Raw genomic sequence first — 61,585 nt, 5'->3', positions numbered from 1 at the left:
ATTAAACAGTGACTATTATATATGGTTAATAATGCTATAAACATATATGTTTATGAAGGTTAGCTTAAGAATGAAAGCCTCTAATTATTCAATATAACCATACAATTGTTACAATTTAAGATTTACATTGATTAGCAATTAGAGAATAATATTTGTGTTACGAGTAAATTGACCTTAGTAGAGAAAACTTAATCTTGGTATAGCGATTACAAAAATGTATTCATATAACTATAAAAAATTTATTTTTTGCAGTATTTGCAAAATAATAAACTCTGAAGAGAATTAACATGTATTTTAAATTAATAACAAGAATGGTATTTAGTTTGGATTATTGCTCTTTGTTTGGGAGCTCTAAGTTAAGGTACGACATAACTGATAAGATTAGTGATACTCCATATTCAAATAGATTCAACTTCTTAATTCAATATTAATATTTTAATAATTAATCCTAAGAACATTTTTTGAAGTATTGGCATCTATATTAAATACAAATTAATTTTAAAATAAATCATATTTAAAACTCGAACTTATATTAATTCATTGAATAAAATAAAAATACATACTACAAATAACACATACATATACAATATAAACCGAACTTGTAGTAAAAATGCGATTCTGCATTTCTTTTTAGTCTCTTTTTTAACCTGAAAAAGACAAATTGAATTTAGAGGAAATGATAAAACAAACGATTTGTACAAAACTAGTTTATTATGAACTTTGAGTTCTACAATAATCACATGATAAACTAACTGAAGGCACTTGGTACGCTAATGTCTAACTTACACTAATGGAAATTAAATATTATATTAGAGCCCAAACATATATTATTCGGACTGTTTACAAGAATACATCATAGTCTAGTCGATATACGTCAACATTTCTATACGTTTCCTTCATGCAACAGCTGGTTCATAATTGCACGAAAAGGCAGTGGTTTGACAAGTTATTTTCCAAATATAACGCAACGAATCTTGAAAAAAGAAGTTCTTTCCAATCTAATATTGCCAAAATCGAGTTGTATAACCAACTCAATAGTTTTACATAACTAAATAACCGTCACCATTTTAATGGAGATACAACAGACATCATTTCAGTCACACAAAAATATGAGATAAGTGTTTTCTAAAATAAAAAATCGGCACCATACAAGCTGATAAAAACTTCACCAAAGACATTGTCTCTACGTAAATGAGACGTACTATTATTGCTGCATTAAAAACGTTGTAGCAAATGTTCGCGGAGCTATAAACCCCTTTTGAGTAAGAATAAAAATATTTTGTTATCTGTGTTGAAGTTAAACATTATAATAAGTATTTATCCTGTAATTTAATCTTAACAAGTATTGGAATTTTGAGCATTTAAATTCATAGTTTACTTTATTCGAATGCTTAAGATGGGCTTTAAACACTGTCAATATTAAAATCTAAATTTTGATTTTAAATGCCTAGAAAGAAATCTCTGGTTTTGGTTTACTTTCTACTGACGTATCACGTTGAAAGATTACCATTTGAAAATATTGACCTGTTGCGTCTCCCCTTGTACATATCATAATTTGAATTCTCCATAAATTATACGTCTCATCAATCCAAACATGACCTCACGTTTCATTTTTACATTCAAGTGTTAGTTGAGGGTGAAATTAGTAATGATCTAAAATAACTATACAATGCTGGTTAATGTGATCATTACCACCACATTATTGTGTGCCAGCGAGATCATTCGTTATTTGCCGAAGTTATTTTAGAAATGATCGAGTATTGTTTCTCCACTTTCTGTTATTGCCCTTTATCACTAGGCCTAGTGCTGCCACTAATTAACGCATAAATAAAGCATACACACATAAGCGTAAAACCGTGTATACAAACACTATACACTAATATTCTTAACATCAAGAACTTCAATACAATAAGTCACGTACAGAAGGCAGTAATTACGTATTAAAACATACAACAGTCTATTTATATCTAAGGTACAATTTTGCATTTGTAAAGTACTGTTACATTCTACACAAGAGTCGTTTTAACTTTACCTCTGGAGATTTCTCTATTTGGCAACACTGTAAAGATAACAGACATACACTTTTATTATTACCATCAAAATATAAGCGTTTGTATATACTTGACTATCAAGTATATCCTTGAATGGTCATATTTCCTCTTCATATTCCAATTCTAGGTACGCTACTGAGGTTGCGACGTTGCAATTCGCCTGGTTAGCAACCAAGAGCCCAACGTTAAACTTAGAGCGGCTCAGGTATAGTGTGTCTTATTTGAGCGGAAGCGTATATATTCCATTTACGCATTGATATCTACTCATTTTACTTTAATCTAACTATGAATATAATCCTAATAATTGTTTGGCACGATCGGACAATGACAACAAAGTTCTTCATTCTGATATAAGTTGAAATAAGTAAGAAATTATGATAAATAAAGTATTTAATCAGGTTTAAAAACCAAAGTTTGCTATCTTAAACGGCAATGCATGCTCTAATGTGTTTTAATGATACAAATAAATAATGGCTCTGAGTACAGTAAATTATCTAAAATTTAAGTAAAAGTAAAAGAAATATACGCTTTATTTCTTTACTTTTAACTATATTATTGTAAAGCCCTGCCGCATATACTACTAAAAGACATAAAGTATTTGTTTTTTTTTTTTTATATTTAAACCCATGATTGTTTATTTTATATCTGTGCATATCTACCGACGGTATTTAACTTGCTTGTATAAACTGTTTATGTTCTTTTTAACACCTCAATAAAACCGGTGTTGTTACCAAAACTGCATGTATGTACGATCAAGTCTTTTTTATGTTCTTTTCAATATCTAGTACTGAAATAAATTTCTACCTGAACTAAATATAACCTGCTTTAAAAGTATAGTTTTTACTAATGGTCCTTTATATTAGTGCTATTTGGATAAATGTATACTATTTATCTATACATGTGTTTACATGATAACCTAAAACTATTTATTTGATAACAATTTTAATGAGGCACAGTTTACAATGATTTTGACGTCTGTATGTAACACGTTTGCCATAACTGACTGCGATAAGATTGGAATTATTCTATCTTTTAACTTTTAGATTCCTAATTTTTCACACAGTAAAATGTATTCGCGCTTAATTTTTTAGATTTTGGCATCTCTTGGTTTTTATTCCACGAGACCCAAACCTCATCATACAAAACTATCCTCACTTTTTAACCTAACCTAACTATCGGTGACCGAGCTCAGTCGTCTCCAAGGGAGCGCTGGTCGGTCTCCAAAGTCGCTTCATGCCCCCTCGAGGGCAGACAGGGATCTTGGCAGACTTCTCACACCTTCTGGAGACGTCCTAGAAAGAGTATCCCTGAGGGCACTGGTAGGGAGTGCCATGCATCCGTCCACCCCTCAGCTAACACTTGTAGGACCTCTGACAGTCTCCCTCGTACGGGAAGTGACCCTCGGCTGAAGGCTGGACACAGACTGCGGTGGGTAGACACCTCCACCTGGGCAGAAGAGGAAGTGGTGATATAAATATCATCGCAACTCGATAATACCTTCCCCCCTCTTCCTTTAATATGAGGCTAAAGAAGGAAAACAATAAGAAGGGGGAGATGCAGAAAAGTATACAAAAGTACTTCAGCACCGAGATAATATGAAATAAAATAATAAGATAATGCCAACCAGCGATGTATTTAGAAAAGGTCATAGGACACATTTAGATAGACTATGTCTACATAACCTCTAAACCCTACACTTGGATACACCTTTGACGCAGCGGCGCAATATGGTATGATTTTTGTATTATTTATGTCAGAGTAGTTGTATGATGCATAAATCTGACTGTTTGGCTTTAGCTTATATATATTATATTATATGAAATACGTGTTAATTATTGCAAAAACATTCATAAAAATAAAATTAATAATATTTTAAAATTTATCACCTGCTTTACTAGAAATTCTTAACTTAAATTTGTTTAGCTTCAACATAAGTTTTCTTAGGTATTTTCAGAGTTTTTGAATTAGATATAATTACCACCAAAATCAAAGTTAACAGATAAGCGTATGGAGAAAAGAAAGTGATATCGTATAACACAGAGAGCTGCTTTATATAAAATAGAAACTTTTTATATACAAATTATATAGGACATTAAAAAATAAAAGAAACTTTTGTTTAATACAATTATTCTAAACATTTCATGAAGTCCAAATTTGCCAAAACTATGTTCACTAAATACATAATTAGTACTTAACAAGAAGAAAATAACATTGCACCCACAGTTCCTCACCTTCCAAAATAATATAGAAGATATTTCGGCCCCCAAAGTAACAGAGACCGGGTGGCCATAAGGGGACCATTAGATAAGAAGTGTAAAACAAAATGAGATGTGAGAAAATTGTCTAAAAGTATTTAAATTATAATAAAAGAAAATATACAATGGTAGAGATAAACAAAAGCAAAACAAGGAAATAACAACGAGCGAATAAAAAGATACTATATTATGTCAAATTTACCTAAGAAAAAATGACAAATTAAGAATGTGAAAAATTAAACAGAAAAATGAAGATAATATTGACTAAGAAAGAAAATATCTTACAGAGTAACGATCTACAATTGGCAATCGTCAAAAGAAAGACAATTGATGCTGTATATATATATATATATAAACATATATATACATATATATATATATATATATACATATATATATATATATACATATATATATATATACATATATATATATATATATAAAATTAACAATATTAATTAATCTCTAGTATTTTCATTTGAACCGGAGAACGTAATATGTTGGCAATTTCATAATTTATTTAGGAATGTGTTTGAATAAACGACGCCCATTTGTCACCAGATGGTATAGTACAATCAGAGTGAAATTTTGAAGTTGACATGCCTGATTTACACGCTAAAACTCAAATGTTTAGTTGCCAGTGCCGACAGAACACATCGCCTAACTTGTGTGAATTTGATGAGATGAAATAATTTAATTTCTGAGTAATCTACGGCGAGAAATAAACACAAAATAACATAAACTGTATGACTTTCATGAAACAACTAAAGCAATTTCATATACATACGTTACCTTTAAACTGTCAATTAAACCCTTAATTTGCTCCAATACAAGAATCGTTTTTGATCGATTTGCACAATTGAAATATTTTCCTGTTGGTTCAAAATCTGTAAGCCTTGTTATTATTTTCTATATAGTTTTTGGAACAAACAAATTATTTGAAGTAAACTGGTACATATATCTTATTCAACTGACAAACCCCCGATCGACATAATTAGCATATTTTTAATATGAAGGCTTGTGTACTATAACGCATTATTGTTCTTCTTTTCCAATTCTTACAGGAGGTTTAGATCCATCTTCCAGCCGCCTCATGTTCCTGCTAGCCGCCATAGAGCCTTTGCAGGGCACCGCCTCTTCTGTAAAAGAGATGGAAGCATATAAATATAACATTTAAATTTATATTTCAAGTACCAATTTATAAACATCACGCCTTCAGTAATATAATGCAGAACCTTGCCGACTCAAACGTGTCAGAAAGCATTGACTTTTAGAAGGCGTCAATCTACAACATCTACATTGTAAAAATATTATGGAGTTGTTCAGACTGATTTTCCAATGGTCAAAACAATTAACTTAAGCAAGGTTTTAATAAACTAAACACAAAAATAAAAACATATAGAATTAAAAAAATAATGTGAATTTTAATGTTATTTTCGTTTTTTATATCTCAACCGAGCCTTATTACCTAATTACAGAGTGTGCCTGTATCTTCTAAACAAATTAATTACGAGTGAAATGTGTCCCATCAGAGTATTTAAGTAAATAGTTATTATTCAAAAACCTATAACTTATTTGAAACTATATCGTGTTTTTGATTTATATGACTAAAAACAAACTTATTGAAGAAAAAAATTACACATATTCCTTATATTTACTAAATTAAAATTATTATATTTTCCTGAAAACTTATACCGTTACAGTTTATGCAAGAACTATAGAATCACAATATCATCGTATGCATAAAGTTTTATCAATATTTGAACTTAATTTATTAAAAAATCTTATGGACAAACACTCAAAACCGCACTTAGAACGCGTTTAGAAAATGTAATCCTCTCTAAAATGAATTTTATTAAAACATTTTTGAAAAAACCTATAGTTTTATTGCTTTTATTTTTATGGTTTTATTCATCAAGATGTAGTTGAAGGTCGTCTACAGAAGTTAGAAACTTAATCTTCCTGCGTTGACCCAACAATGGGCAAAATTTTAAAATTACCATAACATTTGCGAGTGTCCAAATGATTGGAACTTAATGAGTTAGGAAAAATAACGCCTTTTAAACAGATACATATACTTAATAGTGAAAAATTGCTGATACGGTCCAAAAAGTACCCGAGCGTCACTGTGGAAGTTTTCACATTAGAAATGTTGTCGAAAATAAGATCGAAACAGTACTGTATGGCTATAAAAATGAAACAAAATCTGATATATTAGATGAATTAAATAAGCCTGGAAACTTTGACGTATAAATTTAAGATGATCTATCACTTTCAAATTTTTTAGAAAAAAAACAAAAAATATGAATTCTAAAAATTGTTCAAACTCATAGTGGATTCTATAGAATTGCAGCAAAATGTTCAAACTGTAAGAGAAATAAGAGCAAATTTATAAAGAATCCTAATGAAAAACCTGTTAAGAAAGAATTGAAGAATAAAGAAGATAATGAGATTGAAGCTAAAGAAATTCATGCGCATGTACGAAAAAAATTTAAAAAGAGTAAAATTATAATATTAGAAATTGATGATTTATGGGCAGCAGATTTAGTTATAATGTCCAATTATTTGGATCAAAATGATGGATTTAAATATATGTTCAATGTTATTGATACTTTCTCAAAATATGCTTGGTCAAGAGCGATTAAAAGAAAAAAACGGTAAGGATGTTTCAAAAGCTTTCGAAGATATAGTAAAATACGCAATCAAAATCGATCACAAACCTCCAAATCTATTGCATAATATAATGCTATAATATTTTGTATGTTCTTTTCACTAAATCCTCTACAATAAGGAGAACTTTCACTAATATATATTACAAAATGATCAGAATATAAAACACTTAAACCAAGAAAATAATTTGATTCTTCATTTAAATGAATTAGGGTTTTCTAAATTTAAAACTAATTTAGAGCTTTCTGAAGTCAATTTAAATAGTTTCATTTTCGATATTTTAATGGAGAAATTTTTAAAGCAAAAAGATCAGATAATACTACTAACGTTTGAATAAAATAAGAAAGATCAACCAATCAGATTATTAATTGTTGGTTCAAGTGGACGTGGAAAAACAACTTTATTATTGAATTTCATCTACAATAGGTTTATTCCTTATTCAAATTTGTTAGTTATGAAAATCCTTGTCCTTATTTTATTGAAAATCAAGACGTTATTAATGAATATTTTGTTATGTCTCGACATAAAAATATCTCTTGTATTTATCTTTTTCAATGCTTTTCAAAGGTTGATAAACAAGTTATAAGAAATAATTTGAATATTTTGTGTGCTTTTAAACAAGATGATCACTATAATAGAAATATATTTACAATAATTATGTTGGATCTGATATGCGTTTTGATCACTTTAACGAGTTATGTGATAAAATTTGGAAAGAAGACTATGGATTTTTATACAAAGGTTTCTCATGCGGATAATTACGATCTGTCCGACGTACTTCTAAGATTATTCAGGTACAGTTTTCTTAGGTGGATAATACTATACTAGTTAATTATTAAAGTATTAATTTGAAGGCAAACATTGGATCTCCTGTTCATTATATTTTCCGGTTCGTACAAGCTACTAAAAGTCCGGATTTCTTTAACTTTTAACTCAATGTTTGCAAATCGTTACTTATAAAGTGCTTTTTCTTAACTTTTGAGGTTAAACGGGCTAGACTAATTTAATTTTATCTCCTAATAGTCCTAATCAGATAGTGCCAATTCTTATTTATTTTAATTTAAATACATTTCTAATGATGAAATTCTGAAAAACAAGTTTGCAATACTTCGTAAATTTCTAAAATTTACTCCGAGAAAGAGTTTTTAAGAAACACTATAAATTAACCGAACATTTATGAATATTGGGAGTAAGGGTTTATCTTGGTTATTTACCCCGATTCACTATTAGCTGGGTATTGCACACCCCCGAGTGAGGTTGTGTGGTTTACGTCTCGACCTGCATGTATGTAGGTCCGTGACAAACTTTATTCGGCTTTTGCGCTAGAAGAGAAATAACCCGACCTGGGCAATCACTTTTTTCTCACTTCGGACGGGTAGTGGGTGTTTGTGTTTCCCCATCTCATGCATACCTCGGCGATTAAGTTTACCCACAACACATTCTTGGTGATTCGCTCCGGCCAATTTATGAATAATATATTCACTCCTCGAATATTATACTAATAACTCCTTGTAAACATTTCGGTTACTGTCCGGATACGGATTTCGAGCTTAAAATATAATTGTATTAATTAAAATAAAGTAATGTATAATTATTCTATTAGAATTTATTAAAATTTTTAGAGAAGTAAACGGTATTTACTCGAGTATTGTAACCTTTAACGCCTGTATAATATTTCAACCTGATACGTTGTAATTATATATAAATAAAATATACTCCTTCGGACCTAATAAAGAAAAAAACGTTACCGGTGTCACCTTTCATATCACTGCCACAGGCTACCAGTTTGAAAGAGATTACATAAAGAAAGTAGAAGTATGGAAAAATATATTAAATTGCACTGTACCTATACCATAAGACATAACTTTTAATTTAACTTTATTCGCCTCTGGTGAGCAATGAAAAGAGATGCTTCTAAGTTTAGGCTTAGTGTAGAAACCTAATATTACCCAATAGGATTTTTGCATTACTCAGCTAGTTCCTTTAACTCTCGGTTTCGTAGTAAGTTAATCTAATACGTACTGTATAAAATCAACTCTTTTAGACTTGAAGATATTCTTTAAAAGTTCAGTTAGTGCTTTAATTTTAGAAATTTGAATGAAGTATTATTACAATATTTTTTAAATTGTGTTTAAAGTAATTAAATAACTTTGCAGGCTTTAATAGAATTCCTTTGCTTGTCTTAACCTCATATATTTTTATGGGCAATGTTCACCGTGGACCAGTGTAAGTTTGGTGGTAATAAGCACAAAAATACTCTTATACTGAACTGATCCTGAGCTACTCCACTTTGGCTTTATTCAGATGTACACAAATATTGCTCCAAAAAATGATGTTATTGAGTTGAACATGTTTGCAATCCCATAATCTATACAACACCAATGATCTAAATTAGTACAATTACGTATTATGTTACAACATAAAATTTATGGAATTATTATAGTTCCAAGATAATTATTTATATTTTACTATTGCAAAATTACTCTTATCACAAACGTCGAAGCGAATTTCTTTTGAATATAAATTTTAGTTTTAATATCAAATTATTTTTAACTCATATTGCTATGTAGTTCTTTTTTCTCTTTGAATACGAGTTAGTTCGTAGTTCGGAATATATGGAAAATCGCAGTTGTAACTAAAAGTCAAAGAAGTGCTAAAATAGTCTTTAATTTCACGGAAAGAGTGGCTGTAAAATGTACTCAGTAAATTATGGCATTTATTGCAGAACGTTAAATAAATGTACAATAAATAAATCAAAATTTTACACAATCAACAGCTGATGTGCAATATCTATTTAATAGTCAAAGATTTTACTAGCAATTTCAACATTTGTTATAAATAACCAATGCCCATAAATTAATAGTCCTTCAGTGATGTGTCAGAGAGAATGGTAGCTGACTGATACATACAACAAAAGTTGCCTTTGTACACTGGCAACATGTCACACAATGGATGGACTTTCCTCGTAATATTATTTACCTTTGGTTCATGTAAGTAAATCATTACATATTCTTATTGTACGTTTTGTATTTTTAATGTATACACAAAACAATTTATTAATACACAGTAATATATTTATTATATTACATAACTTTTTTATAATTTTGGAAAGTAAATTTTAAGTATTGTAAACAAAAGTGAATGAATGTTTTAGCAAGTGCGAGTAACAGTTGTCTATTCATTTGAGCACATTAGGTTATTATGTACTATATTTAATTGATAAAGATGCTAACCAATAAATCAAAGGGAGAGTACAGAACTAGCTACAGTAACCACCGTATGATTGTATTATTGTAGTTTAAAGGGTTATCCGTGGCATTGATTTATTGATAATGGTTTTTTATTTACTAATTATAAATGGGCAGTACTTCACACCCTTCCACTGATAAAAACTTCAGACTCTTTAAATTAAAAAGTTGGGTGGGCTTTGGGGCCAAATCAGCGAACATGTTTTAATTGTCATGTTTAAGATTTTTAAAGGAAATTTCAAGTGAACACGGAAAAATTTTGTAAAAGGGCAAATAACCGGAGAATTTTTTTCTCTAGTTAAGAAAATGTATGTAGTTACAGACTACAATCTGACAGAATGATAGAAATGCTTATTAAAAATATTTCTTGTAAGAATTTGTAGAAGAATCATGTTGAACATTTGAAAATCTTGATACAGTTTTTATGAGTTTAATATTAAAAAATATTGAAATAACAATGGTCATCACTAGGAGCAAAAGAGGTTGTTTTTGGTGCGCAATCGTATTTTACGTACGAAGAAAATGATATTACAAATTTAAAACAACACAAACCTTATAAGTTAACTTTAAGTCACACAGATACCTCAAAATAATCTTTAATTAAATTACACAGATAACTCAAAATAATGAAACTCGATATCCTATAACATAATACTGCTAGGCCTACAGCAATGCACTCTTAACGACCTATTATTTACATTTGAAAGGTAAGGTTTATCGTGGAGTTAGCATTGCCATTAATGTTGATGCCTTTGTTTAAATAAGGTTTTTTGAAGGACTGAAATGTGTTGGTTTATATTCGTATTATCTTCAAAATTTTCTAGTTCGCTGTAAAAAATGCCATCAACTGTGAAATACCTTTCCAATTTGTCATTCTTTTCTCTTTCTATTTTTGTGCTATATTAGAATTTTAAACGTTCGAGATTGAGTTCCAAAGATCTTTAGCAACATTTACGTTTAGTTATAGTCTTTGATATGCCCTCCTGCAACACTCGAAGAGTGCCATCATCTTTGTCTCTTTTAAGTGAAAATATCACCACCTCCTTCAACCTGCATGGTTACTGGTTATCTTCTAACTGTATGACCTGTAACCGTCAGGGAGTTATAAACTGAAAATTAAGGAATTTAACAATATTTTTCGGACCAATGGCATCCAACTGATCGTGTGGAATCCAACATGCTGAGTTGAACATCCCGTTTCAGTAGCCTTCACATAATCTGTTACTTTTTATATGAGAAAGGCGCAATACTCTATACCTTTGGTACATATCATAGCTATACTTCGTTTATACTAGTAAAACTCCTTTATCGATAATTTTTTTCATACTTCACAAATATCTGGAGTATCCATCACCAACTAGTTTCAGTTGATATTTCAGATTGCTGTGAAAAGGTTAGCAAAACATTCACTTCAATATTATAAATTAGTAGTTTTCATTACTAGCAGCAAAAGCGGTTGTTTTTAATGCGCAACCGTGTATTACGAATGAGGGAAAGCCGATCGGAAATCCATCAAATGCCTAAAGATGTGTTTGCTCCGTGTGGTGAACAACAGTTTTTTTACCATAAAGAAAACAAAAATATAACTTATACGTTATAGTAAATGCACATAGTTATACTGACTAGTTAAAATACCAAAAGGAGCTATATTTTGTGCATTTAATTCTCCTAAAATACAAGCAGCTACCCGCAACTTCTCACGCTTTTCGTATTATTTTTTTGAAGTCAATGTTTTCTTTAACTTCGATATATATATCGAAGTGAAATGTTTTCTTTGCGTTGAGTCAAATTAGAAGTTCATATGTAAGTGCATAATACAATTTTTTAAATAATGTTTATATAAACACAAGCATACATTAACTGCATAAGTCATCGTGTACGACATACAGTCATATTGTTTACCGTCAGAAAGTTATGACGTATTAAGGTAGATATTATTGTTTTTATTGCGTTATGAGTTATTTTAAATCAATAAATTCGACTCTCTTATGGAGATGTGAAACAACAGGTTCAGGGTGCTCAGTAAAATAATGTTCGATTAGTTTAATTTTTATGCTTTTAAAAAATGGTGTCATATTCGGGAAGGAAATTTAAAAAACACGTGTTAATATTAATATTCTGGTAATTGTAGTAATCATAAATTTTGGAAACAATGAAGGAGATTATCTTATGGACACAACAATATTTTATATATGTCCTATTTAATTATGTTTACAAAATGTTTTACAGTTTTCAAAAACATATTAAGCGTACATTTTTTATTTGTAATCTGATGACACAAATCCACAAACTTATTATTATTATTATTTTTTCATTGTTATTTTTTAATTATTTTATTTTAATTTCGTACTTATTTTATTTTTGGAATTTATTATTTAACCTTTTGATCAACCTAAAAAAATTACAACCAGTAATTGTCCAAATTTCACTGTTAAAAATTAATTTAAGGTGCACAATACTACAGTAAGTGAATAAACGACTGAGTATATCGGCAAGTCAGATAGTTCAGAATTATGTTACAGAGAGCTATTATAATTTTCAGGTGAATCAATCCGACCCATATGCAAAACAGATGACTGTAAGAAAAACTGGTAAGTCATTCTTGATCTACTGTTTTAGAAGTTAAAATTGTACTATTGTCTAAGGAACCACTAATGACGAACTATCGAGCATATATTTAAGAAGCATATATTAGCAACCAATTGGTCGTAAATTTACCATTTCTTTATGTCAAACACAAACACACACACACACATACACACTTTTAAGTACAAATAAAATATATACAGGTAATCAATTTTATCGGTCCCATAAGCATGTAATATATATATATATATATATATATATATATATATATATATATATATATATATATATAGTATATACATGCTTTTGAATATAAATAAAATGTATATGCATATTTATTCTTTATAAGTATAAATGTATTTTAAAAGAATATGTTAAGAATACAAATGGGTAAAATATTTATTCTGAAATATGTGTATGTATCGAAACAAGAAATACGTAACATATTGAGGAGTTAATTGCTATAAAATTAACTGTAAAAACACGAAAACCGGATTTCTTTGTCAGACTAAGAGGAACCTATATATGAAGTTTAATTCCATAGGACTTTTATATCAAGAGTTATCACAGGACACGACATGATTTTAAGAGGGACCTGTTGGGTATTCAATAAGGAGGGCGTTTTTTTGTGTCCAGTTGGACATGAAAAGTAGACATAAAGCACAAAGGAACTTTAAATTACTGGTAAAGTGCAATAACATTAAATACTAACATTACTGACATCATGAGGGAATACGATTTTATTCTATCATCGCTCCCTCCATGCTCATGAACTTGGCTCGCAAAGAAAAGCTGCAAAAATAAATATTATGTAAAGATCAAATAGTTACACAATTCTACCTAGAACAGAAACCATATATGATAAAATAACATAAAATAAACAAAAACTTATCTTTTGTACAGCTTTTTAAGTAAAGTTTGCAAAAACAAATTTAGGTTAAAATAATGAGTCACAAACAGAGTTCGTTAAAGTGTATGTGTTTAATAAAAATTGAAACATTTATGTATATACTATATAAACTTTATAAATATATGCAACACAATTATTACAACAAGCGTTTCATTGCTTTTTGCCAGCCGATAGAATCCTGAACTACATGGATCCTTCTGTTAGGCCCTGTGATGACTTCTACAAATTTGCTTGCTGGAAATTCCTGGAATCCGCAGAACTCCGAGATGATATGGTACGTCCAGTTTGTAAGCTATCGTTAAATATATTTAAAACGCAGAGATATATGTATATTATTGAATTATCGTAAACTACGTTTTTATTATAAACTGTCAAACTAAAACCTACTATTATTTTTATTGAATTGAAATAGATTATATAAGTTAATCATTTTAAATTTTAATATAAAAATATTAACTTATTCAACTCAGACTACGTTCGACCAGTTGAATTTCGTCATGGTCCACCGATAAGGTGACCATGGCCTGGTTAAGTTCGTACGGCGACTATCGCGTAGAATTAGATAACCGAGTCAAACAACGAGGAGCGGGGCTGCTCTTTTGGTGTGCGGCCGATAAGCGACACCGTAAGTAGTCCTACTCAAATATCAGTAGTGGTTCGAGAAACACCCTCCGGAGAAATTTCACATATTAAATCATTGACTTTAATTTCAGTAATAAAACATATAGTATTTTGTTATAAAAATATTTGCAAATATTATGTCGGTTTTGGTTACTTTATGCTATACAACAGATTATATATTATCTCATTTGTCTAACTGAACAGTGATAAATTAATCAACCAAAAAAGGCCTAGCATTAGTTGGATTTAAATTACATATCATATTTAGTTTGAAGAAAAGCGCATGCGATTGTTAATTGCCTTGCCACGACTGTAAGCACGAGCCGAGGTTTCATATTTTATAATAAGGAAGGCTCTCGCAATTATCTTGGAAATGTCATAAAGTACGAGTAACAAAAGGTGTAAATGATTGTTTATGTCCTTTGAATGATAAGTTTCATCTACGAATTTAAAAAGACTTCCTTCATCACATTAGATTGTATCATTGTCATAGATCTATCTGTTGAATGTTATAATGACAATGCTTGAAAGTTATAATCAACGCCAGATTTTCACGTTTCCAGCATCTATAATATTTTAGTTGTTTTTTCAGATAATACACGTTGATAGTTCGGATATCAAAACCTATTCATTAGGCATTTGTTACCTATTACTTAATAGTTTTGTTATAATGATTAAACTATGATTTCAGACAGAAAACTCTTCGTTTAGCCAAGTTAATGATATACTGGAAGATCAGTTGAAGGCTATAGTTTTCGAAGAGTCAAGACCTGATGAACCTTACCCATACCAGACAATGAAACATTTGTTTTATCTTTGTTTAGATGAAGGTAAATGTATAATAAATTGAGACGAATTCATTGACAAGCGTGCATGACTGTTTGTTGATATTGTAAAATTATGGATAAAACATAGTAATCTACATTTGCAGCTATAAACAAAATATTTTTATGAAAAAGGACTGATATAAATATGATAATTGAAATATAATAATCTTGTACACCTAACAAGTAAGACTAATGGTCATAAAACTTCTACTACTTCTCTACATCTAAGGAAACTGAATATTATTTAAATGATAATTACTGAAGTAATAAGTATTACATTATTATCATACGTAAATTAGGATTCATAACATCATGCATAAACTAGTAGTATAAACAGAATACTTTTCATTACTGTTTATTCTATTAACCGCAATGTTACTTCAATCGGAGAGACTTTCATTAAAATGTTTTATTTTTAATTGTTATTTTATAAAATCTTTATTGCTCCTCGCTTATTTTCTGAGTATAAATATTGATGACTATATGATATGATGACTATAAACACTATTCAACAAGAATTAAAATACACTACGTAAATGGGGGGGGGGGGGGGTGGGGGGGGGGGGGGGTGGGGGGGGGGGGGGGTGGGGGGGGGGGGGGGTGGGGGGGGGGGGGGGTGGGGGGGGGGGGGGGTGGGGTGGAGCTAGCTTCGATCTGACGAAAAATTCATTTAGTCAGAAAATAATAAATGCTGAACTACAACAAAGATCCAGTGACCATTTTTGCTCTAACTCTCAATTTGGGTTTGGCCGCCAACATAACGCGATTTATTTTTTTAAATTAAAATATTTTGGAAAAATTTTTTCGCTTCCCTTCCTAATCAAAATTTACCCTTTCGGGCTCAGATAGCGGCTCTACTTAATCTCTACCCTAACACTCTACTAATTACTCCTAAACGGTTGGGTGGTCGACCCAGAGCTCACAAACAAATTTTACATTTGGGATTTTAGAAGAAAATTGCGAAGTGATCTACAAAAAAAGTTTAGTGGACACAATTTTGCCCCCTATCGAATTCAACGGTTTTGGCCGCACCATATTATACATAAAACGCGTTTTAAAAGTATAGACTTTCTTTACGTCTTTTACGTGGAGATTTTATTGTTTTCTGGGGCTCTGTGTCTGTGGTTAGCAGGAAACCTTTGAAAATTTAGCGGTTTAGAATAAAAATCGCACATTTTTTTAATACGAAACAAATGTAGTTCTAACAAAAGATGGTTCCAGTGGAGTGACCATTTTACATGCTATCTTTTCCATGGTTTTAAGTCCAGTTATTTGTAAAACGTGATTATGTTGAAAATTTCACTCACAAACTTAACTTCTGGGCTCGATATTTGCCGAACCGTTAGCCCTAGCTTAAATGTAAAATTTTTTGTAACTAGCTATTCATAGGATCTAAAAAAAGATTCAACAGCTTTCTATCGTTTATCTTTCCGTAAGCCTGATAAATGCTCTAAATGACAAATTCTTCGTCGTTACTTTTAGGTGTTTTAAATTTTTCAATTTTAATTAGTGCGCTTCATGCTGGTTCCAGCTTGACCTTGTATTACTACGTTAACAAGTGACTAAAAACCCCCCCTCCACCGTCGGGAGTTGGCTGAGCGTTAGTGAAGTTTTAATAGTAGATAGGGGACAGAGTGTGTTTTTTATTATGTTCAAAGACACAACACCCTCTAAAATAGGCCCACGTGTGTCATTTTAACCCCTCTGTAACATTAACCCCCCCCCGGGAATTTATTCATTATGACCAGAAATTATTCTGAGTAAAATTAAACCCCCTGATGTCCTTAACCCCTCGGTAACATTTAAACCCCCCCTAGGGAATTTCCTGGCATGACCTCATGTCAAAAATTTTACTAATCACGAAATATCTCTTATTCCCGAATTTGCAAGCATACAGTAGATTTACCACTCACCAAATCTCTTGACCCCCCCCCCCCCGGAAATTACCTGGTATGACCAGATAACCTCCTGAGTAAATTAAACCCACTGATATCTTAACCCCTGGTAACATTAAATCCCATTAAACCCCAGGGAATTTCCTGGCATGACCTCATGTCCGATTTTTACCAATCACCAAATCCCTCTTATCCCCGAATTTGCAAGCGTACATCATGGGGGCCTGGGGGCGTAGCCCCCAGCGAGCCGAAGGCGAGTAGAACTTATAATTTTGTAAGTTTAATGAATATATCGATTTTTTAGTTTGTTATAGATATATAAGTTTGTTAAGTTATAGTTACGATAAAATAATGGAAGTAGATACAAAAAAAATATTGATGTGTCCATTGAATGTTCTAAAGCTAGGTTATTTAGCGTGAAGTATCAGTGCATTTTTCTGTAAGAATATGATCATAATCCTGGATGAATACTGTCTACTTACGCATTGAGTTCTCCACAGGGCTTATAGAAGGCGTTTACCATAGTGACAGTACCTTGCGACCTCCAGTCTGTCCTGTTTACCTCCTCTCGCAGTTGGCGGAAACGTGTAGTCGTTTCTCCCAACGAGATCAGATCGCATGAATGCCTCGAAAGTACTGGTCTTTGTCATTGTCCAGCTGGGAAACAAAACTTTTACAGCACAGTTCACAAAAACATCACATTTCCAATCCGTAATCTCATTTTTACATCTTTAAAGGGTTAAAAAGTTGCATTTTCTATTCTGTGATAAATGGGGAAATCCAGACAACTATATCAAAAAAGATTATTAGTTCATTAATTTTATTGTTATATATATATATATATATTTATATATATATATTATATATATATATATAACACAATTCAACTCACTTTGACTTTTTTAAATTGTAAACTACGTAAAAATAATGTCCCTATTTGTGATTTATTGTATTATGAATTAGATTATATTCCATTCAAAATGCCTTTAATATCTTACACTCAATTGATCAGTTATGAGTCAGACGCTGAGCAGTGCAGACCGGTTTGCCTGGCGCTCTCGCTCTCCTTTGTGCAGTGAATCATGCCTATATTCTACGTGTTTAAATGCTTTAGCACCTTATTATCTGACTTATTGTTACCCTTATTATTATCTGCCACTGCCGATTCTTCAATTTAGTGACCGTGTGTATTTTTAAAATCATGCTCTGTTTGCAAAAAAAAGGTCAACCTAGCATAAAAGTTGTTGCTCGGACTGCAAGAAACTATGCCATACTCACGTGTTAGTTTATCTAAAGAAGATGTTGGCTATATAACTAATGAGAAGCAAATTTGGCGCTGTCCATCTTGTGCTGTGATTAGAAAGAAGAGTACGTCTTGTGAGTCACCTTGTGAGTCTACGTGTTTGGAGACAGTCACGCTAGAAACATCTCTGGTATATTGCAAGGAAAGGTGTCGCATAGTGTTTTTGTTTGTGCTTCCAATTCCAATGCTTCCTCTGACTACATACTGAAGAACGCTAACAGTATGGCAGAATCATTGACAAAGAACGATACAGCAGTTCTAATTGTTGGCACTAATGATGTGTCAAACTGTACCCCCAGGTATGACCGACCAGCTATTACTCTGCCAGGACATCTATTGAGATTTATAAGGGCCAACCAATACACCAACTGGGTCGTCGTCTCCTTACCACACCGTTTTGACCTCCCTCCGAGATGCTACACCAACAAACTAGTGAACCAGGTTAATCACCGACTTAAGAGCCTAACTAAGGAGGGGATCAAAGTTATCGACTCTCGTCGGCTGGAACGAAAGCATTTTACACGACATGGCCTTCATCTGGCCTTCAGTTGATTCTTTCGACCGCATTCCAGCCCCAGTTGAGCCAACCACTGGGACAGCGTCGCCGCCTCTGGATTCCTTGTCGGAGTTTCCTCCCCTGCAGCCCGGTATGAGATCAATGTCGGGGACAGGGAGCCTTGGTGATGCTGACTCGGAGTATGGTACTGACAAGAGGATACCAGTTCTCGTTAACGAACGTTTTTTTTAGATGTAAGCCAGCAAGTAGAGGTAAACCAATCTTGTTTAGTTAATGTCCCGATTCTAGATTGTGAATTTTCTGGAATTAATGTCTCAGTCCAACTCAAGATGTTTAGAAATGTTCAAAACAACCAATTCAAAATTCTTCACCTAAATATTAAATATTTACGTCAAAAAATCGATGAAGTGGAGGTATTATTGGCTACCGAAAATCCGGATATTGTTTCATTTACCGAACATGGTCTGAAAACCGATGAAATAAAAAATGTGAGTTTTGATAATTACACGCTGGTATGCTCGTATTTGTAGAGGAGTTCGTAAATCAGGAGGTGTTGTTATATTTTGTAAACATGGCATATCCTCTGAAGTAATCGATCTCTCTCATCTTTCAGAAGACATGAACATGGAAGTTTGTGGGGCTAAATTCACTTTGAAACAATCTTTTACTTTCAATATTATTGGATTATATCGCTCCCCTAACGGTAGCAAAAATGTCTTTTTTAACAAATCGGTTAGAACTTTTTGAGCAACTAAATAAAAAGAACAATCTGATGATCCTTGGAGACTTCAATATTGATTGGTTGGACCATTCAGTAGCTCTCCAGGACATGAAAGACCTCTTACCCTGTTACGGTCTGAGACAACTAGTAAGCTCTCCCACTCGTGAGAACTTGGTCTCTAGCAGGCAGTCATTGCTGGACTTGGTGGTGACTGACATGCCGGAGGGGAGGGTGGCTGTTGAGGTGTTCGGAACAGAACTTTCTGACCACTTCGCTCAGCTCGTCTCTGTATTTGACGCCGTCGGGTCAATCGTTGCCAACACACGTCCTAACCGTCAGTTAACCTCAAATAACATTTGCTTGTTGAACCTCATGTTATCCAGGGAACCGTGGAATGACATAAATCAGTTCCTGCCAGCAGATAATACATTTGATAGATTTTTACAGACTATTAGTTATAATTTTGAAGTCGCTTGTCCTAGGAAATTAGTTAAATTAAAACATAATCACAATAATAAAAAGTGGATTACAAAAGGTATAGTAACTTCAAGCAAAACATTAAAATCTTTACATTTCAATTTAAGAATAAGCCCAACACAAGAGAAAAAGAATCATTATAAATGCTATAAGAAGCTTTATTCTAAAGTTATAAAAAATGCTAAGTCCAAATATATGTTTGAAACACTCTCATTATCTTCCAATAAAAGCAAAGACGCTTGGAAACTCATCAAGCCGAATGTAAGAAAAGGCTTGAGTTCGAATTCTGAATTTGAAATTGAGATTGAGGGACGTATTGTAAAGAACAAGCAAGAAAATTTATGACTCATTTAATAGGCATTTCACGACAGTGGGTGAAAATTTGAATAAAAATCGGCACGAACCTCCTTTACAGTTCCAGGTGCAGAACTACCTGCATGATAATCCAGTATCGATGCACCCGGTGACCCGGGGGAGGTGGTCTCTGCTGTGAAGAGGTTGAAAAACAAAACATCCTCTGGTATTGACGGTATACCAAGTAAAGTAGTAAAATCTTGCATTCAAACCATAAGCCAACCTTTATCTAACATAGTTTCAGCTTCTTTCGGACAGGGCCGGTTCCCTCGGGCACTGAAGAGCACAGTTGCGATTCCAATACACAAGGGGGGCATTGTAATACTCTGGATTCTTATCGTCCCATCTCTCAAATTTCTACCTTTAGTAAGGTCTTCGAGCTAATTTTTCTTGGCCGATTACATTTTTCCTTGAGTTCGAATGAACTTCTACATAAGAGACAATTTGGATTCACGACGGGTAAAAGTACCGGAGAGGCAATAAGTTTTTTCGTGTCGGATATTGTGACCGAGCTGGATCAAAATCGGCGGACTGTGGGGGTGATGATGGATTTGACAAAAGCGTTCGACTGTGTCGGTCACCCACAGCTTCTGGAGTGTCTAAGGTGTCTCGGTCTCGGGCGCTTGGCTCTACAGTGGCTGAGCTCTTACCTAACTCAGAGAGAGCAGTGTGTGCAGGTTGAGGGTAGTCGTTCATCGTGGGCTCCAGTCAATTTTGCTGTTCCTCAGGGTTCGATCTTGGGACCAGTACTCTACAACCTATATGTAAACAACTTACCCCAGACGATCCCAGATAACCAGCTTGTTATGTACGCTGACGACATAGCCCTCGGGTTTTCTAGCGGGACAGTCGAGGACTTAGAAATTAATAGTCATATAGTTTTGACACAGCTGTACCAATTTTTAAATAATTTAAATTTGCATTTGAACATCAAACAGTTTTTTTTTTAATTTTCAAAACGTATGAAAGATAATTCACCTATTATTCTAATTAATAATTCAGTAGTACAACAAAGAAGGTGTGTCAAGTATTTGGGGGTACAAATAGATGATGACCTCAGCTGGCGTACTCATATCAACTGTGTAGGCCTATGCCAGTCCGCTGTCTTCGACTGTATTCCTAATGTCCCAACTTGCCAAATACCGTAACGAGTTTCTTCTTAAACTTGTATACTGCTCTCTCGTTGAGTCTCGCTTGAGATATGGCCTGCTGGTCTGGGGCTCAGCTACACTAGCACAAATTAATAGAGTGTTTGTGTTGCAAAAGCGTGCTGTTCGTGTACTCGCTGGACTGAAAAAACGAGAATCATGCAAAATTGCTTTTAAAGAATTGAACCTCTTAACGCTACCGTCATTGTGTATATTTGAAACAATAATGTTTGCAAAATTTAACAGTGTATCAGTTAATGATGGATCCGCAGTACATGAGCACAACACCCGGGCTCGAGTAAACCTCCGCCAAACTGCACACCAGACAGTTTGGGCGGCGAGTTTACCGCACAATGTCGGTGCCAGGTGCTTTTGGAGACTTCCTGATCCGCTTAAGTGCATCCAATATAAGGAAGAATTTAAAAGAAAACTAAAGGAGCATTTAGTGGCGGGTTGTTTTTACACGGTGGGAGAGTTTCTAGTATAATAATGTTTTGGTTTTATTGTTTTGTTTTTCTTGTATTATTTGTTGGAATTGTAAACTTCTTTTTAATCGGACATAAACTAACAATTGTAAAAGTTGTGACTCGTTTTACATTTTTTGTTTTGACAATAATTATAATTATGTAGACTAATAAAAAAATTTAGTATAATATTTACTGTTGTATAACCATTGTATTTTTATTGTTTTCTTTATAAGCTACGTATATACAGCATGTACTTGACTCTGTCATACAACAAAAGTTGTCTTACGACATTAAAGGAATTTGAATTTGAATTTTGTGCCCGGTGTCTGATATAGAACAGCTTTATCTGACGTGCTAAAAAAGCACAATGAAGCTTCCGATGTCCGTAAGTGAATTAAATTTTAAATTGACAAATCGTTTGAGCTTGTTACTGAAAAAATTATGAACAAAACAACGTAATCAAAAGTCAAAGTGCAAAGTTAACTGAGTTCCTTCTACTTATTGAAGATTTAAGGATGAAAAATATCCATCTTCAAAGGAAAGTTACTGATTTTGAGCTCAGGATTGAGGACAATGAACAATATATGTGCAGCAACACATTCGAGATTCAAGGGATGCCTGAAAGCAACAACGAAGACGTGTATAAAGTTGTGAAAAAGGTTGGCGTTGCTCTCGATATAAACAATTGCAGAGAAGCTATCGACGTCTGCCGTTGGTTACGCTTCGACCACTGCTACTCCCGTCTACGTGAACGAGAGTCTCAGTCCTACCAAGAGGAAACTACTAGCTGCTGCTCGATCAGTGAAACAGAAAAAGAATTATTCATATTTATGGGTAAGAAACGGCAAAAATATTCCTCAGGAAGGCTCAGGTTCGTATGTTTGAAATGTAAAAACTTTATAGCTGTAGCTGTTACTTAGAAAAGCATAAAGTGAGAAACACAAACAGAGAGATGGACAGAAAATAAAAAAAATTAAGTTTTCTTAGACATTTATTTATAGGGACCTTTATTACCATTATTGTTAGTGTGTTTAACTATTTGCCGAAGTTTTGCTCCCTATTTTAGGATCACATTATATGTTCTAAAGGGTTAAAGTAAGTAAAGTGATAGAGATCTAGATATGTGTAATCACTTAGCGCTATCTATGGAGGGCACACGCAAAACTAACAGTGGTACAATGGAAAATACGGGTTATCTAGAGTAGTCTCTACCAACAAACTATGCTACTTATAGTCTATTGCTTACCCCTTTATAGTATTCTTCAATTTTGTTAATATCATTTAGCTCATCAGGATAACCAATATGTTGAACAACTTGAGACGCCTTGTACACCGCTCGTTTTCTGGAAATTTGTAAATCATCTTGTGAGTTGTGCATTAATGGTTTGGATTTAATTAATCTGTAATCAAACACTAAAATGGGGACCCGGAAAGGGAAAAATTCAAATTTTAAACATTTTTTTTTAATTTTATTTTATGAAAATATGAGTCTTTCTGAGTATTTTGATATATAATACATATATGTTTGCTGAATATTGTACTTATAAATCTTTAGTTAAAGTTTTTTTGCACAGACGGTTATACGCAAGAATTTTTACTACAACTTGTTTCTATTGTAATTGTAATATACATTCATATATATATATATAACCTTTGTGAAGCGTTAGGCTATTCAGCTTTCTTGTGTTGGCTAACCTGCACAAACTTCTTCCTTGTTTCTCCTTGTTTACTATTGTGAAAAATATAAACATAAACAAATGCTTGTGTGTTCAATTGAATTGTGTTTATAAATAAGGTTTTGTGATTGTTGTTGGTGTTTTGGTGACATTAGTAAATAATAATGCCTAGGTTTAGTTGTAAAGTTACCAAAAGCAGAAAAGGTGTTGGAGGACGTGGCAAAAAGAAACAGGTAGACCTAATTCCAACTACTAGTTCATTAGATGTTAGGCCTAACCCAACTTCTACAAAGCTTCAACCAACTAAAGTGTCCAGCTCCACTAAAAAGATTGACTTGTCAGAGTATGATAATTATAATACTGATGTAAATTACAAAAATGAAATTATTGATATTAGTATATTGTCAGATATACTTCAAGAAAACTCTCTTTGTAAATGTTGTAAAAAGAGTGGCTTACACATCACTTTTGTAAATAATGTAGGCCTAGCTTCGAACTTGCAATTATCTTGTACATACTGTGATTTTAGTAAAACTTTGACTAGCTCTAAAGAAGTCCACATACCTAATAAGAATAAACAAATGTTTGATGTAAATATAAGATTAGTTTATGGCCTACGGTGTATTGGGAAGGGCCAAACTGCTGGACAAACCTTGTGCGGTATTCTGAACCTTCCACAACCTCCCACCAAATTTGCTCAGTATGATTCTGTACTACTAGAAAACTGAAAGGATATAGCAATTGATTCAATGACCAAAGCTTTAGAAGAGGCTGTTGAAGAAAACAAAATTATCATTGAAGAAGATAAGCGGACTAGGCCTGAAGTATATGCAGATCCTAGAAACATTTCAGCTGGTTTCGATGGTACTTGGCAACGGAGGGGCCATCAATCTCTGAACGGTGTCACTACATGTACTAGTATTGATAATGGGAAAGTAATGGACGTGGAGATTATGTCAAAACACTGCATTTGTTTGGATAAAAATAAGCATGAAGATCATTGTACAGCAAACCATAAGGGCTCAAGTGGAAGCATGGAGGGGGCTGGTATTATAAAAATATTTAGCCGGTCAGTAGAGCGATACGATGTAAGATACACACACTATTTGGGAGATGGAGACTGCAATAGTTTTGACAGTGTTGTTGCCAGCAGACCCTATGGAGACATACAAATTGAAAATTTAGAATGTATAAACCATGTAATGAAAAGAATGGGTGCCAGACTACGACGACTAAAATTAGAATCAAAAAATCAAAAACTAAATGACGGTAAGAGTTTAGGAGGTAAAACTCGCCTTACTGACAAGCTAATTGATAAAATTCAGTCCTATTATGGACAAGCTATAAAAAACACACAAATAATCTACAAGAAATGCGACAGGCTATTTGGGGAATTTATTGCCACATAGGATCTACAGACGATAAACCAGAGCATCGGTTGTGCCCCGATGGAGCCACATCTTGGTGCAAATATAACAAAGCAAAGGCGGAAAATAAAGCATATAGTCATAACAACACTATACCAGAGTCTATAATGACTGCAATCAAACCAACTTTCAAAGCACTAGTTGATCCTAATCTATTGAAAAAATGTTTACACGGGAAGACCCAAAATGTAAATGAAAGTGTAAATAGCGTTATTTGGGGGAGAATTCCTAAAAGCACTGGCAGTGGCTAGTTATAATGATGGATATATCACAAAATGTAAGGTTTTACATTCATTAGGAATAGATCCAGGTGTTCGCACAATAGGAGCGATGAGAATGCTCGACGGAGAACGGATTCGGAGTGCTGAAAAAGCTGTGTCAGACTTTGTTAGGCAAGCTAGAAGGAAGAACAAGCTAAATAAAAGAAAACTTGGACAAGATGAAGAAGAAACACCAGCTTATATGGCTGGAATGTATTAAGGTAATGAATAAAATAAGTATTTTCAGTTTTTTGCCGTTTTCAGAAAATTTAATTTTTTTAACATAAAAGGAACATTATCTCATAAACTATTGCAGATATTAATTTAAAATTTTTACACAATGTGTAGGTTGCTATGATACATATACTGAGTTTTTTTCACTGGATATAGTTAATATTTGTGTATTTAAAAAAATATAATACAAAAAAAAGTAATTTTCAAAAGCGGTATTATGAAATATTTTTTTTTTCTCAGTTATGCTAGCACATACACACCTACAAAAAACTCAACGTATGTATCAAGAGTTACTTAACCAGTGCTAAAAAATTCAAGTCTGTACTACATACAGTTTTCTGAGAAAATGTTCCTTATATTAACATTACGAAGATGGGCGTTCCGGGTCCCCTAACTCATCAATATAATTCAAAGAATAAATCGATTGGCATTGTTTATAATCCCATAACATTTATAAGATAACGTTGTTGGTTTTAGAAATGTATGTTATTGCAAGTAAGACAGCACATCTCATCAGCGTAATGCATGTACGAGTACAGAACATAGTATCTAAAGAGCAACGGACCTGTGATAGTGCCTCATGGACCACCTCTAAAAACATATGTTTTTGTTTACTTTTTGGCCGAATTTTGCATGATATATATGAAGCACACACATAAAGCTATAGATATTGCTGGATTTTTTTCCTAATCTTGCTCTTAAATGTCATGGGTGATTTCTTCAATATTAAAGTATAATACGTTGGTCATATTTGAGGATACCATCTCGAAAGCCTTATCCAGCTAATTACTTACTTGGTTTCTTCATCCATCCAGTCCAGTTCTTGAATGTTACGGACGATTTCTTCACGTATCATATTGGTCATATTCAGAGCTGCCTTTTTGGAGGTCTCATCAAAGTATCTCTCAACGTAGAGCGAAGAAAGAGCCAGTGAAAGGCTAGAACTGATGAATCAGCTGAGTTAACAATAATTTCTTTATTTTAGAATTTATCGGTTGACCGTTTGCAATGGTCCAACGTCAATCTCAAAAACAACTATTTGGAAAGGCCATTATATATTTTACGTTAGGAAATACAGATCTACATAATGCTATTACTTGAGCATCAGTTTGTAAAACGATGATTTCAGGTCAATTCGATTAGAATTGTTCAAGCATTGAAGGTTATGTTACATACTGACCTTGAAGCGACTCTGATACACTTCTTCCACCGTGGCTCTCGCGCAGCTATTCCTTCAGTCGCTCGGCTATATTCCATATTCCTATTCCTCATCTGGGTGGTCAGAATTTCCGTCATACTACTAGCTGCTTGCCCACATCATGTAGTTGGCAATCACTCTGGCCAAAGTGTGTAATATATATAATTAGGATTAGAATAATTATTTTAAACTGTATATAAGTATACAAGTTGTATACAGTATATACTGTTGTATAAGTGGCAATAGCCTAATTTAATTTAATTTCAATAAACATCTAATGGCAAAAAGTACTTGCTCCGCCGGGACTCGAACCTGGATCTCTCACTTGCAATGTGAATGTGCAACCATTACACCACAGAGCCCTTACTTTTTACGATTCAATTATTTTGAATTTTGCTTTTTCTTTCACATATGTGTTTAGATAACCAAACTAACATATGATCGGAAGACCAATATATATATATATATATATATATATATATATATATATATATAAAGTATAGAATATATATATATATAAGTATATATATATATATATTATATATATATATAAGTATAGAATATATATATATATATATATATTAGTAAAATTTTTGAATTTATTTAAATTTTAGTTCATAATTTCTTACGGAATAATGGTTACATAATAATTATTCTGATACTTTCAAATTTATGTTTAAAATTCCCTTACATTAATTTTTACAAATTCGTACAATTAACAGTTTTACTTTTATTGAAAAAATGTGTTTTTCATTGATTTTGAATCATAATCGCATAATTCGTTAATATTTTTAAAAAAAAACACTTCTAGATTAAGAATAAAGTCTTCTAAAATTTATTTTACATATTAAACTAAAAACTCCAAATAAAAACAACAATAAATGCACTACATACTGTATTTGACAAAGACTGACCATTAATATTCCAAAGTAAGACGTAGCTGTATTTGCCAAAATAAATTAGTTCATTCATGTAAATTATTTATTTTCACTCTACATAATATTTCGCTACTTCTCATTTTGTACATTATAGGTGTGTAATACTATAGTAAAGAAGTTTATAAACACAGATAACGTGTTGAAACAAAATATACTGTTTAGCTACTGAGCTTACTACTATTAAACTACACAAATATTCGACTAACCAAAGTCAGGATTGTCCAAAATGTTCTGCAGTGGCTAATATTTTCTTAACGATTACAAATAACGCAATAAAACTTGATACATCATAACTACACTTAAAATCTACTTTTTAAAGTAACTATCAGTTTTGAGACACTGCTATTTTATTTTCAATAATTATATTTAATAATATATTAAATTATCCAATATACTTTCTTTACTTTGCAACTTGCTTTTTTTAGAAAGATATAAATAGTCAGAAACTGCAGAGAATTGAACATCTGTTTACCCGAAAACGCCTTTTTCATCGATAAAACCAAGATGGTTCTAGAACACACCTCGTACAAGCACATATTAAAACTTATACAATATACAATCTTTAACTTGCAGCTTGATCTTTTAACAGAGATAAAATAATCACTTCGAAACTGCAGAAAACTGAAAATCTGTTAACCCGAACATGTCTTCTCGATCCATAAAATCTAGATGGTTCCAGAACGGTACCTCGTTCTAAGACATGTTAACACTTACTCATCGGAGTACTTCTGTAGGAACACCTCAAGCTTCTTGAGGAACTCCACTTCGCTGACGATAATCAGCTCGTTTTTCCTGAGCTGCACAGACGCTGGCATCATGCTTTCCAGAAGTGCTGTCCAGTTGACCCAGCCAAACTCTGCCATCAGATCTTCCAGCCCGTAGGGATTATACATGCGTTCAAAGTCCCGCCTTTGTTCTCGAGGTACTGTTATCTAGAAAATATAGTACTATTAAGTGAGTTTGTAGCAGTTGTGCTTCAGTTGATCAGATTACAGAATTTGGGGGTATTGTCGTAAAATAACTAGAAGGGATCATCGATTTTACGAATATTCTCAATTAATTATGACTCGCTTTTCCGGACATTTGCCATCGATCAGTGAAACAAGAAATCAGTAACACTACAGTACACCTGTACGTTTCGAGATCTGCAATCTGATCTCTTCTTCAGGTGAATAACTAACCTAATACATAATTACAAACTAGGTTAAAATAGGTTTTCTTCCATCGTCAAAAAGAACCTTCAAACAAAGAATTATGACTCATTCAAACCTTACAAAATTTGAGGAAACATTTCTTTAAACCTACTTATGTTATTATAACAACCGAGTGTGATCACCATATAATCTGTCCACCACATATGAACTCATTCTTGGGGATTAATTTTATACTAAAAGTTAGTGTCAATTGTGCACTCTATTATATATTTGTTTTAGGCATTACTTTATGTTCTCAGAAATATTATCAGTAATGGATGTTTAACGTATTAACACGAATAAATAATATACAGTGTAATAAGTTTCGGTTTGAAACTGATGTCTAGTAACACCTCTACAAAACTAAATAAATAAAACTAAAAACTATAAATGACTAAAAATGTAAAATATCAGGGAAACCTATTTACTGTGTGTCACGCCATTATTCGGACAGAATTATAAGCAGTCGTAACTTTGCCTATCTATCACACAATATTACAGGCAAACGCTACTATCTTTAACAATTAATGTTGGTACGAATTTTCCTTATGAACATACCAACTGACCGGTCTGAGTCGGATAAAACTCTGCCAACACCATTGAAGTACATGAAGCTAATTTATTTCAATTACATGTAGAGTGTCTTCGGGCCCTCGAGCTTCTCGCCAAAAGTATCTCCTTCCCATGGATAAGAGTTTAAAAAGAATGTTTTTTCCTGCGTGCCTGTCTGTCTGTGTGACAGCACGCTACAGCCAAACGCATGGGCCGACTGTTTTTTTGTTACTTGTTTTATCCATATATCAATGTATGTATGTATGCATACGATTTATGTGCAAGTTTTCCAGCAGATTATCTTATATATGTCTACGTAGCATTTATAAATTAATCTAATGAAAATAAATGGTCACAGATAACTACTACTTAAATAGTATAATTAACTAATGCTCCAACAATAGTTCTTAGACCAGTAAGTATAAATTAATAGGACTTCAAAAGTTTCAATCACTGATTGTGATCATATATTTTTAATAAAGTATGACAGAAAGATTTTAAAATTTTTACTTTGCAATACTCTTAAAATGTTATCTTCAACCATAATTTAACCATAAAACCATAAACTTATTTATATAAGAATTCCCTATCATTTGCTGGTGATAAAATTTGTTTGCATGCACGCCTTTTCATGCCTTTTCATGCGGGATCAATCATTTATAGCCTTATAGCATTTATATTGGCTCTCTGATGTCAACATTAATCCTTACTTATGACAATTTTCCATCCATTAATTTATCTCCAGTTAAATATTGAATTTCCTATTCAGCCTCAGTATGCACTAATCTAATATTGGAGAGTGCTTTGAAGTAAAATGACACTGTTTAACCTACCTTTGCTAGCTCTATCTCGAACATCAAACTGTCGTTGAGTTTCACTTGTGCCAGTCGTCTATCTGCCCCGTACATCTCCGCTATGTCCACCATGTAACTATAGTAGGCCTGGACTATGGGATCGCTCAGTCCCTTGACTAGAAACTCCCGTGGCAGTACCAAGCCGGCCTGGTCAATCTGTATAAATATATCGGCATTCAAAAATGTGATAGTTTATATTCATTTCAAACAACTTTCATCTCATTATTTCAGCAATTCCAATTAGCTACGTACTTTCAAAACGAGCTCAATAATTTGAAGTTCAACATTGATAATGGATCATTTGAAACCAGTCCAGGATTTCAGATGATTACCACAATGGTGTGTCTCAAAAAAATTTAACACAACGTTTCAAAAAGAAAGATTTGCTGTCTTCTTCGGCTATTAAACACTAAGTAAATGATTAATCAGACATTTAGGGGTTTGAACTCTGTTACAACGTGGGAAACGAACTTTGATTTTTTTAAAATTATTTGTTTGTATTTAGCTTCTGGTAAATGACACTTTCCAATTTTCTTTTTTTTTTGCGGTGGTGGAATTGGTTTAAGCATACTCAGTTTATTGTTTTCGCACCTCTAATCTTTACTAACCTTATACTTTACGATATCAAAATTAAAGATGAGAGCATTTTCCGCGTGTCTAGCAATCAAGTTTTATCTATATATATATAAAAGAAAGTCGTGTTAGTTACACTATTTATAAGTCAAGAACGCCTGATCCGATTTGGCTGAAAAATTGGTAGGGAGGTAGCTAAGAACTGGGATAAGAACATAGGATACTTTTTATCCCGTTCCCGATTCAGGATTCCGCCCCACTGGTCTCTAAAAGTTACAGAAATACCCGTAAGAAATGCATTGCAGCAAACATATGTTATTAAGTGAAAGAGCCTTTTCAAATTTAATCAGCTGTTCTTTGTAAACATGTATAATGCGACAAAAGAAACATATGTTTATATCATTTAATTACTATTTTACATTTCTTTTACACTTATAGTTTGAAAGCATAGAGTAAGCTTAAGAGAAACAGCAAATTTTGTTTCAACTGTTTCTGCAATCACTGTTAAACATAGACTTTTCTATCCAGATAATACAATTCAAATTTTAATTTTTTACAATTGAAAGCAATTATCTCTGCATCTCCAAGTCAGATTACGTTATTTGCTATCATCATTTCGGACATGCTTTCCATCGAACCCATCTAACCTATGGCACAAAATACAAGGATAATATGGCAGAAGATATTTTACATCAAATTCGTGTCAATTCAAGAAATCCCAATCTTGAAATGAATTTAGGAGATACATAATAGGGCCTTGCTTTTGATTGAAGACATGTGCTATCTCATATGCGGTAGTTTATTAGTCGGGTTAGGAATGCCAGTGCCAAATTGTGATATGAATGACGCATTTAATCGAGAATTGGAAAGGAAACGTAAATATGATCACCAGGAATTAGATTTAGAAGTTCAAACGAATGTACCCCTGATGAGATCCCCAACAAATGGAAGTTTATGATACATTAATGAAGGCAACTGATGATGGAAATGGTGGTTTCTATTTCCTGGATTTGCCCCTGGTGGAACTGGTAAGACATATCCTCATGTCAGTAATTTTAGCCACTGTTCGTGCAAGATCCAACACTGCGGTTGCAGTTGCTTCTTCTGGAATAGCAGCCACATTACTAAAAGGATGTCGTACGACACATTCTGCATTAAATTGCCGTTAAATCTGGAATATATTGAAAAACCAACATGCAATATGGCACTCCGCTATGGCCAAAGTTTTATCAGAATCGAAGATCATCATCTGGGACGAATGCACAATCGCGCATAAAACGTGCATTGGAAGCACTCTACCGAACATTGCAAGATCTACGTAATTGGGACTCGAGATGTTTTGGAGGCTCAATGATTTTACTGCCTGGCGATTTCCGCCAAACATTGCCAGTAATTCCCAGATCGACTGCTGCCGACAAGATAAACGCTTGCCTCAAATCATCGAATCTATGTTAAGAAACTTCAGCTGACAACAAACATGAGAGTTGCATTGTTGAAACGATACATCTGCTGAAGATTTCTCTGAGCAATTGCTGACTATCGGTAATCGTCGAGTACCTGTCGACGAATCGAGCGGATTGATTTCATTTCCTCCGAATTTCTATAACTCTTGTCTCATCGAAAGACGAACTCAATTAACAAGTATTCCCTTTGTAAACATATATAATGCGACAAAACAAAATATGTTTATATAATTTAATTACGATTTTAAATTTCTTTACATTTATAGTTTGAAACCATAAAGTAAGCTTAGGAAGAATCAGCAAATTTTGTTTCAACTGTTTCTGCAATCACTGGTTAAGCATAGACTTTACTGTCCAGATAATACAATTCAAAATCTTACGTAAAAATTCACTTTAACTGCAATATGTTTCTAATATAAAACCATGCTCGTGCTTGATCAGAAGAGCAATGCAGATATCAAAAATTACTATCTTACGTTGGCTACAAATATAAAGAATGTTATAAAAACCTACCTTGCAACTCCGTGCATACATATTCTCTCGATCGAGACAACAAAGCAAGCTCAATAATGGCATCGGATATATATGAGTATAAATAATTCGATCCAGAAGTGATACACGCGCAAAGACTAAAATAAAAAAACCATACGCAATTTCGTTTAAAAATCTGGAGCTCTTAATCATTAGACTGTAATAATATGTACCTAATATATGCCTATTTTTCGTTTCAAAATTACATTGAGCGCCATCATTTATTACATCGTATGTGTGCAAATGAATTCGACTTTTGACTCCTGTCCTCGCTGGGCTAATATAGTTCAATTATATACAAAAATCATAGAATATTAGAGAAAAATTCCAGTTATTTCACAAGTGCATATTGAGACTGTTTTAAAATTTAAATCTTAAATAGTTCATGAGCTTGGAGTATCTTTCAGTGACTATTTATCTCAGAAGGGTAACAAAAGGACGTTCAAAAGAAATATGCCTCCTATGTCCCAATTTTTCTGCAGGGAAATTGCGTGCGAAGCCGTGGGTAACTGGGTATCTGGTTGTAATTGGTTATTTTATAGAAAATCAAGAGTTTTCGTTATAAAAATACTACGAATGTATTGACGAACTAGACTGTTACCCGCGGCTAATCGCGCACAATTGCTTTTACTAAGTAATATAAGGACTTTTCTAAAGATTGTGTGCGAAGCCGCGGGTAACAGCTAGTTTTATATAAAATACAATTGTCTGTCGTTTTTATTTCCACTAAAGAATATTTGGTATCCACTCATGTTTCATATTTTTATTAGTTAGCATGAAACTTTATGTTGCTTAACAGACTTCAGTGTTATGTTCAAGACTATACTCTATAAACATCATGGGAAAACCATTGAAAATACTAAATTTATTACCACTTTAAAAATTTGGACTCTAAAATATCACTTCAAATTTCAACTCATCTGTATCTGATAGTTCGAGCTAATCAAAGCTAAAGGTTTTAAACGGAAAATAACACACCACGCGATGCTTTATTTTCAATAATTCAAAAATACTACAGCCATTTCTATTAGTTCTTTCACCCTTGTAACTCTAGGACTTTATATTCCTTACTGTACTTCATGCAAAATTAATGACAAAAGAAGGATAAGCTCGTTTTTCCTTCTCATGTATTATCATCCTTAGGTATGGTAATACACACAAAAACACACCTCGATGACACGTTTGCTGGTATTCTTGGCGTCAATGGATGGGAATATCTGGAAGAGACTTCCGCCACCGATAGAGAGGTTTCTCAGTCGTATTTCGGTGTCCAGGAAGCTCCAGCCAAACTTACTCCAGTTTCCCAGCACCGGCCAGCCTCCAGCAGCTGCCAGCCTTGAGACCACTGGACTTACTCCTCTGGCATCTATCTTGTCTAATCACCGAGAGTTATTCATTATTTGATGTTATTTATTCCAGTATTTACAAACTGCAGGAGTATTTATAATTTTATTCTTTATTTCTATAATTGAAGTTTCTGAATTTAATTAAATTATGTAATAGTTAATGTTTTAATTTATTTCTATACTGTAATGTTGCTATAAATACATAATATCGTTCTTCAATAATATACAATTATAAATCTTATTAACAAAAACGCAGATGATGTTTTATAGTTTATACGTACCAAAAATACCAGAAAAAATTAACAATTTAGTTCTAATTAATTACTTTGTAAGATAAATTTAATCTTAATTAAAGTAGTGTTTAATCATGTGTTTAACGTTTACAAATTGTATTTATTTGACACATAATATATTTAAATTTAAGCTTTTGAATTGTGTACACTCACATTTAACAACATATAACATTTTGAATCTTAGAAAGTAAAACATATCTATAATTGAATATACAAATTTAAAGGCAGTGATAAAGAAATAAAGAAAGAATGCCATTTAATGATTATTCATATAATGCACTTTGGGCAACTGAATAGATTGGAGGTAATATTGCAAACTACTCAATATGTGATAAACTTCCTTATTATTAAAATTTTATGAATATTTTTGGCAAAATGAAATAACATTTTAAATGTATTCAATGTACAAGACAGTCTTGAATAAAAAATTAAGTTGTCAAGATGTGTACTTATAAAACGAGCGTGGAGCAGTAAAAGCCCACTAATTCAATAAACTAACGATTAAAAATAAAACATTTCAATTTATGTCTCTGGGATTGAATTTATGTTTTGGTTGATAGAAGAAATATACTCGTAAATTAAATGTATTACAATTTATATTACTATAAATCCTAATTTATGTATAGTAAAAATGTTATATTTATTATTTCAGTAATTATCATTGATATAATGTTCAATTTAATGAATATTTATGTAAAGAAATAATTGAAGTTTCGTGACCAGTAGTCTTACTTATTAGGTCTACAAGATTATTATATTTTAATAAACATATTTATATCAGTATTTTTTTCATAAAAATATTTAATTATAGCTGCAAATATAGATCAACAAACAGCCATGCACGCTTGTCAATTATTTCGTCGCAATTTAGTGTACATTTACCTTCATCTAAACAGAGGTCAAAAAAATGTTTCATTGTCTGGTATGGGTAAGGTTCATCAGGTCTCGACTCTTCGAAAACTATAGCCTTCAACTGATCTTCCAGTATATCATTTACTTGGCTAAACGAAGAGTTTTGTGTCTGAAATCATATTTTAATCATTATACCAAAACTATTAAGTGATATGTACCAAATGTCTAATTTATAGGTTTTGATATGCGAGCCATTAGATGTATATTATCTGAAAAAAACTGAAATATTATAGATGCTGGAAACGTGAAAATTTGGCATTGATTATAACTTTCAAGCGTTATCTTAACAGATAGATCTATGAAAATGATATAAATCTAATGTGATGAAGGAAGTCTTTTTCAATTCGTAGATTAAACGTATCATTCAAAGGACGTAAACAATCATTTACACCTTGTGTTACTCGTACTTTATGACATTTCCAAGATAATTGCGAGAGCTTTTGTTATTTTAAAATATGAAACCTCAGCTCGTGCTTACAGTCGTGGCAGGGTAATTAATAATCCCATGCCATTTTACCTTCAAACTACGTAAAAATGATATGAAATTTAAATCCAACTAATCCTAGGCCTTTTTTGGTTGATTAATTGATCACTTTTCCGTTGGACAAATGAGATAATCTATAATCTGTTGTATAGCATAAATTAACCAAAACCGACATAATATTTGTCAGAACAGCAAATATTTTTATAACAATATACTATATGTTTCTTTACTGAAATTAAAGTCAATGATTTAATAGGTGAAATTTCTCCGGAGGGTGTTTTTCGAACCATTACTGATATTTGAGTTGGACTACTTACGGGGTCGCTCATCGGCCGCACCTTATCGGTGGACCATGACAAAATTCAACTGGACGAACGTAGTCTAAGTTGAATAAGTTAATTTTTTTATATTAGAGTTTAAAATGATTAACGTCTATAATCAATTTTCAATTCAATGAAAATAATAGTAGGTTTTAGATTGACAAGTTTATAATAAAAACATAGTTAACGATAATTCAATAATATACATATATCTCTGCGTTTTAATTCTTTTTAACGATAGCTTACAAACTGGACGTACCATATCATCTCGGAGTTCTGCGGATTCCAGGAATTTCCCGCAAGCAAATTTGTAGAAGTCATCACAGGGCCTAACAGACGGATCCATGTAGTTCAGGATTCTATCGGCTGGCAAAAAGCAATGAAACGCTTGTTGTAATAATTGTGTTGTATATATTTATAGATTTTATATAGTAGATACATAAACGTTTTCAAGTTTGATCAAACACATTCACTTTAACGAACTCTGTTTGTGACTCATTATTTCATCCTAAATTTGTTTTTGAAAACTTTACTTAAAAAGCTGTACGAAAGATAATTTTTTGTTTATGTTATGTTATTTTATCATAATTATATGGTTTCTGTCCTAAGTAGAATTGTGTAACTATTTGATCTTGGCATAATATTTATTTTTCCAGCTTTTCTTTGCAAGCCAAGTTCATGAGCATGGAGGGTGCGATGATAGAATAAAATCGTATTCCCTCATGATGTCAGTAATGTTAGTATTTAATGTTATTGCACTTTACCAGTAATTTAAAGTTCCTTTGTGCTTTATGTCTACTTTTCATGTCCAACTGGACACAAAAAACGCCCTCCTTATTGAATACCCAACAGGTCCCTCTTAAAACAATGTCGTGTCCTGTGATAACTCTTGGTATAAAAGTTCCTATGGAACTTCATATATAGGTTCCTCTTGGTCTAAGAAAGAAATCGGTTTTCGTGTTTTTTTCCAGTTAATTTTATAGCAATCAACTCCTCAATATACAGGGTCCGGCAAAAAACCTCCCTGATTTCAATAGGCATTTTCAAAAAGAATAAGAAACATACAGAACAATTACTTATATTTGTAAATAGCCTATATGGTGCCATTTTACATCACTTAGTACACTTTACTTGGTTTTGAAAATTATGTCCGATAAATGATGTCCCCCATTGTTAAGACACTCACGAAGTCTTTCCCTGAAGTTTTCCATAGTTCTTCGTGTAACTTCCCTTGGAATGGCTGCCACTTCCTGCCTAATGGCATCTTTTAGTTCTTGCAGAGTTCTGGGACGATGTTTGTACATTTCAGGCTTTAGGTAGCCCTACAGAAAGAAATCACAAGGTGATAAGTCGGGTGACCTTGGGGGCCAGGGAATGTCTCCTCTTAAAGAAACAAGACTTCCAGGGAACAACTCTCTTAACATTTCAATGGACCGCCGAGCAGTGTGAGCTATGGCCCCGTCCTGTTGGAACCAAACTTCTTCTTCCTCATGGTCTAAAAACAAACTGGTTGATCTTGGGCCGAGAAAATGTCTCTATCATGTGACAATAGCGATTGGCATTGACCGTTACTGTTTGTCCATCTTCTTCAAAAATGTACGGACCAAACTTCACACCAAAAATTTCGAAACGGCGCACCAAACTGTGACTTTTGGGCTGTGTAGTGGTTGTTGGTAGATTTCCTTAGGATTTTCTGCACCCCAGTAGTGGAAATTCTGTTTGTTAACAGTTCCACACAAGTGGAAGTGGGCTTCATCAGAAGAAATGAAGTGAAGACAGTAACTGGGGGAATGTTTTGCAAAATGTCATCACATGCAGCCCTACGAGTTTCATAATCTTCTTCAGACAACTTTTGGGCAACCATTATTTTGTAGGGATGCAGATGAAGTTCCTTATGGAGAATTCTCCTTACAATCCTTTCTGACAATCCCAGGGCAGCTGCATGTTTAACCGCTGAACGCTTTGGAGAGTGTTGGATGGATGTTCCCACTCGCGCCACATTCTGGATGGGTGTTATTGCAGTTCGAGGTCGGCCAGTTGGTTTTCTTTTTAGTGCTGACCCTGTTTGTCTAAAGTTTGACACCCACAGTCTAATCGTTTTCGCATCAGGAACACTATCACGTCGGCCTATTTCGAATCGAATCCGAAACGCTCGTTGAGTAGAAATAACAGAACTGCCATTTTTAATAAACTCCTCCACAACAAACGCCCGATGCTCACCGAGCTAAGCCATGGCGAACACTGAAAATGGCACGTACGCCGCTACGGAACAATATCCCCTCCACATCTATACCCCCACTACAACTCAGAGGCTTGCTCAAACCGGGGAGGTTTTTTTTCCCACGGTAACTAGAAGCTAGAACTACACGGTAGCGCTCACGAGGTTGATGCGCAGTGGATCGCCGGGCAGATGACGTCATGCGGACCGACCGCCCTGCACTAGACAAAGGGCTCTAGTGTTGTTAGTTATTTGTAGTGCGGTCTGTCGCCAAGACGGTTGTGTTTGTAGTGTTCGGATTGTTTTCAATGAATTTTATCGGTAGACTGAGTATTTATCTATCTTTAAAATGCCGTGTTGCGCCGTTGCTGGTTGTACAAACCATTAAGATAATGCAAAGAAACTTAAATTGTCATTTCACGTTTTTCCAAAGGACAAAGATCTTCACAAACAATGGCAGCATTTTTGTAAACGAAAAGATGAATTCAACAGTAAAACAGCCCGAATTTGCTCGGAACATTTCTTGGAAAGTGATTATGAAAGAGATTTGAAATCGGAATTATTAGGCCTACCACCCAAACGTAAACTTAAAGAATCCTCTGTACCAACACGAAAAATACTAACAGTTCCAACTTCAACCGACACTTTGGGATCCATTTGAAAGACAAATGCTTGTATATAAACGTAATTGTAAGAAAACTGTAAAATCGTTAATAGAAAATTCGGCAGAAGAAAGAAGCAGCGAAATTACAGGAGCCTTAGACGAACTAGAGTCTGAAAATCAACATTTATGTAATAATGACGTGCAGAACATCCAATTAATAAACGAAAACAAAGAACTAAAGGAAAAAATATTTTTTAACAGAACAAATAAAATGTGCCCAACAAGTTATAACTAAATTAAAACATGATTTAATTAAATATGAACAGCTATTTTCTAAAAGTCAACAACAACTTTTAAAAGCAAAATTTACAATTTGCTCTAGTGAAGTTGTTGCTGTCATGATAATCCAAAAGCCGTCATGATTAGGTGTATTTAAAAAAAGCCTTTGCATATATTAAAGATACTTTAAAATACCCCTTACCAAGCAAGGCTACTATAGGAAGACGGTTGTCACAGTTCTCTACTCCTCCTGGATTTTTAGATATAAGTTTAAATTTACTCAAACACTATCAATGACGGTTTTTGATGTACTGTATTGAATTCAAGAATCCCTCACCACCCTACTAACAAATTAAAAAGTACGTATGGTACCAGTTTACAGGACCAGGATGTTATTTTAAATAAGTTGTATGATCTTTGTTCTTCTGCCAAGTAATAGGTAAAAAAGAACTATTGCCTTTTCAAATAGGCTTTATGATTTCAATTAGAAGTTTACAGGGTTTATTCAAGGAGTTAGAAACCAAAGGTTATAGATATTTACTATCATTGAAGTGTAATCAAGATGTTCTGGGGTCGTATTTTGCACTAATTAGAGGATTTGGGAAATTTTACGACCACCCTCTCCTCACAGCAGTGACACGTAGAATAAAATACATGTTATTCAGCAAAAGTGCGTGTGACATATTAAAAACAGGCAGTTGTATTGCTGAGAAGTTTTAAACGTTAAGTATGGACGTTCTTAAAAATATAGACTTAGCAGAACCAGTACTACATTGTGAAAATACAGACTTGACCGAAGGCAAGCTGGAAGCGAACGATGTCTATAATGAAGAATTTATTTCCATTGCAGAATCACTGATTGAAAAGGTGGACTGAAAGAACTAATAATAAACTAGTTTACCCTGAAGAGAACACAGATTTAATCAAAATTTTAGCTGGTTATGTAGCATACCGTGTTAATAAAAAAGGCCTTAAGAGTGATTTTTAATATGGAGAAAGAACTGGAAACTCAAACAATTCAGACTGGGTTTCGGTTTTATCAAGGGGTACTCTAATGAATCCGTCACCAAAATGGCTAAGCATTGTTTTATAATTTGAAAAAGATTTTCAACGATTTCACGGTGATAGCTTAAATAAAAGTCCTCAAGTGATGAAAAGTGATGAAGAAGCTGATTGATATAATCAAAGGAAAGTTCGGTGAATGGACGATTTTGCTATTGTAACATATGTTAGAACGCGATCCTGTATAAGAATTAAAGAACCGAACAAGAAAAAAGAACTCAAAAGAGCAATGAAGAAAGACGAATCTTCTGACACTGCGAGAAAAAAGAACAAAGAAGATGAACAAAATAAAAAAATTATGTAACGATTTACGTCAAACACAAGGCACTATTGTTAAATAATGTTAGTTTTGTAACATTTCTAATTGATTAACTAAATATATATTAATTACGTTTGCTTGTACAGAATCCTTTAAAAATCTATTTATTAAATTGATCCTTACAACTGTTTCGACATTTTATTTTATTCCATGTTTTATAGTGTATGTAGAAGGGTTTTCAATAATAAATAACTGCATATGAAAAAATCTCATTTAACGAAATTATTATTTAACCCCTGAACCTTTTCGAAAGATTTGAAATGAAAAAAATTAAAGTTTGATTGTACTTATCAAATAATTAAAGATTTTAAAATCAATTACCCTAAGTAGTTCTTCAGTAGTAACTAACTTAGCCTACAAAACTTAATATAATAATTAATTTTAAAACAAATTTCTTGACATGTGAGCCAGTGTTAGTAAAATAATAATAGTCTAAGTAAGGTAACACGAAAATCCGCCAACCGTAAGCTTGATAAAATCGCTTCCTGTTAGGATTAGAGCAGAGGAGCTAGGCATACATAGTGGACGGCGCGGCCGGCTAGGTGCAGATGACGTCACGGCCTCACAGCTAGATGCGCGTGAGCCCTACCGTCTAGTTCTAGTTACCGTGTTTTTCGCCGAACCCTGTATTACGTATTTCTTGTTTCGATACATACAAATATTTCAGACTAAATATTTAACCATTTGTATTCTTAACATATTCTTTTTAAAATACCTTTTATACCTATAAAGAATAATATTCATATACATTTTATTTATATTCAAAAGCATATATACATGACATATGGGTCGATAAAAGGTTACCTGTGTATATTTTATTTGTACTTAAAAGTGTGTGTGTGTGTGTGTGTGTGTGTGTGTGTGTGTGTGTGTGTGTGTTCACACAGTTCACGGTTCACAAACTCTTTTTAATTCATTATAATGTAAGGTCACAATTCATTGTCCCAATGCACCCTGCAAGGTGCGTGCGGGAACCAAAACTAGATAATTGTATGTCCATTTACTGCTGACTTGCTGTATATTCTTGATATGATATTTTTATTCATATAAATATGGCCTGTCTATATTTTAAACAATACTTTCTCTGTTTTACAGTTCCTCAATGATTACATTTGGCTACTGAAACAAAAGCAAACAAAAAAACTACCTATATTCAACCTGAATTAACACAACACAACCGCATACATACACATGAATCATACGCATTTGTATACACATAGATATGACACTACAATAAATAACTATTGTATAAACTACGAGAATATGCAACGATATAAACTATGAGAATGTATAAAAATATAAATTATGAAAATGTATAACAATATAAACTATGAAAATATATAACAATATAATATAATTAACAATGAAACAATAACCAACAAAAAATGTATACAACCAATAAATTAATAAGCAACCAATAACTAAACGGTTAATTTTTTTAAAACTTAATTCATTGCAAATTTACTTTTCTTTCATTAAAATTATTCCAAACCTTAGTATACTCTCAATCCATAACGAAAACGGTTAAATAAATTTGGACCCAGGTAACACAACTGACGTTTAGAAGTACTTGTAGAAAAAAAGGGTATTTCCAATTGTAAAAATTGAGCACTGCGGGTTAGTCTGTTTGCAGTTCTAATTTTAAATTGATTCCATGTATTTACGGATATGCATTAACGAACAAAGGTTATACAAGTGATTCAAGTTCAATATATTTTTTTCTTTGAAAACATAACACTCATTCTATCCATTCTTCTAATCCCATATAAAAAAAGAATTGCGTAATACAATACGCAATGTATGCCTCTGTGCCATTATAATTGGCTGCAGTAGTGTTCGAAAATCTTCCTCCATAATGAATTATTCCAAACCTTAGTATACTCTCAAACCAAGAAAAATAAAGTTGTTTCATATGTCTATCTTTTATATGCTGCTTGAGATGAAATACAGATTAATTTATTTTCCTAAGTTTTTTTGAAAGGTAATTGATATGCTGATCCATTTCAGATAATGATCAATATACAAGCCTAGGTACTTAACACTTTCTACTGTTTCTATATGTAGTTGTGCACCTACATGAATAATCGTGCGTGTGACAAACCAAATTTAAACTGTTTCCTCAAAAGGTTTTTTATTGAAAGTTTGATCGAAAAAAAGAAGAGACTTTGGTTTAGAAACATAGAAAAATTATATTCTCCAAGTTTTATTTGTTGATCATCCACTCAGATATGATTTTTAGATCCTGCCTTACCCTAGTAATTAGTGAATTCCTTATTAAATGCCGAGCACACTAAAGCCGTATCATCTACAAATGAAAATATGGATGAGTATAAAGGTAACTTTAACATTTTCAGTAATATATACCACAAATAAAAATGGACCAAATACACCACCCTGAGCTGTTCCATGTAAATAACTCCAAAATTTCACTGTATACGTTGTTAATCTTAACCATTTGTTATCTTTTGGTACAACATGATGTTAACCAATCCAGAGCAGTCTCGCCTATACCGTAACTTCTAAGCTTATTAATTAATATATTGATATCTAAGGTATCAAAGGCCTTTTGAATATCAAGAAAAACTGCTAGTGTGAATTTTACGTTGGTCCTTAGAGTAAGTTATATTTTTAGCACTGTTTTTTTTTTTCAAGTGCTAAGTCCTGTCCCCTTCCCTGGAAGAAACCCATATTGATGTTGAGAAAATAATGAATTACTGTTTAAAATCGCAAGTTAATAACATTAACTTGTTTTTAACTATTGTCTCAAATGCCTTGACCTATGGTATTAATGACTGGAGATCGGACGGTACGATAATATCTCTCGGACGGATTACCACATTTAAAGAAAGGGGTCACAGAAGCTACTTTGAAATCATCGGTAACGAACCCTGATAAAAAGATTTCTATATATGTTATAAAGTAAGGGGCCAAAACACATAAATGTTTTCCTTGAATAGTCAATATATTCAAACCATCGGTACCGCAACTAGGTTTATTTTTCATTTTTTTAATAGTATCAAATACTTTCTTCATTTGTTAACTCAAACTGAGAATAAATACAGTCATAATTATTTTTTGATCCTTCAAGAATAAGTCAAGGAATAGCCAAAATTCATTTTGATCCTAAGGTGGACACTACATTAGTAAAATAATTATTAAAAATATCAGCAATCTTATGTTCATCTCCCCTTTACCACCAATAAATTTGCATTTGTTATTAATTTTTTCATCAGGTTCATTTATTTTTCAATAATTTTTTTACAATATCCCAATATATTTTTTGAGTTACCATTCACTCTATCAAGCATACCTGAGGAAATAGTCAACTTTTTGCTTGCCTAATCTTTTTAGATACGATTAAAGAAAAACGTTTGTATTCCGCTCCTAACACTGTATTGCTCTTGTGCTGTGTGCGTGTGTGCGTGTGTGCGTGTGTGTGTGTGTGTGTGTGTGTGTGTGTGTGTGTGTGCGTGTGCGTGTGCGTGTGCGTGTGTGTGTGTGTGTGTGTGTGTGTGTGTGTGTGTGTGTGTGAGAGTGTGTGTGGTGTGTGTGTGTGTGTGTGTGTGTGTGTGTGTGTGTGTGTGTGTGTGTGTGTGCTGTGTGTGTGTGTGTGTGTGTGTGTGTGTGTGTGTGTGTGTGTGTGTGTGTGTGTGTGTGTGTGTGTGTGTGTGTGTGTGTGTGTGTGTGTGTGAGTGACATAAAGAAATGGTAAATTTACAAGCAATTGGTTGCTAAATTGGTTGCTAATATATGCTTCTTAAATATAGGCTCAATAGTTCGTAAATAGTGGTTCCTTAGACAATAGTACAATTTTAACTTCTAAAACAGCGGATCAAAAATGACTTACCAGTTTTCTTACAGTCATCTGTTTTGCATATGGGTCGGATTGATTCACCTGAAAATTATAATAGCTCTCTGTAACATAATTCTGATCTATCTGACTTGCCAATATACTCATTCGTTTTTTTCCACTTACTGCAGTGTTGTGCACCTCAAATTAATTTTTTAACAATGAAATTTAGACAATTATTGGCTGTAATGTTTTATAAGTTGATCAATAGGTTGTTTAAAAGGACATTTGAAAAATTTTGTTTCTCAACTTTTTCATTAGAAAAAGATTTCGGAGAGGGAATGACTGGAGGAAATGCCTTGATAGTTACTTACTTAAGTATTTACTAAAGACGGATGGTAAGCACACTTTAAAAAAACGGGCACTTTATATTTATATTTTGGGACAACTTAATAAAAACCTATTGTACATCATAGATAATATTCTAATTACAGGAGATATAGATATTAAATTAAAAGCATTTTGTGAATTTCTCTTGCTTTTTTATCAAACTCAAATGTAGGTATCACTAGTCCCAAAAATACACAAATTTGTTTAGTACTTTCTAAGGTTGATTTAAAGTTACTTAAGTTACTTACTAATTTAGAGGCGATGTCTTTATAAATCTAAAAATAATTTTGGGTGTTGAAATGAATTCCAAAAATAAAATAAATACAAAACTAAAATAAAATAATTAGAAAATAATAATGATAAAAATAATATTAAGTTTGTGGAAATTGTGTCATCAGATTACAAATTAAAAATGTATGCTTGAACATAATTGAATAGGACAAATATAAAATATTTTTGTGTCCATCAGATAATCTCCTTAGTTGTTTCCGAAGGTTTATGATTACTACAATTACCAAAAATATTAATATTAACACGTGTATTTTTTAAATTTCCTTCCCGAATATGACACCATTTTGTGATAACATCAAAATTAAATTTATCTAACATTATTTTACTGAGCACCCTGTACCTGTTGTTTCACATCTCCATGAGAGAGCAGAATTTATTTGATTTAAAATAAACTCATGACGCAATAAAAACAATAATATCTACCATAATACATCATAACCTTCTGACAGTAAACAATATGACTGTATGTCGTATACGATGACTTATGCAGACAATGTATGCTTGTGTTTATATAAACATTATTTTATATTATATATACTATATATATATATATATATATATATATATATATATATATATATCGAAGTTAAAGAAAACATTGACTTCAGAAAAATAATACGAAAGGCGTGAGTTGCGGGTAGCTGCTTGTATTTCAATAAATCCAAAACTGGGGTGGGGGGGGGGGGGGGTGGGGGGGGGGGGGGGTGGGGGGGGGGGGGGGTGGGGGGGGGGGGGGGTGGGGGGGGGGGGGGGTGGGGGGGGGGGGGGGAACGATAGTAGCGTTTGTCTATAATATTGTGGGATAGATAGGCAAAAACTTACGACTGCTTATAATTCTGTCAGAAGAAGGGCGAGACACACAGTAAATAAGTTTCCCTTAGATTTTTACATTTATAGCCCTCACTAGATATCAGTGTCACTCGTAGTTCGTAGTGAACACCGAAAACTTAATGTAGTGTAATATCATTTATTCATGTTAATACGTTCAAATTTAAACATCCATTACTGATAATATTGCTGAGGACATAAAGTAGTGCCTGAAACAAATAGATAATGCGGAGTGCACAATTGAGTATCGACTTTTAGTATAAAAATAATCGCCGAAGGATGAATTCATATGTGGTGGACAGATTATATTAATGGTGATTACACTCGGTGGTAATAACAACATATGTACGTTTAAAAATATGTTTTCTCAAATTTTTAAGATTTGAATGAGTCATAACTAATTGAGAATATTCGTAAAATCAACGATCCTTAACTTCGAGTTATTTTACGACATTACCCTAAAATTCAGGAATATGATAAACTGAAGCACAGCTGCTAAAAACTCATCTAATAGTACTATATGTTTGAGATTACAGTACCCTCGAGAACAAAGGCGGGACTTTGAACGCATGTACAACCCCTACGGGCTGGATGATCTGATGGCAGAGTTTGGCTGGGTCAACTGGACAGCACTTCTGGAAAAGCATGATGCCAGCGTCTGTGCAGCTCAGAAAAAACGAGCTGATTATCGTCAGCGAAGTGGAGTTCCTCAAGAAGCTTGAGGTGTTCCTACAGAAGTACTCTGATGAGTAAGTTTTAATATGTGCTTGTACGAGGTGTGTTCTGGAACCATCTTGGTTTTATAGATGAAAGAGGGGTTTTAGGGTGAATAGATTTTCAATTCTCTGCAGTTTATAAATATTATTATCTTTCTAAAAAAAAAAACAAGTTGCAAAGTAAAGGAAGTATATTGGATAATTTAATATATTGGTAGATATAATTATTGAAAATAAAAACTGATAGTTGCTTTAAATGTAGATTTTAGGTGTCGTTATGATCATGTTGCTTTATTGCTTTATTTGTAATCATTAAGAAAATACTAGCCACTGCAGGACATTTTGTACAATCGTGACTTTGCTTAGTCGAGTATTTGTGTAGTTTAATAGTAGTAAGCTCAGTAGCTAAATAGTATATTTCGTCTGAACGCGTTATCTGTGTTTATAAACTTCTTTAGTACAGTATTACACACCTATAATGTACAAAGTGAGAAGTGGCGAGATATTATGTAGAGTGTGAATAAATAATTTACATGATTGAACTAATTTATTTTGGCAAATACAGCTACGTCTTACTTATTCATGGTCAAAGTCTTTGACAAATACAGTATGTTATGCATTTATTGTTGTTTTTATTTGGAGCTTTTAGTTAATAAGCTCCAAATAAAAGTAAGTTTTAGCTTATTATTTGGACTACTTACTCTATATTTTTTGGAGCTAAAGTTTTAGCTCCAAAAAATATAGAGTAAGTTTTAGAAGATTTTATTCTTAATCCAGAAGTGTTTGATGAAATATGAACGAATTATGCGATTAGGATTCAAAATCAATGGAAAACACATGTTTTTATATTAAAGTAAAACTGTTAATTTGTACGAATTTGTATGAATTAATTTTAGGATTATTTTAAGCATACATTTTTAAGTATTGGAATAATTATTATAAACTAAATATATATATATATATTTAATTTATAATTATATATAGTAATATAATATAGAATATATATATATATATATATATATATATATATATATATATATATATATTTAGGAATATATTTAATATTTGTTACTTTGGGCCAGAGTGATTGCCAACTACATGATGTGGCTAGCAGCTAGCGATATGACGGACATGCTGACCAATCAGATGAGGAATAGGAAGAGGGAATATGCGACTGTAGGTGCGCAAGAGCCACGGTGGAAGGAGTGTATCGGAGTCGCTTCAAGGTCAGTATGTAAGATAACCTTATATGTTTGAATCCAATCGAATTTACCTGAAGTTATTTTATACAAACTGATACTCGAGGAATAACATTATGTAGATCTTTATTACCTATAGTAAAATATATAAAGGACTTCCCAAATAGTTTTTTAAGATTGAAGTTGGATAATTATTCAAAATGGTCAACTAATAAATCCTTAAAGAAATAAATTGTTGTTATCTCAGCTGTTTTATCCTTTTTAGCCTTTCACTGGCTCTTTCTTCACTTTATGTCGAGAGATACTTTTGATGAGACCTCCAAAAAGGCAGCTCTGAATATGACCAATATGATACGTGAAGAAATCATCCGTGGACATTCAAGAACTGGACTGGATGGATGAAGAAACCAAGTAAGTAATTAGCTGGATAAGGCTTTCGAGATGGTATCCTCAAATATGACCAACATATTATACTTTAATATTGAAGAAATCACCCATGACATTTAAGAGCAAGATTAGGAAAAATATCAAGCAATATCTATAGCTTTATGTGTGTGCTTCATATATATCATGCAAAATTTGGCCAAAAAGTAAACAAAAACATATATTTTTTAGAGGTGGTCCATGAGGCACTATCACAGGCCCGTTGCTCTTTAGATACTGTATTACTGTATGCATGTTCTGTACTCGTACATGCATTACGTTGATGAGATGTGCTGTCTTACTTGCAATAACATACATTTCTAAAACCAACATCTTCATCTTATAAATGTTATGGGATTATAAATAATGCTAGTAAATTTTTTCCTTGAATTATATTGATGAGTTAGAATTTTAGTGTTTGAATACAGATTAATAAAATCCGAACCAATAATAAACAACTCATAAGATGATTTACATTAATTTCCAGAAAACGAGCCTTGCACAAGGCATCTCAAATTGTTCAACATATTGGTTATCCTGATGAGCTTATGGATATGAAAAAAATTGAAGAATACTATAAAGGGGTAAGCAATAGATATATAATTGGTAGCATGTTTTGTTGATAGATACTACTCTAGATAACCCTTTTTCCTGTGTGCCACTGTTAGTTTGAGTGTACCCTCCATAGATAGTGCTAAGTGATTCTTCATATCTAGGTCTCCATCGCTTTACTCACTTTAACCCTTTAGAACATATAATGAGATCCTACAATAGGAAGAAAAACTTCGATAAATAGTTAAACACACTACATAATGGCAATAAAGGTCCCTATAAATAAATGTCTGAACAAAATGTAATTTTCTGTCCATCTCTCTGTTTGTGTTTCTTACATTATGCTTTTCTAAGTAACAGCTACAGCTATAAAGTTATTAAATTTCGAACATACGCTTTACATATGAAGTCCTATAACTGAAAGACTGTACTTTTTTCTTGAAAGATTTCCAAATTTTGGCTTTTTAAAAACTGTTATGATAAATTCTAGAAACCCTCACCCTGCGTTTAAAGTTTTTTTCTAAATCTAAATGTATACAATTAATTTAAACCAGACAAATAATAAAACTTTTGACTCTTTTCCCAAGTCATTTTATATGTAAATATTATAAGTTATCCCCGGTTTCGCACGCAATTACCGGTTTTGCACCTGTATGAGCATTTCTGGCTGAAGTAAATTATATATTTTCCCGACGGCTACGTTGATTTTGCCTTATTGCTACGATCAAGAAAATATTATGTATATTTATGACCATTGTAATTCACTCCGATAATAGCATGTTTCGTTCCATAGTATATTTTGCCCTTTTCCTTATCAATAATATGTTTACATACGCAGCTCTGAGAAGCCTTCTTCTGAACAAATCGCTTACCTAATCACTGAAAAAAAACGACGTGAACAGTACTGGTTACTTCTTAGGGAATTTACTTACTATAAATGTAAAAAGATTTAAAATGTTGTTTAAATTAATAAAACGTATGTTTGTGCTGTCATAAGACAATGTTTACACAGAAGAGTTGATTAAATTTGACAAGGTCTTTCAATTAAGATTTCCCAACTTTAGAGAATAAGATGGGATTGTTCGCTACTTTAAAGACCACTAGGGTGTAGTTCAGAGGGATTTTCGAAATATGAATAAGCCTGTATTCATCCTAGGGAGCGTAAGAATGTCCACGTAAAATTTCTGTACGATCGGTTGAATACTTTACGCGTGCAAGCAAAACAAACAAACAAATGCACTTTCACTTTTATAATATTACTAAGATATAAGCAACACAATTAAAATAAGTTAGTTTTTATTTTTTACATGTGCCGTCTTAACTATGGGGCGTGCACAAAACTATAGTGGAAAGGGTTGATTTAATGTGATATAGGTTTATCTCCAGTTCATCTTCATCTTGATGCAGCGAATGGAATTTGACGCTGTCACAGATTTCTGAAATGTAAAGTTATATTCGTTTTAAGAGATTAAAAAATTTGACAACGAAGAAGCTTCAAAATGTAGTATAATTTACCTGAAGAGGCATTCTATTCTCATTATCTCACAGTTGTGTATAATGAGAATATCTCTTTCACTATATTAAAGTATATTTTGTATACACAGATGTCTATGATTTTGAAACGACGTAAAGAGTTAATTTTAAGTTTTTTTGACCGGTATTTTTATCACCTCAGATAATGATAATAGCTTAAAGGCCGTAGACAATATTGTATAGCTTGCGTCAAATCGATTAAAATATATAAAGTACCCTTAAATATAAAAATTCAATAGTATATTATTTATAATTGTAGACAAGAAAAGTAACAATTGCAATAAAATATTGAAAAAAATAATTATGTTTAAGTAAAAAATAAAGACCAGATCAATCTTGGTGTTCACACTTGGATAAAGAATTATAGATCCCCAATTTGAAGTTTGACCACAAACTAAGTAATAGAACTATAATAACGGGAGTTACATTAAAATGTAGCTTGTTTATTTCTGCGTTTGTACATATAAAACTGTGTTTGTAACATAACTTCCAGTTTTTATATCGATTTTTTAGCGATTTTCAACCAAAATGCAACCAAATGTGTACAAGATAGATACTTGTGAACTGTAATTGAGTATGTACCTTTTGAAATTTAGACTAGTATGAAAATAAAGTTGTTATTACATTACTATCTTAACTTTTACTCTTACTGGGTGTTTAAACAAAATTCGACATGGTTTACGTTATAGAGCTTTTCGTTTAATTTTTATCGTGAACGTGTAGTTTATAACACAGATTACACTGATCTGGTTTTGTCAATTTACATAACCGAAAACTGATTATTTTAACGCGCAAATCGCACAGGCTGCCGAGGGCGGTGTTGTCTTGTAGTCGCAACAAACGAACTTAGTACAGAACTGTTTAGAGCTCAACAACTCTCTCGCTACCATGAAAGTTGATCACGTTGGGACTGGTGCTTTGCACGTGTACTCGTCTGTCCCGAGCGAGAATATTCGGAAACTAAATGTTGTGTTAGCACAGGCTTTGTATTATTGCTTTCTTTGTTGATAATACTCCTAGCAGTTTTGAATATATTATTAGACGGTTTTAATTTATAGCTTTACTTCCTAAGCTTAGCCACCTTAATAAGTTTTATAAATGTGTTTGGAAATGTTTATTGATCGATACTTTTGGAATTTGAAATTGTTTTTAACTTATACCTAAACACTAATATTGCGGTCGCAATCCAATTACTTAAATTGATTTTCGTTTTTGAGCTATTTTTCTAAGAGGACATGCAGTGTCCAGGTAGTACAATAATACTTTATTAAATACCTGAAACATTTCATCGGCACCGAAGCAATTTTCCAGAGAGTCCCAAGTGTCGACCTTCATTAATACGCATAACGCAAAAATAGTATCCGGTCAGGTAACTCGGCTAAGAACAGTCAGACGGGAGAGAGTGGCAGGTGCACAGTCAGTCAGAATAACCAGCTGTGCGTCTTGTCAGTGACGGCCTTGAATATCAATGATACATTCACAGATGGAATGTGTAGAGGCAGATTTGAAAATAGCTTAGGCTAAACGATTTATTTATCTTACCAAACTTAAAATCAGATAATTTAAATCACCAAATAAGTAGTTTCAGTTCTTGATAATACTGATGGCAAAGGATAACTAAGCACATTAAATCAGTAATCCAACCAACACCCTCTCTATATACAAATATTTTAAGTAGTTTATCTGCACTTCTGTCACTAGTTTTGAAATGGTTATATATTGACTATTGGTGAAAATAGACAGGAAAATAATTACTCCAATAATTTTAAAACTTGTTTATTAAACCACAGTTTATTTGAAGTTCAAGATTAAAAATTCAAAATCAGCATGCAACAAAATAATCTTGATCAAATATTACAAATATTTAGATTTATCACACAATTGGTTACAGGACTACTTGTCTTCCAACAGATAATACGCCAAAAGACGGGAAAATTCCCTTCCCTACCCTACAAAACATCATCATTGATGCACTTGATTGGCCTCCGACGATCCAATCACGAGGCAGAAGAAAGTAATTGTTAACTGTGCTTACTCTAATGTGGTCAGTAATTGTATTTGAAGTTTAGGCAATCAGCTGGCTGTTTATACAATTACCTATTTTCTTGGATCCTTTCTTGAGAAATTACATTTTTAATTTAACTATGATTTAACAATTCTAAATGGCATACTATTAGGACTGCAAAAATATATAAAACAACAATAAAATTATTGAACTAATAACTGCATAGATTTTCCCATTTACCACACCATAGAAAATAAAACTTTTTAGCCCTTTTAAGATGTGAAAATCGGAATAGCAACTGGAAATGTGATGTTTTATCAACTGTGCTGTAAGAGTTTTGTTCCCCAGCTGGACATTGACAAAGACCAGTACTTCGAAGCGTTGGTCGATCTGTCTCGTTGGGCCGACGACTACAAGTTCCGCCAACTGCGAGAGGAGGTAAACAGGACAGACTGGAGGTCGCATGGTACTGTCACTACGGTAAACGCCTTCTATTACCATATGGAGAACTCAATGCGTAAGTAGACAGTATTCATCCATGATTATGATGATATTCTTACAGAAAAATGCATCGATGTTTTACGCTAAATAACCTAGCTTTAGAACAGTCAATGGACACATCAAAGTTCTTTTGTATCTACTTCCACTATTTTATTAACTGCAACTTAACCAAATTATCTATCTATACCACACTAAATATCGGTAGATTCATTAAATATTACAAAAATATATGTTCTATGCGTTTCATGCGTATATCTACAAATCATTTTACAATTTTTGTTCAATTTATAACTTTTACAGCTGGCTTAGTTTAATTTATATGCAGCCTTGAATCTGACTAATTCAATACGATGGTTGTTTAATTCAAACCTGTTAATTATTTTGTGACAAAATTGCAATGCAAAATGAGAACATGTATTGGCTATTTTAGTTAGATATCGAAATAAAAAGAAGATTTAATATGCAGAACATTTATTGATGTTTTATGTTTTTACAAACTAGATTTTATAAAAAATATGAACTAAATAAACTATATCAAGATAGTCTTATATGTTGAATTTGTGATTATCTCTTTTAGGAACAAAGAACTACTGCTGACACGACGTAATAATTTAACCTGATGCGTGAAATATTATGTTAAACATTTTATACGGAGTTTTCCAAAAGTCCAACCTTTTGTATAGCTGAGAATATTAAAATTTCATTTTTGTAATGCCCTGTATTTTTCAATTCCTACTATAGCTTGCAAATTCTCTTTTTGTGTTTATCGTCATGACACCAAAATACATGAATTAAATTAAAGCACTTTTCATTACTCCATTGAACTGAAATGTTGCTTTTACCATCGTATCCAATGACATGTTATCAAAAAATAAAAGGAATAAATTACACGGGTTCCATCCTATTGGACTAAAAAATTGAAGAAAACTCAACAAGAAATACATTGGTAAATAAGTAGTATGTATTTTAATAACATGTTCAAAGTAAACTTTACATCACTGCAGTGGTTTTATTAACAAATAGCAGTTACCCACGGCTTCACCCACAATGATTAAATTAATAAAAATACAACAGCTGTGATGTCATAAAAAATGAGTGCACAGAACATTAGATTAAATTTAACGGACTCTCCCAAGTAATACAATTTTTTTCTGTAGAGACCAAAATGGGATTTTCGCAACTTCAGAGACCAGTGGGGAGCAGCCGGGAGGGATTTTTGAAATAAGGATAGGCCTATGTGTTAACCAGGAACCCTAAGAATGACAATTTAAAATTGAACTACAATCAGCCCAATATTTTACACACATAGACACGCACGCGCGCGCGCACACATTAATCAGTCAATATTTATTGCGGAGACGTAATTTACATTTATAGCAAAAAATCAATAATTTTCCTATAATCCTTCATCATCCTTCATCCATTTTCCACCTACAACGCCGAAGTCAATCTAGTAATTCTTCTGATTGGGTGGTCTCCCAGTCAAATGCCAAAAACTCAGTAACATTATAAAATGATGACGTTAAAAAGGGTTTCTGAAGGTTTTAGCACATTGGGTGCTACGCCATTCTTTATCCCATTGGGCAGCTTGTTGATTAAGTGAACACCTGTCTGAGAGATGTTGTGCATAAACTACCGTTCTGTCTTTACCAGTTCGGTAGCTTGCTCTGTTTCTTGTCTCGTACGAATGAATGTCTTGGCCAATTGTCATGGCACACTTAGAAAACAGTATCCAATTGTTTCAAAAATATAGAGACTTGGCAGAGTAAACACCGAAGTTTTTTGAAGGTTTCTCTAGAAGACTCTCTACAATTCAAATGTGCAATTATTCGAGTCGCTTGCTTCTGCAATTTGAACACTCTCGTCAACTGGTTGTTTGCACAGACAGTCCATAATACATACCTTACCATAGTTAAGGTGGGGGTAAATCAAACCATAATTCGCCGTTATCAGAACCTGAGTTGGTTTAATACTTGGCAAAACCGAAAACATAAATGCCTGTGGATTGTGAAGGAAACAGGAAGTTTTTCTGGACAGTTGAAGGAAGGGGTGTCTGAGGATAATTTGGCGTAAACATGGTCAATGTGGTCATTTTATGTCAACCTACGATCTAGGTGCATGCCAAGGAATTTAGTGCTGTGAAGTTCTTCCAGAACTGAATCAGCTAACATCTGCCGAGAAACAAAGTCCATGACATTAGATTTTGACGTGTTTTGCTTTGAAATTGAGGCTGTTAAAATGCAGAACACAATTATTAATTTCAACAAAAGTCTGTACTTCCAGAAGAGATTTTGATTTTCCACTGAAACAGAGAGCCGTATCATCAGCACACTGCACGACGTTTCCATTTATTAGTGATGTCCCAATATCATTCACATATATGAGAAACAAAATTGGACTGAAGATTGATTCCTGCGGGATTTCGTAGCTTAACTGGATTGGATTTGACAGTTTATTTGACATTTTAACAACTTAAGTTCTGTCACTTAGAAACTACCTGACAAAAGAATGTCACGCCACGGAAGCCATTTGATTCCAGTTTTTCGAGCACAGTCGTTCGAGCAGAGTTTTGTGGTAAAGACAGTCGAATGTCTTTGATAAGTCGAGAAACGCAACTAGGGTAGTATTTAGATTTTATAATACGACAATCAAGTTGAACAGACTCATCCGAAAGTTGGTTTGTTTATCCAAATACTGCAGCATTCTTGTAAAAATTATTTTTTCACAGACCTTACTCAAAACTGGTAAAGCTGAGACAGGCTTGTAGTTTGTTGTGGAACTGAGATCGTCCTGTAAATTCACCTCCTTTTAATCACTCTCAATTTAACCCCGATTTTACTTTATTGTTGATGATGCTCCAAAAATTTTAAGAAAACATTTTGAAGAAATTATTGATTTAGAGACATCATATGTTTTCACTGCTTGGATTACTTTTTCTTAGAGTTTTTAATACTTATTGTAGAAGATTTGAATTTTTGTTAGAGGTATTTTTTTTTAGGTTCGGAGAAATATTTGAGTTTTTTTATCGAAATCAATATACCTATGGTGATGCACTTGTTTGCCCTTTTAGGACAAACTCTGATGGTTTTTGTAGGACAGCATATATTTAGGTGAAAATCAGGAAATTTTAAAACGTTTTAAATTGTTGTGCTACGGATTGAGTTAAATTTAGAAAATTAAATTTTTCTTTCGAGAGGAAAGTGATGAGATGAGCGATGTTTTCAGGCATTAGGTCTCTTAATGTTTTGGTATTTTGGACTCTATATCAATTCTCTTTGCATATTGTCCATAGTGCCCTGAGATTGTTGTGTTAACCACGGATGTCGGACACTGCGATGTTTGGAAATGACGTTGTCTGTGGCTGTCTAAGTAGATGCAGCTATGCGACGGAGTTGTGATCAACAACTTTAAAGGCCATTAGATTGTTATATAATAGTGTATACCTGTTTTAAATATACGTGCTGATTAGAACAAATCTTATTAATCACTAGGTATATTTTCATTTATTTTACTATTATACTATCCTGTTTGAATTCAGTAATTAACTGATTGAATAATCTCTTTTGTTAATTAGGTGGAGAGGCGTAATTAATGACAGCAATAATAAAACCGAATATGCTTGTTCCAGAATTTCCAGCTGGAATTCTCCAGCAGCCGTTCTTCAGCGCTCGGGTTCCTCAGTATGTAAACTACGCTACGATAGGGTTTGTTATTGGTCACGAGATTACGCATGGATTTAGTTATAAGGTAATTGTCATACTGTGTAATAAACTATATATTTAGGACTTTAAAATTGTTGATCAATGTTAATAATAAATAGAGTATAGCAGCTCTGATCGTTCGTTGAGTGCACGGCCGATCACTGATGAAAGTGTAGTCCGAAGAGTGAAGGTTGTTTTTTCACAAAATAAATATGAATTTTCTTGCAAGAAATCCCATTTTTGTCCTTCTTATTCTAAATATGGGTCTTAACTACTAAACAAATCTTGTGTGATTTAATGTATTTGAGCTATCTTTTTGGTCTATAATTTTTCACATGTAGCTCAAAAACAGTTTCACTTAGTTATGTGAACGTTTCGGAAAATGTTCCTAAGTTCGAAGGCTACTTTTTTATTGGCAGAGTGTTAACGAAGTATATGATTCGAGTTTTTTATCCACTTACAACCAATAATGCTAGTTGACATTATTGCTCTCTGTAAGTATATAAATTATTCATACTTTATAAGTTATTTCACTAAATATGTTTATTCTTGATCATGATATGTTTTTTATAAGTGTAATTTCCCCATTTTTTATATCACGAACATATAAATAAATTGTTGTAGATATAACCAATTTAGTAACATTTTAAATAGGTTTGAAAGAGCTATAGGTTTAAGGCTAAAAGGTTTAAGGCTATACGACACAAATTTTCAGCATGATAACTTTTATTTAGTTCTGTAAAGTAAGTATTCAACTGTTTTAGATATTAATTAAATATTTTTGTTTGCTCTAATTTAATTAAAATGAGTGCAAAATATTTCTTTGTTAAGTTTTCACATGGAATTCAGGTCTTTCTTTATCCATTTATTCTCAATTTTGTAACCACATAACATGGATCTTGCGGCTAAGTTATCTTGTTTTTGTAAGGTTAAAATGTAACACGTTAAGAAAGTATATACTGAACTGACGTATTCATACAGTCAGGAAGCCCTCATGATTTCACTTTTTCTAAAACCATGTAAAGCAGTAGAATGATGTACGAAATATAAAATAAAACGAAGCAATAATAAAAAACACAGTTGAAAGCAAATGAAAGTTTGTAAACAATACAAACAAATGAAAGCCGACTACCAACCTGATTACAAGTAATTTATTTAAAATGTTTTTCATAAAACCCATTAGTTCATATTTTTTTAATCTTCCAAGTGGCCTAATTCATAATCTGCTTTGGCCTTAATGTACGAGTTGTAAGTTGGGGATTTTATTGGAAGTAAGATTAGACCACGTTTGGTGCAGTAGTATATTAGTTTTTAGTTGTGATGCAAAGTTGTCCGTGCTGATCCGTAATAATACATATTGTGGTATTATATTTTATTGTATCACTCAAAGTACTACAAGATATATACGTCCATAATTTCAAAAATAAGTCGTGCTATGAGATCAATTTATCAATGCAACAGTGTGAAGATTATTTTTGAAGATGGGTGTATTTCGGAAGTTGCCTGTAGAAAGTAGATGTCGTAGCGTCATGAATTATAAATGGAAGGATTATGAATTTTACAGTATGGTCTCTTTATTGCAGGGCAGCCAGTTTGATTACAAAGGTGACCTTAACGAATGGTGGGGGAAGGAAAGTAAGGAGAATTTCAAGAAGAAGAAGATGTGTATAATAGACCAATACGCCAGCTATAAAGACAGTCAGACTCAATTAAACGTAAGTAAACTACTGAAACCGCTGCGCTTGGTTCTGGTTTTTATAACATATTATATTCAAGATGAGTTTGAAATTCTGCACTGTCTTAAATTTGATGTAGACACTGGTCAGACCACTGATCATTGTTGATTAATAAGTACTTCATTTTGATTAAGTCCACGTTTTTTGCAGTTATCTTGGATCCACCATATTTTAATTGAATAATTTTTTAAGCGTAAAGGTGGTATATGTGTTTTTACATCGAAGACGATGTGACATTACGTTTTTAAATTCCTTTATTCTTTCTTGAGATATTTGTACTTTTAGGTACCAAAAAAGGTGTTTTGGTCAGCATATTATGCTAAATGATTTCTCGTATTCAAACAATGAAACCTATAAAAAATTCCCTCTAAATGTAAAGGACGAATAATTTACTTTGATTAATGAAGTAGGTGTTTGAACTTGTAATCTCCTATATACGACAGTAGTACATTAATTCAATCTTTTCTCTAATTCAATTATGACGGGCGAGAGGTATTTTTTTAGATGTCACACGCATAACGCCCACCTATCATCTTGGCAGTATGTAGAAGTGACATTTTTTATAATTACATATAATAAAATAAATAATTTTCTCCAAATTTCTTTACGAATAGTACAGACAATTTTAATCTTAGACTTTAGAAGAAGCTCTCATTTGATTGGAAGCTCTCAAGGGCACGCATTCATCTTTAACCCGTTGCGCATTCTGTGTCTCAACTTCAGATCTTTGCCTATATCACAATCTTGGACGTTCGGTGTTTAATACCTACTCTATCCATCGTCTTCTCTGTATCAACACGAATATACAACAGGCGAATAGTTGTAGAATTAAATATTTTGGTTAAATTTAAAATTCCACAATATCTCACCCTTTCTTTGTTTATGATAGCTCATTACAATATGGCTGTGTAATATCTGATCTCACCTGTTAAACATAACAGACAAATTCGTATGTCTCACTGTTAATGTTGACTTCTGATGTAACGAGATAATTTGAACGTCGACTTAAGCTTGCTCGAAGGTATAAAATGTGACTTACTAACCCCCATATTTTGCAGCTGAACGGCATCAAACACACAGGGAGAAAACGTGGCAGACAACGGTGGATTCAAGTTGGCCTATCTTGCCTACCATCGGATAGCGAATCAACTGGTGGAACAGGAACCAGGGTTGCCTAACTTAGAACAATACAGCAATGATCAGCTGTTTATGATCAGTACTGCCAACCTCGAGTGCACGCGGTATCGCCCTGACGCTCTCAGACTACAGATCACTACAGACCCACATTCCCCGGAAGAGTTTAGAGTTAACGGAGTCATGAAGAACTTCCCGGAGTTTAGTAAGGTGTTCCAGTGTGGCCCTGGGGATGCTATGAATCCGGAGAATAAGTGCGCTGTTTGGTAATCCCGGTAAAAATTGCTGGAATTATTATTAATTGTGCTTTTAATTAATTAATTTGTACTAGTTTGCTTTTTTAGTATGGTTTTTGTCATGTAAGTTTGCAAATAATTAGAAAATTGAATCTGAATTAGGAGTTAATAGATTGTAGTATTCACTCCGTACATTGTTAGAATATAGCTAAATAAACAGGTAGAGTTAAACATGATGAGTAGAAAAAAGTGGTCTGCGGATTGTACCGTTATTTAGTTGTATTTTATATAACACATATTTTCCCAACCCTGTTACTAGTTACTGGTTAATATAAGTTATATCTGATGTTCTCGGAACTATACTCTTGACGGATTAACAACCTAATTGCCACGCAATTAATTTTTTCTCTCGTGAACTTTGTAGCTGCCGTTCCAGCTGCCGAGCAACATATGGTGTGCCTTTTCCGTAAGTAAAAATTATATTTTCATGTTATAAATTAGCCCTTTCATACGAAACATCTAATTTTAAATGTAATATAAAGTAAATTTGTAAATAATAAAGTAACTTACCTTGGTTGCTGATTTATTTGGAAGATTAATATGGATAATAGTGTGTTAATGTCCTTCTGACGAGACCACGTTATTATGAATCTTAAGTTGTCTTGATAAATGGGTAATACCGTCGGATTTTATTTTATGCGAGTTCAACTGAGTCTCTTATTTCAACTTCGAGTGCTTTTTAGACTTCTAGTTTACTAACCTTCACATTTTCCGACTGCAGGTGCAATGTCGAGCCATGATGCTGACGTTTCGCGCTTGTGAGTCCACATCAACATGAAGGGAAGTCGATGTTTAAGTTTTGAATAATTATTAAATTCGTATGCAAAATTCCCATATAACACTGGAACCAATAGGCCTACCCTCATGATATAATTTAGTTAATTTTCACTCTTTTTGGCAATACAATATTTTATTTTTAACATCTAGAAGTGGTGTTTTTATGTTTATTTGCTCCAATTAAACATATAAGTAAACTTTGAAAATCTAGTATTCATTACTATGACTAATCATAAATTTGTTTGTGAATGTGTCTTTAGAATTTTATACTATTTCCTCCATTGCTATAATTTATGGATAGGCGTTGCATAGCCGTGGATAGCCATATTCCAGTTTTTAAACTGGAACGTGATGTGAACCGTACAACTTAAATGTTAGTTATGGTGTACATGTAATTTATTTTATAAAATTACAATGCGTAGTCGAAGTATCATTATATTACATTAAACTAGCAGCTATACGCGTAGTTGCACGCAATGCAGTAGGTTTTGCACGTGTATGACTGTATGAGCACATGGTTTAAGTGAGTTATATTTCTGATGCCTTGTTGCCACGATAAACGTAGTACGTCAAAAAGTGTATATTTATTACCATTGTAATTTCTTTGGATTTAATATTTGTTTTCAATGCTTGATTTTGTCTTGGTTCCCGAGTAAGAAAATATACATCACAGATCAGAGAAGCCTACTTCTTTCAAAAGACAACTAAGTTGGGTTTCTATTAGATAACAAGTTTATGGTAAAAGTTAGGTAGTAACTTTGTTTTATACTTATTACCTAGTGTTTGCTAAAAATATACGGTGAAGAGTGCAATAACAACGACACTATTTACATGTTTGTTTTTTTACAAACTGAAAAATAGTTTTAATATTTTAGACTACTTACAGCTACAACTGGTACACTAGATCAAAAGGACTGTCTGGAAAAT

General features: G+C 32.9%; 4 protein-coding genes across 4 annotated transcripts; 3 read left to right on the top strand and 1 right to left on the bottom strand.

Annotated features, from left to right (window-relative positions):
- Nucleotides 1-9,841: 9,841 nt before the first annotated feature.
- On the top strand, nucleotides 9,842-18,706 carry LOC124355709 (neprilysin-2-like). The gene is made up of 5 exons (XM_046806867.1): nucleotides 9,842-9,966; nucleotides 12,767-12,815; nucleotides 13,888-13,994; nucleotides 15,033-15,171; nucleotides 18,666-18,706. Exons 2-5 carry the CDS (start codon nucleotides 12,797-12,799, stop codon nucleotides 18,704-18,706), a joined length of 306 nt encoding a protein of 101 aa, XP_046662823.1. The 5' UTR covers nucleotides 9,842-9,966; nucleotides 12,767-12,796.
- A 4,557-nt stretch (nucleotides 18,707-23,263) lies between these two features.
- LOC124354297 (neprilysin-2-like) lies at nucleotides 23,264-44,680 on the bottom strand. The gene is made up of 8 exons (XM_046804640.1): nucleotides 44,634-44,680; nucleotides 36,564-36,670; nucleotides 35,471-35,609; nucleotides 34,119-34,324; nucleotides 30,362-30,538; nucleotides 28,498-28,715; nucleotides 26,442-26,591; nucleotides 23,264-23,393 (listed from the first exon to the last, which is right to left on the bottom strand). The coding sequence occupies exons 2-8, from the start codon at nucleotides 36,648-36,650 to the stop codon at nucleotides 23,279-23,281; spliced, it is 1,092 nt and encodes a 363-aa protein (XP_046660596.1). The 5' UTR covers nucleotides 36,651-36,670; nucleotides 44,634-44,680; the 3' UTR covers nucleotides 23,264-23,278.
- A 2,026-nt stretch (nucleotides 44,681-46,706) lies between these two features.
- On the top strand, nucleotides 46,707-48,360 carry LOC124354291 (neprilysin-2-like). The gene is made up of 3 exons (XM_046804630.1): nucleotides 46,707-46,834; nucleotides 47,884-48,027; nucleotides 48,266-48,360. Exons 1-3 carry the CDS (start codon nucleotides 46,731-46,733, stop codon nucleotides 48,309-48,311), a joined length of 294 nt encoding a protein of 97 aa, XP_046660586.1. The 5' UTR covers nucleotides 46,707-46,730; the 3' UTR covers nucleotides 48,312-48,360.
- A 19-nt stretch (nucleotides 48,361-48,379) lies between these two features.
- Nucleotides 48,380-60,911, top strand: LOC124354289 (neprilysin-2-like). Its single transcript, XM_046804629.1, has 6 exons — nucleotides 48,380-48,411; nucleotides 48,911-49,007; nucleotides 52,862-53,030; nucleotides 56,643-56,761; nucleotides 58,299-58,430; nucleotides 59,510-60,911. Exons 1-6 carry the CDS (start codon nucleotides 48,395-48,397, stop codon nucleotides 59,627-59,629), a joined length of 654 nt encoding a protein of 217 aa, XP_046660585.1. The 5' UTR covers nucleotides 48,380-48,394; the 3' UTR covers nucleotides 59,630-60,911.
- Nucleotides 60,912-61,585: the final 674 nt, after the last annotated feature.

The sequence above is a fragment of the Homalodisca vitripennis genome, chromosome 2, assembly GCF_021130785.1.
Source record: "Homalodisca vitripennis isolate AUS2020 chromosome 2, UT_GWSS_2.1, whole genome shotgun sequence".
NCBI lineage: Eukaryota > Metazoa > Arthropoda > Insecta > Hemiptera > Cicadellidae > Homalodisca > Homalodisca vitripennis.
The sequence above is the reverse complement of the archived record's forward strand: the minus strand, read 5'-3'. Positions and strand labels throughout refer to the sequence as shown.

Excerpts from the sequence above, each read along its gene's own strand:
- LOC124355709 (XM_046806867.1), top strand. Across the intron at positions 13,995-15,032 it reads CAGAACTCCGAGATGATATG|ACAGAAAACTCTTCGTTTAG; the intron begins GTACGTCCAGTT and ends CTATGATTTCAG. Across the intron at positions 15,172-18,665 it reads TTATCTTTGTTTAGATGAAG|GTATGACCGACCAGCTATTA; the intron begins GTAAATGTATAA and ends CTGTACCCCCAG.
- LOC124354297 (XM_046804640.1), bottom strand. The coding sequence starts at position 36,650 with ATGGATCCGTCTGTTAGGCCCTGTGATGACTTCTACAAATTTGCTTGC. Across the intron at positions 35,610-36,563 it reads CAGAACTCCGAGATGATATG|ACACAAAACTCTTCGTTTAG; the intron begins GTACGTCCAGTT and ends ATATGATTTCAG. Across the intron at positions 28,716-30,361 it reads TCGAGATAGAGCTAGCAAAG|ATAACAGTACCTCGAGAACA; the intron begins GTAGGTTAAACA and ends TATATTTTCTAG.
- LOC124354291 (XM_046804630.1), top strand. The coding sequence starts at position 46,731 with ATGATGCCAGCGTCTGTGCAGCTCAGAAAAAACGAGCTGATTATCGTC. Across the intron at positions 46,835-47,883 it reads CTACAGAAGTACTCTGATGA|AGTGATTGCCAACTACATGA; the intron begins GTAAGTTTTAAT and ends ACTTTGGGCCAG. Across the intron at positions 48,028-48,265 it reads TGTATCGGAGTCGCTTCAAG|CCTTTCACTGGCTCTTTCTT; the intron begins GTCAGTATGTAA and ends TATCCTTTTTAG.
- LOC124354289 (XM_046804629.1), top strand. Across the intron at positions 49,008-52,861 it reads TTGAAGAATACTATAAAGGG|CTGGACATTGACAAAGACCA; the intron begins GTAAGCAATAGA and ends TTTGTTCCCCAG. Across the intron at positions 56,762-58,298 it reads CGCATGGATTTAGTTATAAG|GGCAGCCAGTTTGATTACAA; the intron begins GTAATTGTCATA and ends TCTTTATTGCAG.